The 70500-nt window shown below is 49.6% G+C and overlaps 1 protein-coding gene across 3 annotated transcripts; it reads left to right on the top strand.

The window, feature by feature from the left end:
• The first annotated feature begins 23113 nt into the window (after window positions 1-23113).
• STARD8 (StAR related lipid transfer domain containing 8) lies at window positions 23114-62666 on the top strand. Of its 3 annotated transcripts, none has more exons than XM_037045966.1 (14): window positions 23114-23317; window positions 49777-49848; window positions 52000-52081; window positions 53083-53146; window positions 54482-55896; window positions 56553-56726; window positions 57567-57726; window positions 58210-58408; window positions 58686-58896; window positions 59189-59303; window positions 59592-59813; window positions 60778-60995; window positions 61092-61268; window positions 61428-62666. In XM_037045966.1, the coding sequence occupies exons 1-14, from the start codon at window positions 23200-23202 to the stop codon at window positions 61543-61545; spliced, it is 3345 nt and encodes a 1114-aa protein (XP_036901861.1). In that variant the 5' UTR covers window positions 23114-23199; the 3' UTR covers window positions 61546-62666. The 3 variants fall into 3 exon arrangements, with proteins under 3 accessions (XP_036901861.1, XP_036901862.1, XP_036901863.1); XM_037045968.1 differs by lacking the exon at window positions 23114-23317 and adding an exon at window positions 30395-30416; XM_037045967.1 differs by lacking the exons at window positions 23114-23317; window positions 52000-52081 and adding an exon at window positions 30218-30416.
• The last annotated feature ends 7834 nt before the right edge of the window (window positions 62667-70500 follow it).

Here is a 70500-nt window from a genome sequence, read left to right as displayed (position 1 = left end):
TGAAGACCACTGCCCTGATCTGCTCTGGCCTTAACACTAGTTTTGCTCAATTTCTCCTACCCCCATTCCCAATCTATTCTTTACAGACAGAGTAACATTCTAAACTATAAATCTGACTATGTTACTCCCCTTTTTAGACCTCTTTAATGGCTCTCCATGGGGCTCTGCATAAAGTTCAAGTTTCTTCATGTGACCTAGAAGGTCCTTCATGATTTGACCCCCACCCACTGCTCCAGACTAATTTCTCACTCTCTGTCTGGCGCTCTGCTCTCCAGCCAGAGTACACACAGTTCCTCAAACCATATGCTAGCACACGTCCTTGCCCTTTGCTATGCTCTTCCTTCTGCGTGCCATGCTCTGCCTCTTTGTCTGCCTCATGAACTACTATTCATCCTTCGAGACCTGTTCAAAATGCTGCTTCCTTCCCAATTGTCCTCATGACAACACACCTGCACTATCAGCAACTAATTACTCCCTCTGCTCAGTTCCACAAGGCTTTATACTTTCCAACAGCATTCACATGCAATTGTGATGATCTGTGCATACGGCTTACCCAACCCCCCAGCTTGGCCATGAATTCCTCAAGGTCATGGAACATGCCAGTTTTAATTGAATCTCTGATTAGCCAGCACAGGGCCTGGCCCTGAGGAGGTTCATAGTGAGTGAATGAATGACCCACTGGACGAGAAGATGGTCAGCACTAGCCATGGTCTTCTTCTAGAATGGCTGACTACAACCAGAACACAAAAGAAGCCATCACTTGGTAGCAGAACTCTGATGCAAAAGCTCATGTCTCATCTTACCCTGTAAGCCCCTCAGCTAACAAAACAGTGGCAGGATCAGGGTCCAAAACAGAGTGGGACTTGTAGTCCTAGCCCAATCTGGGTTATCCTGGTGCTGCAGAAAGAATTGGATGCCATAAACTTGGCAGCCACATAGGCCTAAAGTGTAAACTTGGTGCTGACATTTACTAACTAGGTGACTTCGGATAAGTCATTTCACTTCTCTGGGCCTCATGTTTCTCACGTGTCACATGAGGATAATAAAATCTACCATGCAGACTGATTGTGACAGTCAAACAAGATCACTTATTTGTAACCTGTAAATTCTTTTTTAAAATTTCTTTAAAAATATTTTATTTATTTATTTTTTAGAGAGGGGAAGGGAAGGAGAAAGAGAGGGAGAGAAACATCAATGTGTGGCTGCCTCTCATGTGTCCCCTGCTGGGGACCTGGCCTGCAACCCAGGCATGTGCCCTGACTGGAAATCGAACCAGCAACCCTTTGCTTCACAGGCCCATGCTCAATCCACTGAGCCACACCAGCCAGGGCTAAATTCTTGTATAAATTTAAAGCCTTATTAGCTCCTGAAGTAGCTTTAATTCTGTTATACCAACGACAGATTGAGGAGTAGGGTGGGAGAGGAGGGAATTTAATATGAACAGAACAGGACTGCAGAACAGTCTGTCCCACCTGTTAGTTCTCCTAATTTCCCAGAATTCTCTCCTTTAGGACTACATAGGGGCTTGTTCTTCCATCTCTCCCACTCCTCCTTCTTTTCATATTTGTCTCTCTTGATTGGTCTTTCTCCTCTTTTAAAATCTATGTCATTCCAGAATTTTCCATTTCCTTCACTGGCATCCCTCAGGGGCTTTGTCAATGAACACCTGGAGGTCACCTCCTACCCCCTTGTCTTGTCCTGTGACCAATTGTGGGTTGAAGATTCACCAGGTTGTCTTGTGGTCTACAAGGGTACACCTGACCTTTAGTCATTTTAGGGTGATCTAGGGCTGAGCCTAATCTCCAAGGATTAGAGATCATTGTTGTTTGTACCTGGTGTGGCAATGATTGTTCAGAAGATAAGAGAGACGAAAAATACTGTAGCAAACCCTTTTCCTGATAACCTTTGGTTTGGAGGCTGATTGCACAAAACCAAGAGAATAGGTAAAAAGTCCCATCTATCTCTAAGAGGAACCCTCTTTCCTTTCCTTCTTAACTATTGAATTAACATTTGTACCACTACTGTTTTAGCCAAAGCCACCCACGTTGCTTATCTAAACTACTGCAAAAGCCTCCTAAGAAATCTTCCTGTTTTCACTCTAGCCCCACAACCCACTCCCCACGTAGCTGCAAGAGGGATTTTCTGAAGATGGGGATCACATCTTGTCATTCTCCTGCTCTACACCTCCCAGTGGCTACCTGCTGTCGTTTGAATCAAAGCTGAAATCCTCACCCTGGCTTTCAAAGCCCTGAGTAATTTAGCCTCCACTGTTCTCTTCAACCTCTGTCTAGAATCTCCTGCACCCAGATGGCCATATTGCTGGCTCCTTCTTGTCATTCAGGACTCCGCTCAAAGTTCAGTTTCTCTGGGAGACCGTCTCTGACCACCATTTCTAAAGAAAAGCAATGCCCTTATTCTTCCAGCCCTATCACTCTCTACCTCATCCTGTTTTTTTTTCAACTTCCCTTTCCTGGTTTTTAGTGACATCTGAAATTTCCTTACTTATTTATTGATTGACCTCTTTATTGTTTGCCCCTACTCCACGAGGACAGGGATGTTACTTGTCTAGATCAGTGTTATAGTCTTAGCATCTAGCGTAGGTCTTTGAGGGGCATGGATGCTCTAGAAATATTTCCTGAATGAATAAATTTATAATGTGCTTTATCATTTTTAAAAGTGCTTAAAGGTACATTAATTTATCACTAAGCCTATGAGGATATTACTATCCTATTATAGCAAATGCAGAAACTACAGCTCAACAGGTTATGTCCAATGACACATAATCAGTAAGTAGAAGGTGGCTCTGAACTTGAGAAAAGAAAAGAAAAGCAGTCTGGGAGAATTGTTGCCAGCAGAATTGTTGCCAGCAGAATTGTTGCCAATTCTAAATACTACTCTTTCCACCAACACACCTTTCTTGTAACCTGGTTGATGCTATACCAAGGATGGTATGTGCCAAGCCAATGCTGACCAATTCTTTCATAATCCTTATTGTCAGACCTTGGAACAGTACCATGAATTGTGTAGATTGTCCCTAACCTCCTAACTTGGTGCTGCTCCCTATGTGATGAACTGGAGGAGTCAGCTGGTGGAATGAGAGTAAGTATTATGGTGAGCAGTCAGAAGTCTGGGCTTCTAGGTTTCACTTTCCCCCACTTCATTTTCCTTTTTCTATGGCCCTCAGTGTGTCTTTCTGTAAAATGGGCAGCTCGAACTTGCTGACTGCAAAGATCTCTTCCCATTCTGACATTGCATGGGTGTCTGCAGTGTTTTGATTTCTTCTCTGTTTCCTTTGCAGTGCTTCCCGATACGGCATGGGAGGAAGAATGCTGGTAAGTGTGCGTGTGAGGTGGGGCTCACAAGCAGCATGCAATGGGCCTGAGCTTCTCTGTGCCTCTATTGGGCTGGCTGATTAGGTTCCTGGGCAGTCCAGCCAATGACTTAGGTGCAGAATCTGGAGAGGATCTGTCTCCCTCCAGTGGGCATTTTCTGGGCTACATGGGCCTGGCAGGCACAGCTTCTTCATTTCTAGGGTGGAGGGTTTTGTCTGGTTAGAGAGCCAGAGAAGGATTTCCTTGAAGAGCTATCAGCAAGTGGCAGCTACCCATATGCTTCCCTTGTTCTCAGAGCCTTCGTCCACTGGGGAGGAAGTATGTTAGGGTCGGCAGGTATGCTGAGAAACACAACAGGTAAGTGGAGGGTGAAGGAAAGAGACTTGACATTTGAGCATCAGTGCTTTTGCTATTTCCACAATTTGCTTTATCTGGAAGCCTACCAAGATGAGTAATTAGTACTTGGGGGATATAGGTAGCCTTGAGAGAAAAAAAAAATCCCACATTTTTCTCTTTAACAAGTTTCTTTGAGCCTGAGTCCCTGACTGCCAATCTGCCTTCTCCCTCTGGTGTTGTACTTGGGTGTGGACAAGTGGGTGTCATTCTGGGAGCAACTCCCTTCGTTAAGGAGGACACAGTCACCCAGAGGACGATGGCTGCTTTGGGGAGAAAGAGGAAGGAGGATACTAGCCAGGAATGTGTTGACTGCCAGCGTCTAAACTCCTGCCATCATCTGGACTTTGCTGAGGTCGTCTAGGCCATCCTCCTGACTCCAGCCCCATCTCAGCCATGTTTATTGGCTCCAGTTTTTCATTAGGATGAGTTCATGGCTTGAATGAGTATAGCTCCTAGGTGGCAGTAAGGGTTGGGGGTCACATGGAACAGAAAGTCAGTAATTAAAAAGTGACATGCTAAGGACATGTGTGAGGTCCTGAGGACCTCCCCATGTAGTTGGAGTTAGTTTGGACACAGTGTTACCAAGAGGTAGACAGGGGATCTGATGACCTCCCAAAGACTTTTCCACCTTAAGACCCCGAGTTCTTGCGTGGTAGTTGTTAAAAAGGAAGAAGAGCCAACAGGATGAGGTGTTTATTTGCATTGCCATGACAGCAGATGAGAGGGGACCTATTTTGAAGCAGGAACACTGCTTTGATCAGCACACAACATACATCTGCTTCTCCACAACCCCCCCCACCTCCCCCCATCACTATTCCAGGCCTTCTTGCTGAGCACAGTTCCTGCTTTGCAACAGAGACTTCTGGGGGCACAAGATCTGTGGGCTGCCCATACTTGGGGAAGGACAAACTTCTCCATTTCAGAGACACCAGCTGCAAAGGCTAAAAAGAAACCCCTCAGGCCCTGAAATAGTGACCCTCCTCCCAGACGAATGCCTTTGCAGCTGCCAAGTTGCCTCATTAGAGTGTTTGTGCCAAGCTAGGTCGCCAGTGCTGAATCCTGCGAGGGTGGGCACCAGGTGGCTGAGTGGTCTGTGGCTTCCAGAGGATAGACACGTGTGTTTTAGGGGGTGGTACCAGGCAGAAGAGGAGGCCTCCTACAGAGCTGAGCTGGGACTGGTTGTGCTGATTCTTTAGGTTAAAGTTTTGAAAATGTCTATTTAAGGGCAAATGTGAATACATTGGTTCAGGCTGATCTGAGGATAATCTGGCACAAGTCATGGGCTTTGTGGGTGTGGCTATGGAAGCATCTAGGCACTGGGGATCAGGGGCCTGGATTTTAGCCCAAATTTCATTATTTATTCACTGTGTGAGCCCAGACAGGGAACTTCCTGTCTCTGGATCACTGTCCACATCTATAAAATGGGGCAATTTATTGCATGGGGTTCTTCTACAGATCAGGAGATAGTACATTAAAAACTTCATAGTTCTAAATAAATGTGATTAGTTTTGAGATTTAGCTCAGGGAAGAAACAGAACTCTTTGTTTTGCTATTTATTTTTGGACTAGGTAATGCCTTCACATGTTTCAAAATTAAAAGGGCTCAAAATAAAGCCTTCTCATTTTTGCCCCTTAACTACCCAGAATCCTCCTGGAGGGTGACCCATGTTACCAGATTCTTGGGTCTTTGATGAGTTCAGGTCTAAAGAAAGTGAACTGTGCCAGACAAGACTTCAGTGGAGGCTGCAGCTGCCTGAATTGGGGTGGGGATGAGGTTGAGGGGAGTGTGAGAAAAGGGCAACGGAGAAGAAAATGTGGGGCAGTGGTGGAATAAGCATTAATTTGCAAGTCAAGAGACCTGGGGTCCAGTCTTGACTGTGCCTCTCATGGTTGAATGATCTGAAGAACATTCCTCTCTCTGACCCTTAATATTTCATCTGCATGTTGAGCCTGCTGTGTTCTTATATGCCGTTCTTATAAGTTCTACCACAGTGGGACAGAATTAGTAGAGGAGACGACCAACCTGGCACTTTTTAGAGAAGAATAATAAGCTGAGACTCTGACTCACAGGTGACAATTGCATGTGGTTTGCATATCTAATCTTGCTTTTAAGATTAGTCAATCAGAGGTTTCTCTAAAATGCTACTGCTTTTGTCCTACGTGGGGTCATTGACAAAGAAAACCTTTGGCACCATCTTCACAAGAGAACATTAAGAATGTCCAACTGGCCCTGACCTGTGTGGCTCAGTTGGGTGGACATTGTCCCGCAAAGCAAAAGGTCACTGGTTGCATTCCTGATCATTCCTGGGTTGTAGGTTCTAGGGGTATGTATGAGAGTCAACCAATCGATGTTTCTCTCTCACGTTGATGTTTCTGTCCCTTTCTTTGTTCCTCCGTTCTCTCTAAAATAAATAAATAAATAAATAAAATCTTAAGGGAAAACAAAAAGAATGTCCAAATGGCTTCAACATATGTAAGGCTGCCCAGGCCCTGGAGTATGGCCTGAATGATTTTTGATGGTCCTGCCATCATTACTTAAGAATCCACTAGTACAATATTTTCCAACATTTGCTTATATGTGAACCAACTTTACAATATTTGCCATCACTTTATCCTATGTCATTATGTGCTCATTGTTTTTCTTAAAAGCAGCCCAATTTTAAACCAACTTTAAAAGCTCTAGTATCTTATAAAAGTTGGGTTTGAGGTACTAGTTATATTTCTTCTAATACATATCAAGTTCAGTGTGTATCTGTCACAATTCAAGATGTCAATGTCTTGTGCAAAATCATCCCATACATACAGGGTCTAGCAGAAGTAAGGCCTGCTTGAGTGTGGTTGATAGGGTAAGAATATGGGTGTAATAATTTATAGTTTTAATTTAAACATTTCACCTAAAATATCATATGGTGTGCTGGAATGTGATATTGTTATGTTCCAGAATTACAGGCTTATGATTTTGTAATAAAATATTTTGTGATAAAAAGGGGCATTATTTATGCCAGAGCCTGTCTAACAATACCAAACACTGGAAAACACGAGCTAGTTATGGTAGCACAAACCAGTGGGTTAGGAGATGGTTCCAGCATTCGGGACTCACTCCAAGACTCACTAGGTGCTCTTGGGTTTCCCACATCACCTCATACTTTTTCCAAGTCCTCACATCCTGTTGTTAAGCATGAATTGCTCCTGAGATGAAGATGGGTTCTGGGGGCTCCTCCCTCTAAATGAAATCCAATTCTGAACTGCCTCACAAGGACTGAAGTGAGAACATTTGACTGGGGAATCAGAAGCTCTAGGTTTCAGTTTCGAGGCTGCTTTCTGCTGGCTGTATGACCTTGGGCTTGTCCCTTCCCCTCTCTGGGCCTTAGTGTCCCCAACTATAAAATGAATGGTTTGGTCTAAATGATCTGTAAGGTATCTTGCTGCTCTTTAAGTCAATGACTTCTTGACTTCCAAACCCCACACTTCTGCTTAACCCATTAGCTCTCCTTCCCAGCAGAGAGCAGAGGTGAGGAGGCTGCTGACCTTCCCTTGCACCTCCCTTGCACCAAATCTTCCCCGAGGCCCCTTGCTCCCAGTGCACAAAGGTCCTTTTGTTGGCCGGAGCCATTCAGGACTTCTCTCTGGGCTCCTGCTGAAGTGGCTGAGGCAACCTGGGGGGTAATAGTTGGCCTGTAACAAGAGCCCCGGCTCCCCAACCTAAGTGGCTCCAGTCTGGCTACAGGCTTGGCCTCACCACCAAATTCCATCCATCAGCTACCCCAGACCTTTCCCTCCGTCTCTGAGGGTACTGAGAGACCAGTTTAAAAGGGAGAAAATGTTGAACCAAATACATTGATTTGAATTGTGATTGGGCATCACTTTTAAAGCTCGGGAGGGCAGTAGTAGACTGAAATGCTGAGCCTACGAAAATCATCAGAATAATAATTCCATTAACTTTCTTTCTTCTGAAAATGATTAAATAATTCTTGTAACTAATTCTTGACAGATCTGGTCAATTAGGATTTGCGATTATATGAAGAACATTTGCAGGTCATAGCTTATCTATCATTTGACAGATATTTTAGCTAACAAGTTGGAATAGTAGAAAGATCTACTTAGTTAGGGGGTATCTGGAATTGATTATCATTTGAGACAGGAAATCTTTCGACCGTGATGTACCGTGAATTCCTCCCAGGCAAAAACACTGGACTGTGAGTTGAGAATTCTAAGATCTAGTCCTGGATCTGACATTAACTTCTTCTGTGATCTTGAGTTAGTTGTCTCCCCTCCCTGGGCCTCAGTTTCCTTGTCTGAAAAATGAGAAGATTGAACTAGAAGGCCCCAAGGCCTTCTGCACTCTGACTCTGTGTCATCCTTCCCCACCCCCCAACTGCCAACCATGCCAGAGTCAGACTGAAAGGAGGGAGAGGGGGGGATAAGGTCAGTGCAAAGGGCAATTTCAAGATGTTCCTTGAGATGGGGAAAGATTTCCAGACCTGTGGAGGAGTGTAACAGCTTTCTTTGTGGTAAAAAGGAGCTGGGAAACCCAGGTTCCTGCTACAGAAATGCAACACAGAAAGTCAGGCCCGGGCTTACAGACGTAGATCAGGCAAATGTTCTGAGACACAACCTTGTCAGCCATTTTCACAGCCTGAGCCAATCCAGAAGGTCAGAGCAAGGGCTGGTGAGCATGGGATAGCTATACAGGGGTTCAGGAAGGAATGGGGATTGTAGGTAGAAAGACAGGCCTGGGAAGGATGTGGGAAGTGCTATTAGACACTTTCACCAGAAGGTCCTACAAGTACTTCACACTCAGCACTAAAAATCAAAATTCTTCATCATTCTTTTGGAAACCTCATTTTCCAAGGCTCCCTTTCTTGGTTAAGTTACCATCATCCATCCAGTCACCCAAGCAAGAATCATGGAAATCGCCTAGACTCCTCCATCTTTCTCGTTTGTTGCCATCCAGTCACCAAGTCATACCCATGAAACTTCTCTGTAATGTTTCCTGAACCTGCCCTTTTCTACCAACACTACCACAGCCCTCCATCTCGGCCCTCAGTAGCTTTGGCATGGATGGATGTTTGCTATGGCTTCTGAACTAATTTCCCTGCTACCATGCCTTCCCTTCCAGTCCACCTTACATACTGCTGGAGTTCTCTCTTTCAAAGAAACATTTAACTTTGCTCAAATACCTTTGATTGCTCCCTACCTTTGGTCAAAGTCCAACTTCTTTGCATTGACATTCTAGGTCCTTCACAATTTAAACAACTTATCTTTATTTCTTCATCTCTTACCACATCTCCACATTTCTGAGTTCCATGGGGTGACTCATTATTTTCTGTAAGTATAATGAATTCTCATATTACACTCTCTGCTGGGTGTGTCTTGGCAGCTCCTCTGCTTACCTGTGAAGCTGGCTTCTGGCCTCCCTTCACATCTTGTCCATATGTTTATTATAATGCATCCCACTCTTTCGAAATTGCCTCTTTTCTGTATTTTTTCATAGAACATGAGGTCATGGGGTACAAGGACTATATCTGACTGACTTCCATCTTCCCAGAACTAAGCACAGGGCCTCACATAAACAATGAATCTTCCAAAGAGTGTCTTTTATTTTTGATGGCATAGCAAAAGAGCTCCTGGTTATCAGATTACTGCCTTCTTCTCAGAAGCCTTTCTTCCCTCTTATTTCAGCTCTAAACTAGCTATTATAAATTGATTCAGAGCCCTGACTTGTTCCAGATGACAAATTGTTTTGAGGCAGAACCTCGAGGGTCCAGTAGTTTCAGCCACTGGTGTAGAACAATGTAAAAAACATTTCCACGAAACCTTTAAAACTTGGAGGTTGCCCTGTATCTCAAGCCAAGAGGTTGCACTTAAGGATGATATGAACCAGTGGTTTCCAAAGCTGGTACTAAGGAACTCTAGAGTTCCTAGAAATTCTCTGTGGGAAGTGAGGGCCGAACAGAGTTGCGGGGTGTATTATTCAACCAAATAAATATTCAATCTATTTTATCTTTTTGAGATTCCATGAAGTTTTCATTTGGAGACTGTAGTTGGCCATAGAAAAGTAGATATTGGAGACTGCTGCTCTAGTCCAGTGCTCAAAAGGCTAACAGGCTGCTTTTTATACCATTCCTACTATGTGCCCACTGGGGCTTGCCCCACACTTTCCAGGTATGGTCAGGGGAAGTTCTTGTTTATATTGACCCAAAATCTGCCTCACAGCTTCCACTTGATAGTCTTTTTTTTACCCTTTGGTGCCTCATGAAAGTCACATGTTCCTTCTTCCTTATGACTAAAGTGCTGGCATTTAGAGTTTTCCAAAGTCTGAGATGGAAGGGACCTGGTAGCTCATATAGTCTGATGTTCTCATTGTAGCTGGGTAATGTGAAGCCCAGAAAAGGCAGGTGATCTACTTGTACAACAGCAGGCAGCTTGCTGGTGGTAAAACTGACACTTGAACCCAAGTCTCCACACATTTATAATGTCCTTCCCAGAATTGTCCTTCCCTAGAGTGAACAGGTCCAGCTCCTCAAATGATTTCTCACAGTCCTGATGACTTTTCTCTAAGCTTACTCCGAATTGGTAGTCACCAATGGCTGAAGATCAGCATTTCAGCTGCTGGAGGCTCTCTGGTACCCAGGCTTTGGTGCGGGTGGAGGGAGAAAGGGTAAGGGCAGAAGGCAAAGGAGAGCAACCTGGTGCCAGAAGCAGAGCTGCTCCCTCGGCTCAGCCTTCCGACTGGTCTCCTCCTCTTTCTATAGGACTAAATTCCTTTCAAACAGCCCTCCTCCCCTGCAGGACAGCCAAGGGGCAGCTTTCAAAGGCCCCTTCTGACCTGTTTTGCTGGAGAGTCCCCGCTGTGTGATCTTCCACATCCCAAACCCAGAAACAGGAAGAGCTGGTTTGGTTTGAGTTTTTTGAGAAGAAAAATGAAAACATAGGAAGTTGAGCTCCTGAGAACAGAGGCTTCCCATTCTGTGTCCACGTGCCCCCGGAGCATGATATTTCAGGGAGTACATTCCACAGGGGAAGGGAACGGCCTTGTTATTAAAAACAAAACACAAAGCCCTCCAAGGTTTGGAAAGAGGAAAAGGCCAAAAGGAGACTCTCAAGGAGATTCAGAATCTCCCCCACCATGCGCCACTTGTGGCTGTCATCCTTTGATCTTATTGCTGTTATCACCACATCTGGTCCCCAGAGATGCCCTGCTCCCTTTAACCTATGGCCCAAGAGAGAGGCCAAGCCCCTTTGCTTGTTTCCTTGAGGATCATCAAAGTAGGCTGGGACTCAGAACCTGCCTTTAAAATCAGGAAGAAAACAGACATAAATTAAGTACAGAACAAGCAAATGGCAGAACAACATTCAGGCTTTACAAAGCGTGTGCTTTTGTCTTCAGAAAGCCAGCAAAAGCAGGGAAGTGCTTTCTCAGTCCCCAAATACCTCTCAGGGTAACTATTTTGCCATGTATAATGCACAGCTTTTTGCCCAAATTTTTTAGGGAAAAATAAGGATGCTCATTATACTTGGGTATAATGAGCACATATCACGATTTACTAATGGGTGTAATAATCCCATGTGTAATGTGCTAAAAAATGTGGGTGTGCATTACACATGGCAAAAACCAATACTTCATCACCCCACATGACCTGCTGTAAGTTTGCCTGGCTTTTTCCTCTCAGGTCTCTGTCACTCGGCAGTGGATGTCATCTTGTTTTCCAATCATAGTTACTAAAAGAGCCAATGCAAAAGGTATTTTAGAAAAAAAAATCCCTCCAGAACCCCGTTAGTCCTTCCCAGTTCTGGTTTCTGGGCTGCAGAGCATGGCTAGTTCACAGCTATTTGGTGGAGTAGCAGTGTGGATCATCTGGGTGCAACAGCAAGGTGGTCATGAAGGAATAGCTCCGGCCACCTCTGGAGTTCTTACAGGTATATATATATATATATATATATATATATATATATATATATATAGTTTTAGTTTTAGTTTTAGTTTTTCAGAGTAACAACACCTTCACCACACAACATCTTACCCCTGTCTGTTGCTTCTCAGAGGAGACTATTTTTCACCCCCAGGCCAGACATAAGCATCCTGGAAGATGTTTTCAAAAGCATCTGTTAGGAATGGTCCATTTTCCCTAAAAGATCTGGGGACAAAATATCCTTTGTATATTATAGGATATACAAAGCATACATATATGGTATGAAATGGCATGCTATATTCACATGAATTAATTGTAAGCTAAAAGCAGAGGCTTCAAAGGAATCACTCACTTGTGACTGGCTGCGTGGCTTCTCTAGCTCCTTCAGGCTATGTAGGGATGTTTAGCCATGTAGGGCACTTTGGTGCAAAAGTTTGAGAGGCACTCACTGATACACTGGGCTCCCGGAGGTTCAGACTGTGTCTCATTCCCCTCTGCATCCTCATGCCTAATACAGAGCTAGCCACAGAGACAGTGCTCGGGAACTATTTGGTCCATCTTTTTACTCATCCATCCTTGCTAAGAAACAAGCAAAAAAGGTAACCTTAAACTGTTGGAAAGAGCTCAGTTTCTGGAAAATTCAGACAGTTCTCAGTCAGATTCTGCCACTATGAGCTATGTGATCACCTCTCTGAGCCTCAGATTTCTCAATTTTAAAATGAGGATCCATATACACAACTCTTAGGTTGCCGCGTGAATTAAGTGTGCTAGTGGGAGGGAGAGTGCTCTATAAGCTCCCAGGTAATACACAAATAATAGTTATTAATGATCAGAAAATGACCACCATAACTAGCTCAGGTAGTAGGGTGAGGGAAGGGGAAGATGTTTTCTTCGGTTCAGAAGTCTGATCGGAGATTAAGAATGCAGGAGCTGAGGCCTCAGGAATGAGCCCCTGGGCCTCTAACAGGGGAAGGGCCCAGGTTGAATCATGACTCTGAAGCCCCACCCCCACTGCTGGGAGGCAGCGTGCAGGCCAGAGGGCAACTTTGGGTGGAGTGATGGAAGGGTCAGACCTGTTTCATACACCTGAGGTTTCCAAAGACCAGATGGGCTTGCCTTCTCATGTCTGCCAAGGAGCCCCTTGGAAGCCCCGCTCACAGCAAAGGTCATTTGTCAGTGAGGGCTAAAGTATAACCAGACACGATTACTTGGCTGCTAACAAACTCTGACCTTGGGTGAGTGTCTGTCTTCTCCTTGGGGGCCCCAATTTCCCTGTAATTAAAATGAGGGGATTGGATAAGGTAGTTTTTAAGATCCTTCAAGGTCCTGCACACGATGGTTATGTGACCCTTATTTTTTTGATTTTTCAAACATACCATCCGATTGTTTGATACTTAATCCTGGACCCTAGAGAAAAACAGTGAAAAGCAGTGTGGGGAGGCCTGGCTGGGGCCCCTTTCTGTTTATAAGTGTGCTGGTTCCTCTGGCTCCTTCTGCTCGTGTCTGGCGGGACTGCCCCAAGCTGGACATCTCCAGAGCAATCCACAATCACAGTCCAGGTGAGGGGTGGGTGGATGACGCAGGTGTTTCCCAAGCCCTGGGTTCTGGCCCAGGTAGCTCACAATATAAAATAAGGAAAGGAAGAAAAAAGGAAATCCTGCCCACTATATGCACCTAATTGTTCAGGAAGAATTCCTTTTAGGCAGGTCTGTAGCCTCAGAAGCCAGCAACAACAGCTGCTGGGTTGGGAAGTTGGACGGCTGGAGTCTCTGAGATTCTGTGACTCCCCTGTCTCGATCTCAGTCTGTTTAGATCTTTCCTATTCTGTGAAGCTCAGTTCAAATACTGTCCCCTCCCCCTTCATGTCCCCAGGATACTGTATATCTGTCTCATAGCATGCTTCATGTTGTGCCTTGTGTTGCAGCTTTTCCCTTTCATATATAGGCTAGAAATAAAATACATCCTTTGAAGAAAAATGTCGACCTGTGTATCTGGATGTGAAATGAATAGCCGAAGTTCCATAACCCCTCACTCCCACTTTCCTTAGGAAGTTTTGTTTTTGTATTGTCCCAAGAAACTTCCATTGTCCAAGCTATTGAACATGCAAGAGCATGATGCTTTGGACAGAGCGCTGGATCTGGAGAGCAAACACTTGGGTTTGTGTCTCAGCTCTCCCCTTGCTGCTCGGAATTCAGCTTGGGCAAATTCTGTCTCTACTTCGACTCTCAGTCTTCTGCTCTGTAAAATGGGATAACAGTTCTCCTATCTTACAGGCTTGTTGTGAGGACCAAAGAAAAACCAATGAAAGCAGTTTGGAAACTATAAGAGGTGCTCTATTTATCTCCATGCTTGTCACTGTGACTTGACTGTAAGCACCTTGAGAACAGAAACCTAACCCATCTGGAGCCACTTCCCCACTGCCCTGAGTCCTGATGACCTGTCTGGAACAGGAAGGTGTGGTGAATGCCAGGGACAGGAGCTGAATCTCAGGCAGTGCGCCACACCAAGAAGGGTTAATGCTTTGCTCCTGCCCTGGTTCTGGGCACACCATTCCTTGACCTTCATGTGGAACCAAACCCAGTGGAGAGGGCCACTTTCCTAAACTTTCTTGGCTTTCAAAATACTGCTCCACTTTGAAAAATCTGCAATTACTGTTGACATCCTCTATCTTCCTCAGCTCCTATTTCCTCAGATTCTGGCCCCAATTAATGCTTTCAGAGTTGCCCCACGCACATAGGTGAGCACATAAATGTATGTGTATGTGTGTAGAAAGGGAGGTAGAGAAAGAGAGAGAGATAGATAAAGTGGGCAGGAAGATTCCATTTTCTCAATGCACCAGATGTAAAACTGTGGAAAATTAGAGCTGGAAAGTTTCTCAGATATTATTTAGTCCAATCATTCCCTTTCCACCTTTAACAGACAGAGAAACTGAGACCCCGAAAAGGGAAAGACCTTGCCCAGGGAGTTGGTGGCTCTGATGGCCAAGTAAACGCAGGAAGGGGCAAGCCTCTGGTCTGATGGGCTGAGGTTGAGGGAAGTAGCCTGGGAAGGTGGGTGGGACCCAAGAGGAGATGAATATGGCCAGAAGGGGGGGGGGGTCAATCCAGTGAAGCAGTTGGGACCAACTGCAAAATTCCCCTGTAAAGTGGAAATATAAGAAATATGAGGGTTGTGGTTTAGCAAGTTATTATGGGTCTTGCTGAGCAAGGAGAGGGAGGAGAGATAAAAAGAAAAAATAGAGCAGAGCAGAAAAGGAGAAAAAAGGGAAGAAAGCAGGCTGAGCCAGGTAAGTGGAGGACATTCACAGTAGTGGGGTCAGTAAAGGCTGAGTGTATCACATCAGTAATCTTGTCTCATGCAGGACATCTAGCCACTTAGTAAGTTCCCAGTGGCTCTGCTGCTTGGTTTCTTCTAAGCTTTGAGCTTATGAGCCAGTCTTTCTTTTCTTAGCAAACTCAGCATTTCCCCCCTGCCCACTGTTTGGAGAAGTAGCCCCAGAATGTAGGCTTTACCTCAGCAGATTTGGCACATGAGGGCATCAGGCAGCCAGGCCAGGCTGCCAAAGCAAGAACACACCCACTCTCCAGCTACGATCTGATTTTTAGATACACAGTCACAATGCAAAGTGAACTCAGCCCATTTTACAGACGAGGGTAACATAGTTTGCCAGTGAAAATAACAATTACCACAGGAGTAATAAAAATAACTAAATAGGTATTGAGAACCAATAATTGTACTGATTAAGAATGAGAGTCCACAAAAAAACTAAAAATGGAACTGTCTTTTGACCTGGCAATTCCACTGCTGGGATTATACCCGAAGAATCCTGAAATGCCGATTCAAAACAACCTATGCACCCCAGTATTCATAGCAGCATTATTTATAATAGTTAACTGCTAGAAACAGTCTAAGTGCCCATCAGGAAAACAGTGGATCAGAAAACTGTGGTACATTTACACAATGGAATACTATGCAGCAGAAAAAAAGAACCCCTGTCCTTCGCAACAGCATGGATGGAAATGTAGAGCATTATGCTAAGTGAAATAAGCCAGGCAGGAAAAGATAAATACCATATGAGCTCACCTATAAGTGGAACCTAATCAACAAAACAAACAAATGAGCAAAATAGAGCCAGAGACATGGAAATGAAAAACAAACTGACAGTGACCAGAGGGGCGGGGGGAGGGAACTAATGGGAGAAAGAAAGGGAAGGGTCAAGTCAAGGAACATGTATAAAGGACCCATGGGCACGGACAAGGGGGCAGGGGGACTGAAAGTGGGAGGTGGGTGGGTAGGGCTGGGGAGAGTAATGGGGGAAAATGGAGACAACTGTAATTGAACAACAAATTTTTAATTGAAAATTAATTTTAAAATAAAGGGGGTTCTAGTGAGAAAAAAAAAGAATGAGAGTCCTAGGGCCATACCCATGTATTCAAATCCCAGTTGCATCTTTTAGTACCTGTGTGATCTTGGACGGGCTGCTTAATTTCTCTGTACCTCAGAGCACAGATTTTATCCATCTATAAAATCAGGATAATAATAGTGTCTTCTTCTTGAGAAGGCTTTGGAAGGATCAAATGAGTTCACCCAGGTACAGCTTTTGAACAATGCCTGGCACATATCTGCTGCTCAATAGATGGTGGCCATTATTGTCATCGTCATTATGTGCTGGGCACTGTCCTAAACATTTTACTGATATTACAGCATGTTATGATTACTCAGAAGATAACTGGGGCCCAGGTACAAGAGGAATATATATATCTAGTCCATTGGTTTAAATTTTTTTTCTTTTCCCCCCAAACTGAATCCGATGTGGAACCCCAATATATAAAACAGATACAAAGCAGCATGGTTCTGATTGTAGGAAGATGGGGGAAGTGTGGGGGCCTAGAGCCCCCAGACTCAGCCTCCCCTTGTTCTATCCTCCCCAACATCCCCAAGGTGGGCCTTGAGGCTGCTCCCCGCCACTGTGAGGCACAATTCACAAGCCCGGATCTTAGACATCTAACTGCTTTATGCTCAGATGAAGATACCATTGACCCTAAATGGGTAAGGAACATGCCCAAGGTTACACAGTAAGTCAAAGCCAGAGAGGAGTACAGTGCTCCCCTTGTTCTGTCCTCCCCCAGGTGTGGAGGACAATAACTGGTCAAAGAGAACATTCTCTTTGGTTAAACTACAACACAGAACATCCTGGCTTGGGAAGAGAAGAGCTAGGGGAGAAGAGTGAGCAGGAAGGAAGGGGACGCTGATCCGGAGGCCCTATCCCTGGGCCTTGAGTTTTAGCAGCCAGTTTGGACCCTCCTACCCTGCTAGAACCGCTCCAGATATCAAGACAATACAATACCTGTTTTCATGGAGACTCTCATTGCACAGGGTTTGGGGTTCTTTTTCGACAAGAAATGTAGTCCCCTGTCCCTGAGATCTCCAGCCTGGAGGTTGCAGCTGACCTGAGGCTAAATCCTGCTTTCTGATTGACCCAAGTGGGCATTTTCACACAGCTCTTTCTCCTCCAGGGTTCCTGGATGGCAGAGCTTGGCTTCTAACCCCTGATTGTGGGGGAAGTACAGGGGACTGGCCTGGTGCTGTGCCCCTTCACAGCTATGTGTGGATGCCCCTATCTGTTCAAGACATGCCGCTGTTTATCTGAGAACTTATGCATTGCCAACTTCTGTTTCCAGCCTTTAGTATGGGTTACCTGAGGACACCCCAAGGAGAAGAAATTATAGAAGTTTTTCCTAAAGAGCTTTGGGGCTTTTCTGGAACCCTTTCTTCTGACCTGATTTCTTGAACTGCTCAGGGCCCATAAGAGAGAGAGAGAGAGTTCTGGGAGACTGAATCTCCAGGGCAGGACAAAGTAGGCACACACACTGGAGGGCAGAGCCCAGGAGCAGGGCCCTGAGTTGCTTGCCCCCTTCCTGGGTGGAACTCAGGATCCCCAACTGGACCACGAGAGGGTAGAGCCGATGCTCACTGAGAACCAACCAGGTCCAGGCTGGGCTGCCATGGAGGTTCAGGCCACTCAGGGTGGCTCTCTTGTGACTGACCTGGAATCCCAGGGGAACATACCAAGTGATGGATGCAAACAAAGCTTGCCCACTGCCACAGCTAGCCAGCCCTCCTGGCTAGTCACAAGGGGGTGGGGATACAGGTGGCTGATTACTGACCCCCCAAGTGGCAAACTGCTCCTCTGACACAAAAGCAGCTTTTGTTCATGGCCAAGCCAGCCTCTCAAATGGACAGAGCCCTGACCCTTGAGCCAGACTGCAGCATGTGTGTTACCTTTGGTAGGGGCTACAATTTGCCAGGTGATGGGAAGAGGAGGAGGGGCTCCTGCCAGTTCTGACTGGGTGAACGTGTGTGAACTGAGGCTAGGAAATTGAGGGTGAGGGGCAACTGTGGGTAGGTGCTGTAACTACTTCCCAGACAAAGGCAGAATTAGTAAGCATGAGAACTGAGCAGCCCATGTTATTTATACAAGGACTGGAAGAAAGTGACGAGGCAGGGCGAAGAACTAAGTAGAGTGAGTCCACCACTGACAAGCAGGTCTTATCAAAGCTTTTGTATTCGATCTACAGAATAGTCTAGGGAGGTGGGTGTTATTGTCTCCATTTAATAAGTGAGGAAACTGAGGCCTAGATAAGTGTTATATGTCATCTAATAAGTATTGAAGCTGGCGTTCAAAACCAACGCTGCTTTGAGAGTTGCAGTTCTTAGGGGAGGCCATCATCTGGAGCTGGTAAAATCCACATGTGTTATTGTGGATTTGTTTGCAAGAGCCAGTAATTATCCTTTCCTCCTTCCCATTTTACTGAGGCTTGGAAAAGGCTGATGATTGGGCCATAGGCATACACAGTCAGGTGGAGACTGGGAAAGGCTGAGGTCTGGGCCCTTGATCTTTTCTGCCTCCAATTGGAAAGCTGCAGAACACTGCTAGAAGTAGCACTTCCCCTGCTTTACTCTCTGTGGCTGGTCATTTCCATTTACAAAGTACTCTCAGATCCGTTATCTCCAGGCTTGCAGGGCAGAAAAAGCTACCTGCTTTTTAGGTGGAGAAACTCAGGGTCAGTAACTTGCACAGCTTTTTTTTTTAACTGAGTGATCTAGAGTTGTGCTCCAAATCCCCACTACTCATTCACAAAGTGTACTTGGCCAGCAAGGAGAGGACTGAGCAATGTCGCTGAAACATAATGTTTGAGCCCAAAAGAAGCAAATGCCAACTCCCCAGGGTGACTTTAGGCCCTTCTCACTTCTCCATATAACCCTCTGAATTGCACAGATAGTCTTGGAACCTTTGATGGGGCAACAGAGAAGCCAGTGAGCTCAGTTCTCCAGAGTGGACTCCATAGCCACTGGGTTTCATGGCTTACCAGATATCCCATCATCCCAAACGGCTTTGTGGTCAGAGTACCAAGTTTGGTCCAGTTACCTGAAGGGCAGGATGGGGTGGGAGACCTTCTCTTTCTTCCCCTTACCATTTGTGGTTTGCATTTCATGCTCAAATGTTGAGCCATATTTATATTCTTCCACCCCAGTGACAGTGGGGAAAGAAAATCCCAAATCTCTCAGCCACCATTTTGTTTGGTCAAGACTGCCTCTGGGCCGCTCCCTCACTCACACACTCTTCATTCAGTCCTTTAAGAAATATTCCCTAAGTGTCAACTCTGTGCCAAACTCCTTCCTGAGCAATGAATATGCCATAAATAATAAAATGCAATCTCTTCCCTGAGAGGGCTCAAACTCCTATTAGGCAGGAAGACATATAGATATAACTAAGCTCAATATAGAATGATTGCTGATGTAACTGAGCTGTGGGAACCCCCAGAAAGGGAATGGCTTATGCTCTTCATAGGAGGGCCTGACAGGCCAGGTGCAGGGAATGGAGCAAATAACTCCACCTCTTTGTGCCCCAGCTTCCTCATCTGTAAAATGGGATAATAGCACGTAGAGGGTTTCCATAAGAAGTCTACAAGTTAAAATGTGCCAAGAACGTAGAACAGTGTCAGATGCATTGAAAGCACCAAACAACTGACTGTGAAATAAGTTCAAGGAAATAAGGATGAACATTTTTGTGAAAGAGAAAAGCATAGAAAACACATCTGGAGGGTAACAAAGTTAAGTTAATGAGGTTCTAGAAATGACAGACGATTGGGCTGGATGACCTTGGGCAGCACTCTGAATGTCCATCTGGAAGTGTGGTCTTGTTCCTGTTGATGGGTGGGCAGTCATTTCTGAAGCTGGATGTCCTTTGATAAGAGGACTCCAGTGTGGCAAAGGACTCCTGACTGAAATTCTAGGGCTCTATCCACCAGCCCTATCGATGCTAGGTCCAAGAGACTGCTGTAAGCCAGGAAGCAGTCAGTTGCCACATATAAATGAGCAGCCCTGTGCACAGCCCAGGCCCTTACATAGCATCAATGTGGGGAAGGGTGAGTTGGGTGGAGAAGTTCCACATCTCTGCCCTCAAGGAGCTGCTGATCTAACTGGAGTAAGACCTATGGCTTCCAAGAACCAACTCAATCTTCCTGGTGGAAAGTGGTGGAGACAGGTGAGTAAGAGAGGCTATGCTGTGGCCTGAGGCATATGTAGTGGTTACTACCCAAGGCTGACAGACTGGGCTTAAAGCCCAGTGGTCACTTCCAAACTGTCACCACGAGCAAATCATTTAACTTCTCTGTGCTGCAGTTTTGCCGTTAAGAATGAGAGCGATGATAATAATTTGACCCCCTTATAGAGTTATCGTGATGATTAAATCATATGTGAAAAGTGCTTAGACTGCTGGTTCACATCAAAAGTGGTTCATAAACATTGGCTCTTCTCAGTGACTGAGGGCCTACCATGTGCCTGGTGTCTGGTACCCCTGCAGTAAAAGGCAGTAGCCTGGAGCATAGGAATGCAGGGACTGAAGTGGTCCATCTTCTTGGAGTGCCAGCTTTTCTCAAAGACAATAGGAAATTCAAGTAGATGTTTAAGATAAAAGCAGGCACTTCAAAGACATTCCCTGCATGGAGCCGAAGTTTCAGGGTCCATTTTCAGCACTTGCCTCCAGAGTTTCTTCCCATTATTTCCCCATTGCCCTTAGGGCTGCTTGAATACAAAAGTTCCAGACACACAGGCATATGTGAACTCATTAAAACTTTACGATGGACCATTCCCTGGGGCAAGGATGATGACTGCCATCACAAGGGTGACAAATGAGCTTTGGGGCTCAAATTCTGCCATCACCACTCTTAGCTGTGTGAACTTAGCAAGACACATTAAGTTTGTTGTCCCTTGGTTTCACCACGTATAAAATGGGGGTGGTAGGAGGTTGTGGTAAGAATGTTGCCAGGCATAGAGTTAGCACTCAGTACACATTAGCTTTTATTAAATCCTTTCTCACATTTCCTCCCACAACAACATTGTCAGGTGCGTGTCATCCTGTCATTTTATAAAAAAGGAAATTGAAGCTGTAAGAGGTTAGGTCAGATTTGCTAACAGAGGGAGGGCATTCCTGCAGTTGGGAGGGGCTGGGAATAAATGACCTTTGGGGTCCTCCCCAGTTACCCGGTTCTGTGATTCCAGTTAAACTTTGGAGCCCTTTCACATCACTGTTCTGCCTAAGGCCGGAGCAGCAGAACTCAGGAAGTAGGGGAGGGACTGGCCAGGGAGGGAGATGCCTTAGCAGGGTAGGAAATGGCCGCAGCCGCCCTTCCTTCTAGGTTGCTGCCTTCGGAGGGGCTGTGTCCCTGTGTCCCATGTTCCTGCCTGACCAGTGAGTGAGCAAAAGGGAAACTCCTGTGCACGGAGGAAGCTGACTGAGGCCTCCTTTTCCCCAGGGGGGAACTTGTCCCCATAGTAGGTGTAGTGCAGGGACTGCTGGAAACACAGAAGTCAAAGGGTTGGCAATAGCAAGCTAGGCACAGAGAGGAGCCTCCGGATGGTTGTTCATTCTGGTTGAGATGGTCCAGCATGGGGACTGCTGACAGACCAGAGAGTACTGGGAGAGAGGAATGAGCTTCCCATGGTTTATGATCATATAGAGGAAAGCCAAAAAGAATCCCATGAAGCAGCCTGACCTAGTAGAAGGTGGAATAGACAGGAAATCTGTCTTGACTGTGAAACAGACTCACTTGGGCAAGTCCTCTGCCACACGTGAAGAACGTGTTCATTCAATAAATGTTTTGTGGCACACACCTAGTGTGTGCCAGCACTGCCTTGGAGAAAAGGATGACTGACAGGAAGATCGAGATGTTAATCTCATATTTCCTTCCAGCTCTGACATTGAGTCTAAGGACAGTGGGTGAACAATCTCGTGCAAATAAGCACATCTCATTTCACAAACTCGTCTTCCTTTTCCCAGCCTGTCCCTCCATCTTGCGGTCGCTTACCTCTACTCTCATGGCACAAGGCATGGAGATGATAGAGGGGTGGGCTGTGACGTTCACCTGTGTATCCCCTTACTATAATTCCCTTGGTGTCATAGGATTATTATCTTGTTACAGATGGGGAAACCGAGGCCGAGAGAGGAAAAATGAGCCAGGTTATACCACAGTTGATGCACAGCCACTATTAGAATGTTGCCCTTACTGTCCACCACGAGATGTGGAGTGGAAATGCCAGGTCTGAGAGCTGGCAGCTTTCTGTCTTCCCTCCATTGTAAACAAATGCAGATCAGGTAATGCAAGTTTGCTTGCTGCATGTGCAAGCCAGGGTTAAGGGAACTTAAGTTATATAACTTAGGGTCCTGGGTCCGGGCTGTTTTCATGGTGGATCTCTTGGAGAATAAAAGTGCATCTTTCTTTACAGACACTGTACTCGGACACCATGCTCAGCCCCTCTGTATCCTCACAACAGTCCTGCAACGTAGAGATAATTGTCCTCCTTAGATAATTGCCAAGTCATTTGCATTCTTGGGCCTCAGTTTTGCATCTATAACATAAGCGAGTCTATAAGGCATGCTTCCCCTCATAAAGTCCAGGATAATCTTGGTACCAGAAGGGTTTCACTGTGTCCGTGTTTGGACCCTAGGTCCCCTTGCTGTGGTCAGACAGAGAGCCAGAGTAAGTGTCAAAAGCGACTGGGCGCCTAGATGGTGCAAGCCACCTTCTTTCTCCATCTGACTGCTGCACAAGGTCACAAGTTTGGTGATATTTGGGGTAAACAGGTGGCAGACAGGCTGACCCGGGGACAGAGAAGACCCTCACTCTATCACACTGAGGTAGCAGAGTAGGAAGGAGTGGGATTCCCCAGGGAGACACCTCTAAAATAGGGGACCAGGGTGTAAAGGGTCAGATACGAGGCCCGGTGGCGGTAAGGAGCCAGAGTACAGGAGCTAAATGACTTGAGGCCAGTGTGGAACAGAGAAAGGTGCGGCGGGGGGGGGGGGGGGTCCCGGCTCAAGGTGGGGGCGTGGAACTTTCTAGCTGCTATGAGGGGCGGGGCAACAACCAGGCCTTGACTCCCTCAGCCCCGCCCTCACTCGGTCCTTCCCGGGCTGCGGGCTCAGTCTGGGTGCAACCACCCGAGGCGCCAGCGATCCTGCTCGCTGCCTGCAGCCTTCTGAGCCGCCGCCGACGCATGGCCGAGGCGCGGGGCTGGGGGCCGGCCGTGCGGCTTCCGAAGCCTCAGACCTGGACGCCAAGGACGCCGTGGGGTGTGAAGGGCATCCGGGGCGACGCTCCGCGCTGGAAACCAGGTGAACAGAGCGGGGTGAACCCTGGCGAGAGGTCAGGGCTCGGCTGCATTTGGCTGAGAGTTTCCGCGCTGCCGTCCCAATCCCCGTGGCTCTGCCCAGCTCCCAGCCCTTTCGTCTTCGGTTCTAGTCCCGTTTTCATGTGGTAGCCCTAGGTCCGTTTGGGGAAATCCCACCCCTGGCTGGTAGTCGCCCTTTTTCAGACCTTCCACCTCAGCATGCCTGCTTTCTCCTCATTCTTAGCCAGCTCTTGCTTTGCCCCAAGGTGTCTTGTCCTTTTATCCCTACTGTCTGGCTTCATTCCTACCCACCTCTCTCTCTCTGCCTTCATCCTGAACTCAAGAAAAAAAAACCACATTATTTTAGTTATTAACACACAGTAGGTGTTTAATAAACCTCTTACTCCTACAGCAGTTTCTTTGTCTCTGCCTCTGGTGTCGCACTTCCACCCTCCTGTCTGTCTTCCTGTCCTACTATATGTCTAACTCTCAGTGGGTATTTTCACCTCTTCATTCCATTGTCTGTCTATCCTTCTATGTCTCTTTTTATCATCGTATTCTTGGATCTCACTACCTATTTAGTAGCTCCCTACATCTCCCATCCCTTTAAGGGTCCTTTACTGCCTAACTCTGTCCCCTAATTGCAGGACACAACCCAGTTCCCCTGGCAGCACATTTTTGGTCTGCTTGAATTGACTGAAAGCTCCATTCCAGGGTCTGTTTTCACTCCAATAGGTCGCCCAGAGTGCCCGGCACTTTGTCTTTTTAAAAAATATGTCTTTGAGCACTTAAAAAAATTTCCAGGCTCTGCCTGTTCCTTTTCCCCAGTAAATTGTTCCTTGCTCCTGCCAAAATGGCAGGGAGGAAATGGCAAATTGGGTTGGGTTTCTCAACATAGATTTGTCATGGAACATGAATTCACTGAAGGATAGGGCCCACAGAGATGCTCAGATCAGACCCTCTAATTGCACAAATGTGGACATGGGGGCCCAGAGAGGGTAAGATTCTCAGCGAGGTCACACAGCACATCTGTGGTAGAAGCAGAGTAAAAACCGGAGTTGCAGTGCCCTGCCCCTGACCCAGAAGCCTTGGTGGAGGTGGGGCACAAGAGCCACTTTCTTTGTGTTTTCTGGAAGGGTATTCCTGTCCATCCAGAGACATAAGGTTTCCAACCTGGAAGCATCACTGCCCTACCTCTCACCCTGTCCTCTGGAACCTGACCTGGCTGCCCACCTGCCTGAGTTGGCCACTCTCCATCCGGAGCTGCTGTTGCTTCCCTTAGTGGCATGGCAGTTCCAGGAAGACAGGGACACCCCAGCTGTTGGGCCCATCTGCCCTGTTTTGGGCCCCAGCCCCCTGTCAGCAACTGGATGCCCACGTTGACCGACACATTGATACATATGCATTGGGAAGCCCTTCTCCTGGATGACAATCAGATCAGAACTTTTATTGAGTGAGAGAGAAAGGGGGAGGGAGGGAGAGCCGGAGGGACAGAAGGGGTATTGGGGGAGTGGGGTGGGAGACTGTACTTAGGGAAGGGCCTGCCATGAGGGGACAAGGACTCCAAGACCAAGAGGAGCCCATATTCTGTGTTGAGTGGCCTTCAAGCCTCACCACACACCCCAGGTTCTTCTTTTCTGATGTCATCCTGGTGCATCTGAAGGCTGTCTTCAGGGAAGGAGCTGTCTGGATGTCCAGGGGATGGGCTGTGTCTGATTGAATTGAGATTGCCAAGTCCTAGAAACCCAGAATCACAGGGGCAGACTGGGCCAGGCTCTGGGCATAGCCTGTAAAAGTGCCCCCACATGCCCCCACAGCCCTCCAACTTCATGGGTGTCAGATTTGATTACACCAGAGAGCAGGCTGATTGATGGGGTAGCCTTGGATGGTAAGGCAGAACCCTGTCTCTCCTCCTCTTCCAGCTCCTCCTCACCTTCCTAGGTTGTGTCCTGGGAGCTCCTTCCCTAGAGGGATATGTGGAAGGGTCCCAGGCAAGGGAGCAGGATCCTGAACTCTGTTTAAGGGCTCAGGGTGTCCACTGCAGAAGGGTGAGCTGGGGGCAGTGTTGGAGGCAGAGGCCTGGTCTCTAGCCTTCTAGGCTGGGTTGGCTTCCCATCCTCTGCCTTTTCACCTAAGCACCCACTTCCTTTTTTCTCACTTTGCTCTGTCTGGCCTGGCCCCCAGCTACTCCCCATCCTCAGAGGACCCTCATGCCCCCAACCCCTTCGTTGCTCTATAGAAGCCCCATGAATGTTGCCTTTCTGGGAGCATCACTCCCCCAGGAACACATAGAGAAGCTCACAGAAGCAGAGAATGTGCTGGAAAGAAGGGACCCTAGAAACCATGGCCCAGTCCTGTGTATTTTCAGATAAGGAATCTGAGCCTAGCCAGGAAGGGGCAAGCTTGAGGGCTGAAACTAAATCAGGCAGAGGAGATTATTGGGGGGGGGTTGAAGGAGGGTTACCCTAACCTTCGCTGCTTGTTTGTGTTCATGGAGAGGGTACAAGGACGCTTGTGTTAGAAATGGATTTGCTTTTACTCATCTTCCCTCACCACCCTGTGACCTTCCTTTGAAGGACAGAAATGGGGTGTGGAGTGGGTGGACATACTGCTCTGGGTGTCAGTGCCACAGTCCCCAAGTGCTCTGCCCAGTGTGTTGTTCTCTCTTATTTTGGGGGGCCAAGGCAGGTAGGCCTCCCTGAGGGAACTGGGGAGGGGGAATGCTCCATCTGTCTACAGCAGACAACCTCTTGCCCCTTTGAGATGGACCAGTGAAGCCAGGGCAGGGACCCATCCTGGGCGTGAAATGGGGCCCCTCAGACTGTCATGACCTGGGGGGTCTGTTACATGGAGACTGGGGGCCAGCCCTTCATCAAGCTGACACTTTGGTGTTTTTGGGGGGGAAAGGGACAAGATTTGGGGTGTCCAGGGAAGAGTCAGGGACAGTGACTGAGTGGGCCTGGGTCCAGGTTCCTGGAGGCCTCATGAGCTGCCCCAACACTTTCCTTTCAATGGAGTAAATGAGTGCTTCTGTGTCCTTGCTTAAGGAGGGGGAGCCCAGAGAGGGTGAGGGACCCCTGAAAGTCCCCTGGCCTATGCCTGGCTTGGCCAGTGCTCCAGCTCCCCACACAGCCAGCCAGGGGCTCCCAGCCTAGCACAGAACTCCCCCTTCCAAGGTCTCTGGTGTGTGGAGTGGGCACCCCTACAGTGGTCCCTGGGCCGAGACGCGGTCTTTGTACTCCTCTCAAGACCTAGCTCTCCAGCCCCCACCCCCACTTAGCAGTGCCCACTCAGTGAGGTGCCTGTGTGCCCCTCACCGCTGCAAGCTCCCCCCACCACCACCTCTCTACCTCCCCATGTCTAGCTGTACTCTGGCTGCTCCTCTTAGTTCACACCCCCCTGCCATGGCTCCTGAGGATTTTTTTTTGATGAGGTGTAATAAAGTATCCCATGTTGTGGGATCCTGTCAATAGCTCCCTTTCATGGAGCTGGGTGGGGGCCCTGAGACACCAGGGAGCTGGCCTTTATCCTCCCAGGCCTGATGGGTGGGCTTTCGATCAGGCATGCAGGAATGTGTGTGCAAGTGTGAGGGCATCTGTGGTCATGTGCTGGATGGGCCTGTCCGAGTGTAATTCATTTCCCCCTCAGGCTTCTTCTCCCTTTTTGTCGTTCCTGGCTGAGTTTCCTGGAATTATTTGCTGCTGCTTCTCGAGCTCCGTGGAAAAGAGTAGTGGAAAGGTCTGTTTGGTTTCTTCCTTGCCATTCCAGAGTAGGGCCATAGGTCTGCTTGCAACAGCCTCAGGAACCCCCATTCCTAGGCAGGGAGGGGTGTAGGGACTGCTGCAAACCCTCAGATAGGCACTTATTGGAAACCAGGTGTCTTGGAATGAGGCTTAGGGTAATAGCCTATGAAGTTTCTCCCTGCTGCTGCCTAGCAAAAAAAAAAAAAAAAAAGGGGGGGGCTGATTAGCCCTGGAGAAAAGCTTAGCTCTGCAACACATTCACTGCCATCTTGCCACCTGTTGCCACCCTTTGCAGTGTACCCTCATAGTCACTGTCTCAACTCGGCCTGCTAGGGGTTGTGCTCTACCTTCATCGGACAGGTGAAGGGACTGAATGTTGGAGCACACAATGACTTGCCTTGGGTGACAGAGCCAGAGAGTGGGAGAGCTGAGACTAACACCCAGCTCTCCCACTTCCTGATCCAGGGCTTCCACTGTGTCTAACAACTTAGAAGTACTTTTTATGTGCAAGCCAGTATTCCAAGTGTGATTTAGCCCAGAGGATCTGTTCAATAGCTGTATAAGGTCAGGGCTGTGATTATCGTCCACACTGGAGAGATGAGGAAACTGAATACAGAATGTTGAAAAGTAATTTTCCCAAGGTCACACAACTAGTTACTAGCAGAATTGAGCTTTGTACCCAGGCTGTCTGGCTCTAGAATCCATTGCCCTGCCTTTCACCTGCTGCAGTTGTGGTAAAATGAGGGAAGCCCCATACCTTGGGCATACAAACACATGTATGCATGCGTGCACCCCAAAGCCTTTTTACTTGCCCTCAGCCAGCCCACATGCACTCTATGTTTTCCTGTATGGTGGCTGAGCAGGCACCCAGGACAGCAGCAGCAGTACTGTAGGACACGCAGGCAAGAGTGTGGGAAAAGTGACGCCAAGGATCTAAAGGCTCCAGGTATCTTTGGAGCCATTCAAAATGCAGAAAGGAGCTTGTGAGAAGGTACCATTTCCTTATCTGTTCCAGGCACCATATGCAACACTCTGGCATAGGTTGGAGGGTTGGGGGTGGCTTGGGGAGCAAGAGATGGTAGTGGTATTGAAAGAGATGAGCTATCTTTGTCTTTCTAGAGGTTGAGCTCTTTTTTGCCTTTCTGAAGCTCATGGGATAAGAGAAGGAGGTCAAACAAGACCCAAAGAAATAGACCAGATATCACTTGGGCCATTTCAAAATGTCACAATATGAATGGCAAATATTAAGATGGTAATTTTTCCTGGCAATTGTGTTCACTCAAGCAATTCAGCGGGTACTGTTATTGAGTACCTACTCTGTGCCAGACACCGGGAAGCTCTTGTTCTAGTTATTTATAGCAATTGCTCTTTTTGTACCTTTTGTACTTTTTGTACTCTGTAGTTTTCTGGTTTGATTGCCCTTTCTTTAAAAAAAAGAGAGAACTGAGTGTCTCAGAGTCCATCATATCTGAGTTAGTTAAATGTATCTACTGAAAGATGAAATGGGCTTGCTCATTATTCATACAATTGTAACTTCTTCATGGTTGTTCTCTGCATATCTTTCACAATTCACTCATCCACCAGTAAGTAAACATTACTGAGAAACTGCTGTAGGCACAGTGCTTGGTGCCAGGGGGTGGAAAGAATGGGCTGTTGGTTTCCTGCCCTTAGGGAAGCTGTAGGATCATTGCAGGGCCCACACTGTTATATCCTTGTAACGTTTTCCTGAAGCAAGGTAAGTTTCAACTCAGAGCTTTAGGGATGCTTAGAAATGCAACAGCCTAGCCTCAGAAAAGAGGCAATCTTTCTTCCCACCCATCATAAGTGCACCCGACTCTGGGTAGGATTTTGTATCCTGGAGTGAGTCCTGGTGTACGGGTGTCATCCCCATCCAAGACCCACAGGGACGTGGCTCATCTTGAACAAAGTGCCACCTGCAGTCTTGCCATTGCAAGGAAAGGAAGGGTACACACACACTTGAGGTAGCCTTGCTTCATCATTTTTCCTTTGATTCTCACCAGGGACATCAGGGAAGGAAAGTAGAATTCCAGTTTGGCCTTATGGACTGAAGGTCCGGCAGGAAGGAATGCCTGGCATTAGATCTGGCTCTGCCACTGCCTCCAGTGATGTTAAGAAAGTTGCTGTGCTAAGAATCAGTAAATTTTGCTTTCATCCGTGTTGGGTACTCTAACCAACAAATTAGATAAATGCAGTACCTCCTTTCTAGGAACCTCAGCTTCATTTCTCCCATCTGTTAGGTATGGAGAAAATAGCAGTGTGCAGGTATTTTCCCTGCCATGAATTTCCTGGGTAAACTTAAGTGGTCATCTATTCTCAGTTTCTGTACTTGTAAGTGTGGAGGATGGTGGTTGGATGTATGGGCTCTTGGGTACTCCCATCCCTGACTAATAGGAGTCTGAAACTCAACAATGAAATCAAGGTTGTGAACTTGTGTTTCACCCTTGTGAGGAAAGGCGAGACAGAAATGAAATCCTAACGCTTTCTTAATGAATTTAAACTGGCTTTCTTGTGGTACTTGCTGTTACAACTCTTGGGAGCTCTCTCCTGCCGGGATTAATGCAGATGCCCCCAACTTTTCCATGCATTTCTCTGTGAAGGTAGAGTTTGCACTTGGGATTGAGAGCTGAGGGTAGTGGGGAAGTTGTAGAATGCTGGAGCCTGGCAAGGGGGTAATGACAACTTCCTGCTCAAATATCTAATGTCAAAAAAAAAATCTAATGTCTGTGTTCTCTCTTAATTGCCTGTATTAATCAGATCTCACAGGGAAGTTGTGTCTTCTGAACTCCCGGTACATTATCCTCAGCCAGCCACTGAACCGTCCCGTGCACATGGCACATATACGTAAATCCCCCACACAGTGCCCGACACATACAGACCTCAATAAATATTAGTGCGTGTCACTTCTTCACCCAGTCGCTGGCTCTGGGCTAGCGCCTTTTCCACCACCGGCCCCCCCACCTAGCGGTGTGACCTGAGGAAGAGGCAGCCGCGAGAGGATTGGAGGAGCTAGGAGGAAGAGCCCCGCCCACCACAATTTGGACGACTTTCTGTGTAGTCTGGTGGGCCGGACTGCATGCTCATTGGTCGAGGGCCCTATAGGTGGGCGGGGCGCCCCGACTGCCCTACTCGCTGCTGCTCCCTCCCCACCTGCGCTGAGTGGCCTCGGTTTGACAACAGCTAAGGAGCTGCGGCAGCTGCTTCTCTGGCTGGCACCGTTACCCCCGCCCGACCCCAGGCTCCGCGCGTTCCCAGGACGCGGTAGTCCCGCCTGAGCTCGCTTCCTGTTCGCTGGCAGCTGTGTCTGAGTCTCTGACCTAAGGCGGTGGACGAGGCCTCCAGGTAGGAGTTGGGGCGACAGCATGGGAACATCCGGACCTATGCAGGGGAAGCGAGCCAAGCCACTTTTGTCCCAGAATTTGGGGTTGGAGTCTCCGAAATTGGGGGACCCCCTGAGCCTGTCGGCTGTTTCTCCTAGCGAAGCCTCACAAGTGGGGCGGTGGAAAGCGGCTGCCCGCCCATTATCCCCAGGCCTGGCTGGAGTCTGGAACCATCGCTCCGGGGTTTCAGAGGGGGACTGGAGCTATACGTGGGTGGCGGGGCCCCTGGCTCTGGGCCCGGGTCATGTCGCTTCTCCTACTGTCTCCTCCTTCCTCTGTGTTTGAGGGCATTTCCAGGAAGCTCCTGGTCGGGCGGTATGGGCTTTCCCTTTGCCAGTGCCTTCCCTTCTGAGAAATGCCCGGACTTTCCTGGTATTAGGGTAGCTGCTGGGGTCAGGTGGAAACCTTTGGATAAGTCGCATCTTTCAGGGTTCAGTTTCCTCATTAAGTCCAAAGTGGTTTTGGGTTAGAGAACCCCTGAGCCTTTTAGTAGAAGTTCTTTGGAGTTTCCAAATTAGATCGTCTGCGATTCTCTCGATTTCTCTTTTCCCTAGACTCTTTAAAGTTGAGCCCTGAATTATGACTCCAGAAACTGGGGTTCAACCACTAATTCACCTGACCTTAGCAAAGTCATGCACCTTCTGTGTGCCAGTGTTTTCAACTGCAACTCAGGTGGTGGGCTAGCTAGATTGGGGGGTCTAAAGGGCTGGTCTCTTCTGCCTTGACATTTGATGACTCCATGTGGGGCTCCGGGCTCGTAACCGGCAGGTGAAAGGTTGTGTCTGAGATGCTTGGGGTGTGAGGAACTATGCAGGTGGAGAGCTTTGTGGTGATTATGCAGCTAAGCCAGCTAGAAAACCAGTGGTGGTGGGGAGGGTAAGTGGCCAGGTTGAAGGTGGGGAAGGGTGGAGTCAAGACAGAACCCCCTTCCCCAGAGATCGGGCTGGAGGCCCTGACTTGTCTCCTTCCCACTTGGAGCATCGAGGTCTGCCGACCAGAGAAGAGGGTGATGAATCACACCCAAGGCTATTTTCAAACCCTGACTCCTACTGTGGGACCTGTTCCCATCCTCACTCTAGTGGTTGTTGTTCCCACCCACCATCTGTCTTATTGCTTTCTGAATTTTCCCTTCACTTTCATCTTCCTGAAATGGAGGAAGACAAATTTCGTGTGGGAATGAGAAGGCAGGCAGCCCAAGGGTGCAGAGAAGGTGGGGGTTGCAGGTGGCTTCTAAGTGGTTGATGGAGCAAGTGGGAAGAGTGTGATGGGGGCGATGATGTTGGGGGCAGGGGAGTGTTTCACTCTAAAACCACTGCTACTATATCAGTGAACATTCTGGGTCCTCATTTCTGGGATTTGGTTTTTGTCCAACTATGTTCTGGATTTGGGATTTTTGCTCCCAGGGCCTCTGTAGTTAGGGCTACACAACACTATGTGGACAGAGTTCATTTGGTCTCCCTTATTTGCTTGCTTTCTTTCCACCCCTTAAGAAACTCTTGGATAATTATGCTAACCCTATCCGTATGTCTGTGGCTCCCCTCCCTGATATGGGGACAAAAAGCTGTTGGGAGGTGAGACATCTGGAGGTGTTTAGAGCTAGAAAAGGAGTTGAAGTTGTGCAGAGGGGCTGTGTACCCTGTGTGCGTGTTGGGGGTGAGGCTTCCGTATTAAAGCACAACACCTTCTCAGTTTTAGCAGAGGAGCAAAGAAAGTGGCACACAGAAGCCCAAACTTTGACCCTTTCTGTCTTCTTGAAGATTTATGATTTCATTTTTAGGGCTACCGATCAGAGAAAGAGCAGAGAACTCCTGGAGCCAGGTATAGGGATGGCAGCAGTGACAGGAAAGTCAGAAGGTCAGGAGAGGAGAGGACAGAGTCTCTCTGATCAGGATGCTATTGCAGCTGCTGGTGCGTTTTGGCCAGGAGACTCCCGGAGCTCCCTGTTGCAGCCCTGGAAAGTTCAGATTCAACAAAGGCAGCGTGAGGAGTTTCTGGCTGAAAGGAGTTGCCACTGGCTTGAATACAATGCGAACTTTTTCCCCTTGTGCTGTTTTCGGTAGGATGAGTATCATAGCCCAGGATCTTTGGGAGACTGTTATCAGGTAAAACAGAGAAAGATGAAAGGGTTTTAGGAGGGGGAGTGTGAGCTTCACCCTGCAACCGTAAACAGAGTAGTGGAAAAATGGACTGTGTGTACAGTTGTTGTATCAAGTGTTTATTAAGGCTCTATTCATCTATGACTTAGGGTCTTGGGGTGTGTGTGTGTGTGTGTGTGTGTGTGTATAGGAGGGGTGTTGGTCCTGGTAAACTTGAATCAGTTGGTTGGAACCCACAGTATGGATTGTTGTCACAATCTGAAGTGCTGTGTTTGTATGCTAAGTCTCTTCTTACCCAGCATTCTGCCTTGGGAACTGGCATGCTGACCATTGCTATACCTGTTACTTCAACCAGCAGGGAGTGTAAAACTGATGATGGAAATGCTCTGGGGATCCAGGGTGGTACTCGGCAGAGAACAGGGAATCCAGGCTGTGCTGCTGTGCTTGACCTCTCAGACTCTCGGTTTTTCCCCCCACTTTTTCAACTTCAGTGGATTAAACGAGGTGATCCATTGCCAAGTGTTTTGTAAACTACCAGGTTCTGTACAAATGATTAAGTCCAGGCTTGGTCCTTGGTCTTGTGGAGGACACAGAGTATAACTGCACCTTTAGGGAATCTACCATCTAGTTTGGAAGTTAGTGGCATAGATAATACATGATGTGCCAAGTCTTTACTTTGGTGAGGGCTTTAAAAAATTATTATGAATGGCCCTGGCTGGTGTAGCTCAGTGGATTGAGCACAGGCCTGTGAACAAACAACTGTGGTTCGATTCCCAGTCAGGGCACATGCCTGGGTTGCAGGCCAGTTCCCAGCAGGGGACTCATGAGAGGCAACCATACATTGATATCTCTCTCCTTCTCTCCTTCCCTTCCCCTTTGAAGATAAATAAATACAATCTTTAAAAAAACTTACCAAAATTGGTGAGTTTTAAAAAACTTAAAAAAAATTATTATAAAGAATTTTAGGCCCTGGCTGGTGTAGCTCAGTGGATTGAGCACAGGCTGTGAAACAAAGGGACACCAGATCAATTCCCAGTCAGGGCACATGCCTGGGTTGTAGGCCAGTTCCCAGCAGGGGACACAGGAGAGGCAACCACGCATTGATGTTTCTGTCTCTCTCTTTCTCCTTCCCTTCCCCTCTGTCTAAAAATAAATAAATAAAATCTTAAAAAAAAATTTCAGCCCTGACCAGTGTGGCTCAGCTGGTTGAGTATCATCCCACAAAGCAAAAGGTTGCTGGTTCGGTTCCTGGTCAAGGCACATGCCTAGGTTGTAGGCGTGGTCTCTGGTTGGGGCACGTGCCAGAGGCAGCTGATCCACATTTCTCTCACACATCGATGTTTCCCTCTCTTTCTTCCTCCCTTCTCCCTCTCTAAAAATAAGTTAAAAGGTTTAAAAAATAATTTCAAATACATAGAAAAGTAGAAATGTTATTAATTAATAAGGCTCCATGTACTCATCACCCACCTTGAACAGCCATTAGTCCATGGCCCATCCTGCCCTAATTGTACCTCCATCTTTCTTGTTATTTTGAAATAAATCCCAAACACCTTATCAGTTTATCAATAAATTGTTCAATATATAGCTCTACAAGATAGGAACTCAAAAAAAAATAGCCATGGTACCACTATTGCAATTAAAAGTCCCTTAATATCACCATGTATCCTGGCAGTGTTCATATTTCCAGTTGTTTAGGAGGGCATTCTGCCCTGGGAGGCCTGACCAGGGAGTGAGTGCTTTTGATTAAGGGGAAGGTGATTGACAGAGGCAGTGACATTTGAGCTGAACCTTGGAAGAGAGGCTCAGGAAAGGTTCGACCTGGAGGGATTATGGAGCTTTAGCCCTCATTTTACAGCACAGCCGTCCTGTCTGTGGGGCTTCAGCTTCAAGGCTCCCTCATGGAGGCTTCTTGTGCAAACTCTGTGCCCTCGTTCTGTAATTGGTAAATGGGAGTTGTAACTCTCCCACTTGCCTCCCCACATCCAGGACCATCCTGGAGCTCGAGGTCCACAGACCTGGGAGAATTCCTGGGAGGCTACTCTCCTTCCAGCCCCTCCCCTGTTCCTGGCCCCTGAGGCCAGTTTGAAGCAAAACAGGATGCATTCAGGATGAGCGTCTTTCCCAACTTGTCATCTAATCGCTGTGGCCCAGCTTTGAGCTTCCTTTCTCATTCATGATAAAAACCCTCACTGTCTCGCTTTTCCCTCCCACTCCAGTAAGGGTGTGCTGACTTCCTCTGTATCCGGGCCAGCCCTCCTCCACCCTCGTGTAGGGCTACGGGAGAACTTCCCTCATCTGGGCCTCTCTTCCCACCTCCCTAGAGCAGGCTGTGAGAGGGACTGGACGGACAGACCCCACAAGTGCTCTCCCTGTCTGCGGCCTCCTGCTCTTGGGCTGTCCTTGGGAAAGGAGTGGCTTTTTTCCAACAAGTCTGGGGTCCTGCCACTGCTTGGTTAATGATTGAGCTACATAATAACCACCTCGGAAAGTCACCTCTTGGAGATGGCCATTGACCAATTCCTTGTCCACCTCAGGTCTTAAAGGGACCCCATCCTGAACCATCATCACCTTCCCCCAAGGGAACATTAACAAACATTCAGTCATGAGAACTTCTGGGGCCAATTAAACTTCTGCCGCTCTGTCTTCGCTTGGGCAAACAGAAGTGGTTATTCACATTGCTTCAAGGACACAGGTTCAGCTTAGGTAGTGAAGGAATTGAGGTGACAGGGATTCTGATGGGCAGTGGGGTGAGGGTTTTCTTAGGCATTGGAGTTGGGGGGCAGGGTAGGGGTGTTTCCTGGAGCAGTTGATCACCCTGGCTCATTTTAAAAGTCTGAAAGAGTGAGGAATGCCCACGCAGAGGATCTGTCATTACTTTGGGTAGGATGGAGCCACGTGTATGTCTGTTCCAGCACAGCTACGGGTCCCTCCACACCAGGCTGGGATGTGAGCTGCCAGCCACGTCATTGCTGCCAGGCTGCAAGAGGAGACCTTCCTCAGCGAGCCTACATGTTGACAGGCAGTGGGAGGTGGGAAGGGTCGGGCTAAGACCCAGGTCCAATTTAGAAAGCTCTAGACCACAAGCCATTTTCCATAGTGTCAGCGAGAAGAAAAGGGATCAACATTTCATGAACCCTATGGGTCTCACTGTAGAGTTGGGAAACCTGCTTTCTAGGTGTGCCTCTCCGTAGCTACCTCTTCATGAATGATGTTAGAGAAGACTTGTGCTTTCTCTGGGCCTCAGTGCCAACATTTTTAAAATGGGAAGGGCCACAGGCACAGATTCAGCGGTCTCTCAGGCTCCCTTCCAGCTATGAAAGTATATGTTCCCAGTCAAGACCCTCTTTCTACCCACAAGGCAAAGGTAAGCTGGCTTCAAATTCTGACAGACCCAGTCACTAAATATCCTTACCTGGCTGATCAGTTTGGGCTTGCGGGGTATTGCGCTGCCATAGCTTGGGTTTTCCTTGAGCATGGGTTTTTGTGCAGTTTGATCTCTAGTCCCTCCCCATGTTTGGGTCTGTCCCAGCTGGCTACCCTCTGACCCATGGAACTGCAAGTTAATGAATGACCTGTTTCCCCTGGATAGTACCAGCCCAAGGTGCTGCTGGGATCCCAGGTCTCTGTGGGAACTAGCTGGGGGCATAGTCAGCTCAAGTCACCTTTGTGCTTTCTTCCATAATGCCCCAGAGATAGGAAGCAGACAGAACTCAGTGAAGAAGGGCCTTTAGAGGGCATTCGGTCCAACTTTCCTTCTGCAGTTGGGGTCTTCCTGCCAAATACTTGTGCAGTTCCTGTTCATGCATCTTCAATACCTAGGAGTGCAGTGTTTCAAGGCAGTTGCTTTCATCCATAGAATGTCCAAAAGTTTTATTTTATGTTGAGCTGAACTCTGTCTCTTTGAGTTCTACCCCTGGGCCCTTGCTCTTCTCCCTGTGACCACCTAGACCCTGTCTGCTCTCTCTGACCTTCAGAGTTCTGAGGACAGAACCAAAGTGTCCCCTGCATCCTCTCCAGGCCAAACAGCCTCAGATTGACCCTCCAGGGACCTGAGACCAGTCTCCTTCCCAGCCTCATTACCATCCTCTGCAAATACTACTGTTTGTGGTCTTTGGGGTGGGAACTGGGGTTCTAGAAGCTCCTCACTGTACTTTGTTTATGTCTAGCCTGAATTTTTCCAGAAGAATTCTCCACGATCTTTTTCTTTTTCTTTTTCTTTTTCTTCAAGGTTTGAGTTCTTTTCTTTTTTTTTTTTAGATTTTATTTATTTATTTATTTATCTTTAGAGGGAAAGGAGAGAGGGAGAGAAACATCAATGTATGGTTGCCTTTTGTGTGTCCCCTGCTGGTAGTTAGCCTGCAAGGAACCGGCCTGCAACCCAGGCATGTGCCCTGACTAGGAATCGAACCGCAATCGTCTGGCTCGCAGGCCCATGCTCAATCCACTGAGCTACGCCAGCCAGGGCCTCCATGATCTTTTTCTGAACTGCAGAATCCTGGGTCTAAGCAATTCCTGCAGCTCTCTCTGATTTGTCCATCATTCAGGTCCAGCCAGCTCCCATGACTGGGGGACCCTTGGAGGGGAAGGCCACCTTCCTATGCCCCCATAACACAGGGCAGTCCTGGTGAGAGGAGGCACTGCCCTTGATGAGTTGACTGAAGTGTACTGTGTGGCAGCTGCCAGTGTATACTGCTTTCCTGCCACTTGCTTTCTTCTCTTGAGCTGGTGGGGGTTGGGGAAGGGGATATTTTAAGGAGCATTGAAGCCGGAAATGAGTATGAGCCATGCCCACAGTGGAGCCTAGAAGGGTGAATCAGACAGGGAGAAACACCAACCCAGTCATTCCTCTTGTAGCAGTCAGTGACCATGACAACGATGAATCCTCCCATGTCTTTCAAGTGCCCCAAGCACTTTCACTTCCATGGTCCCATTCTTGTCAGAGCAGCGCAGTAAGATAGATGGTGTGATCCCCCAGTGTGAACCTCGTGATCTCCACCTGAGGCCCAGGCAGCGGGGCGGGGGAAGGGCATGGTCTCCAGGGAGGGAGCAGTTGGAATCAAGGTCTCCTGACACTCAGGTCCTCCCTGTTTCCCCCAAACCACCCCCGCCAGTCAAGGCAGCAGAGGAACCTGTGTCCAGGCTGCACTCTGTTCCCGTGGTTGAGGGAGCGACCTCCCGGGGAGGTGGCTGAGGATTTCCTGTTCTTTATCTGGCCTTGCCAAAGGCTAGGCTGTCTGAGGTGTGAGGGAGGCACTTGCAGCCAGTGTTTCTGCTCCAGGCTGAGGTCAGTGCAGCTGGGGCAGGGGCAGGGAGCTTGTGAAGCCCCTGCCCCAGAAATCTGACCTGAGTGTCCCCCACCTGAGTAGGGCCTTCTAAATGGGAAAAACAAAGAGGGATATGTGGACCTGAGTTGTACGCATGATCCCTGGGGCAGGACAGTGTCAGGAAGAGCGGGTGCTCTGGTGTACATGACACTGTGTGACACTGGGCAAATGACTTAACACCTGTGAGCCTCCATTTGATCAGCTCTAAAATGGAGGTATGTGCCTACCTCATGGGGTTCAGTATTAGAGCCAACAGTATGAACAGAATTATTCTTGTTGTCATTCTTTAGTAGTACCTTTTTTTTTTTTTTTTTGCTGAACTGGGGATGTGCTGTGCTCCAGTCTGCCACCTCCTTGGCCTTAGGTCTGGACTTTTCTGTCCCTTCAGTCTACCTCCCCCATTCAGAAAAGCTGTCGCTGGCCATGCTAACCCACAGGGCCTTCCTCTGGCCTCCTTTGCTGGCAGTTGTGACACTGCAACAGGCTACAGTGCCAGTGGAATACCAATAGCATTAGTGAATGCTTCTAGGTTCTTAACACATTGGACGTTACTTAGCTCCCATGATAGTGCTGTGAGGTAGGCGCTCATCATCCCCATTTTACACATGAAGAAACTGAGGCCAGGAAAGGTTAAATGAGGAATGTATCCAAACTCGTGCAGATGGGGGTGATGCAGTGGGGATCACCACCCAGGCAGACTGACCCCACTGCCCTTACCCTTAGCCACTGTGCCATGCCTCTCCTTGCCCTTTTTTCCAGTTGCCTGCACAGGAGGTAAGAGCTGAGGCTTGGGTCTCCCTTCTGCCCCTGACTTCTCATCACACCCACCAGTGATCAGTCTCTCTTGGGAAGATAGTACCCAGATCTATTGTCTGACCCCCTCCTCAGGTGGACAGATGGACAGGAGAGAAAACTTGAAGGACTGGGTATTGATGCTCTGAAGCAGAGCTGCATTGAGATGGGGGAGGGTGTGCAGGAGGGATATGGGGCATAGTTCTGACAGCAGCAGCAGGCTCACTTGATTAGCATCTTCCAGCACTGGCAGGTGGACACCAGGGTGCTGGGTCGCATTAGGGAAGAGAGGTGTTTTAATGAGCTGTCTTGACAACTGGGTTGCATAATTTAGAAGGTATGGGTGGTTAGGGATAGGCAGGGGGCTAATTGGATTAACTTTCTGATCCTTCCAGCTGGTGTGGCCCATACTGGAATTGGGTATATGGGGGGGGGTTAGTGTTCTCCAGAAGCTATAGCTCTCCCCACAGTGTTCCTACCTCAGGGCTCTTGGGTGCTGCAAGCTTCCTTCCTTCCATCAGGCTGTCCCATCTGCCAAGCTCCATTGCTTTTGAGCTCATTCTCTGTTACCTTGCATCCAAACCAGGTCCAGGGGCTGCTACAAAGGACAGTTCCTCTTAGCCTCTGCCTCCCTGGGAAGGATGGGCGTGGTAGCATCTCTAGCCACGTACTCCAGGGGAGTTTGACTTTTTTACAGTTTTCAGACCTTGGTGCCAACATAGGGCCTAGCACCAAGTAGGTGCTCAAGTAAAATTAGTTGAGTAAGTGCACAGCCAAGGGGGAGTAGATTTGATGGGGGAGCCTAGGAAGACTGACATGGTAACAAATTAACAGGAGGGCTCTGGACTTTTAGGTGGGCTCCTGTCCCCATCTGTAGTACAATAAAAGCCACTTGACCTTTCATAGTCTGAGTTTACCCACTTGTGCAGCAAGTAGGCCTGCTTTGGACAGGGCTGCTGTGGGGAAGCAAGTGAAATGTGGGATGATCAAGTGCTTTCTCCACTGATAAAAATTTACGTCAGGCTAAGGATTTATTACTGTAAATACCCTGGTGTGTTTTTTGTGTCTATGTCTCAGGCAATTTCTCCCATTTAATGAGGAGGCTTGTAACTTGGTGGCTCTGAGTCTGGAGCCAGACTGCCCGGATTTGCACCTTGGTTCACCGCTTCTCAGCTGCTGACCTTGGGCAAGTTACTTGCTCTCTCTGGGCCTCAGTTTTCTCATCTGTCCAATAGATAATCAGAGCAATTAACTCACAGGCTGGGCATGAAGATTCAGTGATTTAAACCATATAAAAAGGAGCTAAAGAAATGCCTGGGGCATAACAATGACCTTTTGGCTGTTATTATTATCTCATTTTATACTTACAGAAACCCCATGTTGATGGTGCTATGATCATATCACGATTCTACGGATAATGACACTGAGGCATGAGAAGTTAAGTTTTGCCCCATACAATCTGGCACATAATATGCACTCAGTAAATATTAGTGTCTACATTAATTACTTATAATTACATTCAGTATTCTAAATGTTGTCATCAAGAATCAGCACAGCCAGGGCTAAAAGCTGTGTCTTCAGATTGTTCGCCTGTTATTCTTCCCACTGTACCACCAAACCTCTATCATCTTAGGTCTTACACAGCCTTTTGGCCACCAGTTTGAGCTCTGTTTCCCTTTGCTCCACCGTGGTCTGAGCTTGAATGTTGCCACCTCCTGCCTCAAAGGCCCTAGGCACTCATTGTCTCTTTGTGCTCAGCATCACAGCCCTCCCTTTGCCCAGCTTGGCTAGCTGACCACAGCACTCAGGAGAGGGGTTGTGTCTGTTGCTTCCAGAGGGAGAACAGGCCTGGGCTGAGGAGGTTACCTCTCTCAAGCCCATTTCCTTTGTGTCAGGGACAGTTTTCTCTGGACCTCAGGGTGGGGACAGGCTCCTTCAAGGCATTTCCTGTCCGGGAGTTTATATTTGGCCTCAGAAAAAGGAAAGGGAAGTAGGCAAGGGGGTGGGATGTAGAAGTGGTGGCACAGGGTCAAAACGGGTGACCGCCAAGACTTTGCAGGCCAAGAGAGGGAAGCAGGAGATGGCGCATGTCCCTTTTGTCAAGTGCTCTTGGATGTCCTTGCAGGAGCTGGGGATGAGAGAGCTAAGTGCTCCTTGAAGCCAGAATGCCTCTACCCTCAAGGATGGTTTGTTTTCCCTTCTCACATCTCTGGGCCTGGGTTCCTGGCCTTGTGGTTTCTCCCCCGGGGCAACGTTCTGCCAGTCAGCCAGTGCCCTGAGGTTCAGGTGTGTGCTCACTTCTGTGTCCTTGCTGTGGGGATAACCAGAGAAGGGGTGGAGTCAGAGGCCCACACACACTGTTTAGTTAGGAAGCAGGATTTCCTGTCTGGGTGTTGCCAGAACATTCGGTAGCCATTACCACACTGCAGTGAGGATTCAGAGACCAGTAGGATCTGATGGAGTTGAGCTTTGGTTGAGTTGGGGCGGTAGACTCTTGTGCGTTTGAGAAGGCAAAGGAAATATGTCAGGGGCCACTTAATTTAACTGAGCTATTGGGTGGTAGGAGGTTGGTGAGAGATCAGGGAAGGAAGGCTTCATGCAAGGGGACATTTGGCCTCCATCTTGATGAATAGTAGAAGTTTGCAGATTCAAGTCAGGCTGGGTCTAGAGTGTGGATAACCTCAAGTGCCAGGTAGAAGGCAGTCTGATACAACTGGTCTGGGCTGTGGGCCATGGGGAGCCTGTTAGGTTGCAGAGTAGGAGAGTGGCCAGGTCAGAGCTGGGCTCTCTTGGAAGCAGATGCTGGCAGGATGACCCGTTGAAAGCAGAAGCTGGAGGCTGGGACCTTGGAGGACTGAAATAATCCAGGCATGAGAACCTAGAGCACGGTTGGCTGTGGGAAACCGTGACCATTTGATGGAAAAGTTGATAGAACTTGGTGACTAAATACACGAATAAAGACAGAAAACAGAGCAGGATAACTGGGGATTTAAGTGTAGATGTTTGGTGCCTTTGGAGGTGGGAAATCAGGAGAGCTGGATTGGGAGGGGAAGATGGGTTTGGTCTCGGTTCCCCCCTCCCACACCGAGGACTCTTACGTCAGTCTCCCAGAAGAGAATGTGCAAGGGGAGGACAGCACCGTCTACTCAGTCACCCACTGCCAATCACATCTACCTCTGCGTCAGGTCTAGATTTTGGCCAATGGCCATTATTAGGTAGAGAAACTGAGGCTCAGATAGAGGTACTAGCTTGCCCAAGGTTACCCAAGAAGTTCCCAGTGGAACTAAGGCCAGAATGTAGTTCTCCTGACCTTCAGTCCAATAGTCTTCCATACCACAGTGGAGAACAGTTACCACTGGTCTAACATCTGCCCCAGACTGGTTAGGCTGGCATCTCTTGCCTCCAGGTTGGAGACTGATGGTGATGGAGTAGCATGTGGCTTATTAAAACACCTGTGTTTTCTTGTCACCATGACCTTGTCAGAGCACCTGGGACTGTATTGGGGGTGGGACCCCCTGAAGGCAAAAAAGCTAATGAGGAGAAACTGTTACAGAACAGGTGGCAGCTTTGACCTTAGCTGTCACAGGGAAGCCCTGGGCCAGGCAGGAACGTCAGCTGCCTGCTTTGGCCCTGCTGTATCTAGTGCTAGCCTAGCTGACCACAGGCTTGGCTGACTCTGGACCCAGATTTTCAAGCAGCCTCAGCAGGCCAGAGCTCTGCTTGAGCCACAAGCCCTTATGACCTTCCCTTATGACCCTCACTTACAGCTTCATGCTAGAGCTCAGCCCACATGTTCGTGGGAGGAAAGGTACAGTTGGTGGTTTCTTGTATAAATTCCATATTTATAACAACTCCAAACTAGAGCTGCCACCTCTCCTTGGCTGACCCTGCAAGGTGTCCACAGTGTTCCAAACACAGGGGCCCTCCACTGAATATTGCATCCACTGTTCGCCTCACCCTTCAGGACATGCCCAAGGTGGGGTGGGGCTGCCTGGAGGTGTCTGAGGTTCCCAGGTAAGGTGTCGTACTTCATGCCTGGACTCAAACTGGTTTTCGTTTGCGGGGGCTGTCCTGTGCATTGTGGAATGATTAGCAGCATCCCTGGCCTATACTCAGTAAATGCTAGATGTATCACTTCCCAGTTTTGACAATCAGAAAGGTCTCCAGATATTGCTAAAGGTCCTCTGGAGTTAATTGTCCCTGGTTGAAGAATTCCTATGGCCCTGTGGCCTTGGGCATGGAGTGCTGAAGAGAGATTGGTGTTGGAGTGGAGAGCCACTCGTGTGAACCTGCCACTGGCCAGCAAGAAAATTCAGTAGCTTCATTCTGTTGCCACACAGTCCCACAGTACTGTACCCTCCTGCGCCTTTTGCCTTGTTGGTGCTTCAGTTGTGAAAGAGACACTGTGAAGTGTTAATCACGTGGGCCCAGGAGCTGGCATCTAGCTGTAGTTCTGGCTGAGACTGAGGCTGGCATCCAAACAGGTGTAGTGGGGCCCCAAGTTCTGCCCATCGACCTAAGGAGCCGGAGGCCAGCCAGTGTCTGCCACTGCCAAGCTAGGCCGCTTGAAATACGGCAGCCTTCGGTGTGGTGCCCCTCCTGTGAGGTTTGGAATGTGGGATGAGAGCTATTTTGGTCTTGTCCCCCTTCTTCCCTCCGCCTCCCTCTCCTGTAAGAATCTAGTTAGAGTTGTAATTCCAGCTAAGAGCAGGGGGAGCAGGGAAAGACAAGAGTGTACCCAACTGCCTGTGGACAGGGTATCGCTGACCCCCCTGAATGTCTACTTCAGGATCCGGAGGGGACATTTTGGTGGTTTTGGAATCCATGACAGCTTTTAGTAGGGTATCTTGTGAGGGCTCCTCTCCCTCGGTTCCCTAGTGAGAGAGGTGGCCTAGCCAGGCAGTCACCTGTTGCAATCTCTCTGCCAGGGTCACTGACACCCTAGAGAGCCCCTCTGTGCAAAATCAAATGAAACACCACTTCTGAGGGGTCCAGTGCTCAAGGATGGGTGGGCACGCTTCTTGTGGTATAGGTCCTTTAGTGTATCCTTCTGGGAGGGTAAAAGGGGCTAGTCATAGGCACTTGGGACCAAGTGAGATGTAAGTCCTCTGGCAAAAGGCCGACATCTCCTTAAGCAGGTCCTTCTTTGGGAGTTAGGATGGTCAAAGGCAACAAGCCTTGCGTCAGCCAAGAGAAATGATCTGAGAAGCTACTTGTCAGGACCTAGCAGTTGTCAGGTGCAACAGCAGGGCCTGGAGTGGTATAGGCAGCCCCTCTGCTTACCTTGGTACCAGCTTGGCCTCACAGAGCCCGCTTTGGGAACTTGGGTTTCCATACAGGTGGTGGCAATGCAGGCCTTTTTCCAGTGCTGTAGAATGCTGGCTTTTCTCTTATGTTCTCTGAAGGTGGGAGAGGCCATGCTGATAACAGATCTTGTTTTGGAGACAATCATCCTGCCACGAGGGCCATGGAGGAGATGCCTTTCCAGATAAGTTAGCTGCCTTATGGAGTGGGTCACGAATACCCACAGACCTGCCTGCCCCCATTCTATCATGTGCATTCACATCACTGCTCATTCCTCTCTCCTGCTCCTGTACTCAACCCTAGAGAGAATGTGGACCAGCGACTAGAATGGCCTGGGCTTGGCCTCTGGCAAGTCTTTCCAGAGACCTATGCTATAGCTTTCTAGTGCTTCTCTAAAAGTGATTCTCTATCTTTTTTTTCTCTCTTTTTTTTCAATCCTCCCTTCAGGACCTTTTTCTTTCCCATTGCTTTTAGAGAGAGAGAGGTGGAGTCTCTAGCCATGCCACCCTGAGTGGGCTCCATCTCTTCTGATCTAGGAAGCTAAGCAGGGTCGGGCCTGGTTAGAGAGAGAGGTAGAGAGAAAGAAACATCGATGCAAGAAAAGCATTGATTGGTAGCCTTCTGTATGCACCTGGACAGGGGATTGTACACACCTGGACCTAGGACTGAACCCTCAATCTAGGCATGTGCCCTGACCAGAAATCAAACCCACAACCTTTGGTTATGGGATGATTCTCCAACCAACTGAGCCACACTGACCAGGGTTGGTTTTCTATCTTGGCTGCACTTCAGAATCACCTGAATGTACTTCAGAATGGAGAGGTCTAAAAAAGAAACAAAAAAAACTAATCCTGTCCCTAAAGATTCTTTTTTTCCTTTAAATTTATTTATTGATTTTGAGAGAGAGAGAGAAAGAGAGAGTGAGAGAGAGGAAGGGGGAGAGAGAGACAGACAGACAGAGCTTTGTTGTTCCACTTCCTTATATGTGGCCTGACTGGGGATTGAACCTGCCATCCTGGCTTATGGAGACAATCCTCTAACCAACTGAGCCCGCCAGCTAGGCTTTCACTTCTTAAGTGTGGACTGAGCAGTGACTTCCTTTTACAGAGTACAATATGGGAAGGGTAGGGGACTAAGTTTAGAGTGGAGAAACCTGACAAACATTGTCAGCCAGCTGACTGAGAGGTGACTGAGGGTAACATCAACAGTAGTAAGTCACATTGATAGTATATACTCTTTTTTTAAAGATTTTATTTATTTATTTTTTAGAGAGAGTGGAAGGGAGGGAGAAAGGGAGAGAAACATTGATGTGTGAGAGATACATTAATCTGTTGCCTTTCACACACATACAACTGGGGACCTGGCCCACAACCCAGGCATGTGCCCTGACTGGGAATTGAACCAGCAACCTTTTGGTTCACAGGCCAGCACTCAATCCACTGAACCATACCAGCCAGGGTGCAACGATTCTCATTTAATTAATCATAACTAGGGCTTCGACACTGGTATTTTTAAAAGCTCCCCAGATTATAATGTTCAGCCTGAGTCAAGAGGTTACTACTTCAGCTATAACAAAGACACTTTGATCTGGACATCTGTGACATCCACCCATTGCTTGTCCTGGGCCCTATGTCCCTAGGTCTGAGCTGGACTTTGGGTTGGAAGGGAGCAGACTGAACCAGGGCCCGGGCACCTCTCTCACAGCCCGCTGAGTGAACATAAGGCACAAAAGGACTTGAGTTCCTCAATAATGGCATGAAGAGGGTAGAGTTTGGTGACAGTGGCTTGGTGAGTCCTGGCTTCCCAAAGCTTAGTTACCCACTACTTTCTTTTTTCCTCGTAGCTTTCTCTCTTACTTCTTTACAATTAGGACCCAATCAGGACTGAGCCTTAAAGACTATGTGAATATAAAGTTCAAGTCATCCTAACAAAGGAAGTCCCCTCTAATGATAGCTTTCCTATAGATACATTTAAAACCAGATAGAACCTGGCCACAGCCAGACTTGCCAGGAAGGTGGGCAGGAAAGTTACTAGTCCTCACTATGTAGATTTGAAAGCCAAAGCTTAGAGAATGAAGAAAGTTGTCTAAGATGACTTAGGCAGCAAGTACAGGAATGGCTTAGTTGGAAAACCTTTCTCTCCAACTGATTTATCGTATTTGGGCATTATTGCATTTCTCCCGTGGGAAATGTTGCTGCTTTTCTCGTGGGTGCATAAACCCCACCCTCATTCATAGAGCACGGCCTAAGGACAGAAGCACCGCTTTTCTTCTCATTGCATTGTTCTCTGCACCGAGAAGCACTCTGGTCCCTGGTACATGGCCTGTGTAAGCATGGCTGCAGATACCATCACTGACCTGTTGGCTTCTGTTCAGCCGGTCCTTCTTTGATGCTCCCTTCAGGAGACTTGTGAGTGTGATCATGGGGCCTGATTAGACTTCAGAGCTCTGTAGTCTGCCTCACCCCCAATCTTTTGGCTCAATTCAGCTGGGCCTCTCCCTAGGGATAGAGTCTGGCCTTAACTGTCAATGGAATCCAGATTGTGCCAGCTGAGTGCTGTCCCTGACCTGTCCTGGTTTATCGCCCTAGTGTTGGCCAGGGCATGGCTTCCATAATACAGAGGCTGAAACTACTGGAATCTGCACATCTGGACACAGGCTGGACCAGGGGCTACAGGCAAACATTCCTACCTCACTCGCCTCAGCCTGTCTGGTGTCACTCTCCCTGCTGGGCATTTAAGGCAATCTTCATTCTGGGCCACCTGGACCCCAGCTCCAGGTGAATTAACTCTTCTGGAGCTGGGTGGTCACTCCTGGCTCCCAGCCTGGGCAGGCTTGGACGGGTGGACAGGTGGGAGGGACGAAGGCAAAACACCTTAGGTCAGCCCTTAATCACCAAGACATATGTCTCTGACTGCTCCTCTGGGAGGGGGCCTCAGGGCCTCCCAGCTCTCCAAGGAGTGGTATGTTGTCAGGAGCCAATGTCCCTGACATCCTGTTGGGCAATAACCTATTACATTCTCCAGATTCCTGCCAGGGACGGCTGCTGGGGATTCAGTCTGGGGCCCTGCTTCAGGCTCCTTGGCTCCTTTGTCTTTTTGAGCCATTGTGGCCTCTGAAACTTCTGTCTCATAACCTCACTTTCTTGAGCCATTTGGCTTCCAATTCTGACAGTGATATGGATGTCACTACTTTCCAGACCCAAAAGGGAATGTTTGCTGGGCCTTTTTCTCCCATGTCTTCCTTTTCCTTGGGAGACTTCACAGTGGGAAGGGAACTGATCTGGTGAGTGCCTGGTACTATACATCAGGATATTTTCCCCCGCCCAGTATTTAATTGAACACTCTTATTTTACAGAGGAGGAAACTGAGTCTTAGGTTAAACAACTAGTCCAATGTCAGAGAGCTAGTGACGGACAGCCCCAGGATTTAAACTTGAGCTTGTCATTCCACTAGGCCAGAAGGGGCAGAACACAAGTTTGAGGGCATGGGGTTGGTTCCTTTGAGTCTAAGGCCCTTTACGTAGCATCTCATGGCAGGTGTGTGTAATGCCAGGGCAAAGAGTGCCGGGCATGGAATTTTACGATCCGGGTCGTTGTCTCAGTTATAACACTTAACTGTGTAACTTGGGGAAGTCCCTTGGGCTTCAGGATGCCCCATACTGTAGCTTTGTAAAAATACTGATTTGGAGAGTTTCACCACAATCTAATAAAATCTGCCTCTGGGGATGGCGCCTTGGGGAATTGGTGTTTTAAAAACTTCCTAGCTGATTCTCATGTGCATCCAAAGATGAGCATCCCTGAGCTAAGTGATTTAGGTCAATGCTTCTCAAACTTTAATGGGCTGCACATCACCTGAGGATCCAATTCAGCTGAGATTCAATTCAGTAGGTCTTGGACTCTTAGTGTCTAATCCACTCCCAGGTGATGCTGCTGCTGCTGCTGGTCCACGCTTTGAATAGCAGGGGTTAGAGGGCCCTAAGTATGAATGAAACAACGTGGCATTCATCCGACTGAGCTGGTCCCCTTCCCACCAACCCTGGCTAGTGCCACTGCTTAGCATTAGGGGAGCAGGAAGCCCTGCCACTCTTCTGTGGGCCTCATGGCTCAGGCAGATGGTGCAAGGTACAGGCTTTCAGCACTGTGCTCTCCCGCCCCACTTCGGCTTAGGGGAGGAGCATGGGGAGTAATGGCCAGGCAGGTACTTCTCTCTGCCCTTCTCTTCCTCTTCTGCCTAAAACCGTGAGTGACTAGGGGCTGCAGAGGAGTTAAAGGGTGTGATCCTGACATGTAGACTGATCCGTTAGGCTTGACTGTCCTGACCTCGGTGGCCACGCCAGACTCGTGGCCCTTTAGGTGTCACCGTTTCTTTCTATACCCACCTTTCTGGAAACTCTGGTCTGGTTTCCTTTCACCCCTCCTCTTTGTCTTAATGACAGGAAAGCAGAGCTGGCTCTTGGGAGGGGCTCGAGGCAGGGAAGGCCCTTCTCCAGAGTGTCTGGTAGGTGTAAGAGAGGAGGGGGTGGTTGTAGCAGCTGGCTCAGCTGTCTTCTCAGTGAAACTGTGTCCCCCAAATGCTCCCTGGGTGGGTGTGAAGTCCCTCCAGGCTGCTATTACCACTTCCCACGCCCCAGGCCATCACCTGCCTAGGGACCTGGATATTTTCCTAGGCCTTCCTTGCCCCCTACCAGAGGCGCTGAGGTAGTGCTAGCTGGGCCCCGTGGGAACAAATGCTTCCCACGTTCCAGCCTCACTGCTCCCTGGCACCACCTGGGTAGGGAACAAATAGCTGCCCGGGCAGTCCCAGGACTTTGCTGCTGGTACTCAGCCTACACTGGGCCAGCAGGGCCTCCTTTGTGGCTTCAGTCCAGCTGCATGTCTGCACCGAGGCTGGCAGGGGTGTCCTGTTCAGGGCCGGGAACTCCCAGAGCAGAGGCGGGAGGCCGACTCAGCCATTGCCCTGAGGGACACCCACAGGCCAGCACTGTGTCAGCGGGACAGTCAGCATTGGGTTATGCTGCAAATAGCCTCAGGGGAGAGCTGGGGCAGTCTTGGGAGGCTCCCAGGGGAGAGAGGGCTGGAACTTAATGAGTGGTAGGGGAGGAAGAACACCGGGGCAGCCACCATGTCCAAAGAGGGAACACTGAGCTGGAGTCAGGCTGAACTTGGACTCTGGCCCTAGCACTGCTACCCCATTAACTGGGAGACTATGGACGAGCCCTTCCTTTCTGAGCTGGTTTTGAGATCTGGGAAATGGGGGGAGTAAAACCTTCACAGCTTGTTGTGTGTTTTCAGTGAGATGTGGTTCTTCTCAAAGTGCTGGAGAACTTTACGTGTGACGAGGAGAAAGAGAATAAAAATAGGTGAACATTTCGTCTCCCTAGCTGGACTAGGACAGTCTACGCAGGCTGTGGAAGGGAATGGGTCCCCAGGGAAGAGGGTTGAAGATGCAGCTGTGTCCCCCTGCCCCTAGCAGCACTCTTTGACCCCAGACAGTCCTGGCAGTTGCTGCTGTTGGCAGGTTCTGTTCTCGGGCAGGGGCAGAAGAGTAGGAGGGGGTTGGGACAGGTAAGGAATGAGGCTCAAGAAAGGGGTTCCAGGGCATACAGAGTGTGGGGCCTGGAGAGTAGAAGGTAAATCCTCTCTGGCTGTGACCTGAGGCAAATGTGCCAGCCTCTCCCTCCCAACTTCTTTTGCCATTTCCAGGTCACCAGAACTCGAGGTGCCTGCCTGCTGGAGGTGAGTCAGCAGGTACCCATCACCCCACTAACCCTGCTTCTCTGCCTCATTCTCTCCCTGTTTTGTTTTAGAAGCTGAAGCCAAGAAAGCATGCGAGTGGCTCCGAGCAACAGGATTCCCTCAGTATGCTCAGCTTTTTGAAGGTAAGGCGCCCTCTTCCCCATCCCCAAACTTTCCTATCCCTCTACTCTTCATCTGTCAAATGGGGCAAATCAGATCCTTTCTCTGACTGTGCAAGAAGCCACGTACCCTGGCCCTGTTTCTATAGCCATAACCGCTCTCTCCTACATCATCATCATCTCTACTACCCGGCTCTCATTAGCTCACACAAGCTCTGCTGTTGCCACGTGTAAAATACCTTGTCTTGACTAGGGTCATTGCTTTGTACCACTCCAAGGATGCCAGTTGCATGGATGCAGCATGGAGCATGTGCCCTGGCAGCCTGGCCCTTACCTCATCTTCCCCATGGTTTCATCTCTTTGTTTCCCTTCACTTTCCCAATCTTCCTTAGCATTGTTCATACTAGCTGTTTCCACTTCCCCTCTTCTTCCCACACTCCCACTGCACCCTGGCTTCCCCCACCTTGCCAACAACAGCCCTTGTCAAGCTCCTCCATGGGGTCAAGTTCAGTGGTCACTTCCTAGTCCTTGCTTAATCTCTCCAAAGCATTTGGTGCAGTTGGTCACTCACTTCAGCTTCTAGAACTGCTGCTCTCTTGACTGTCTTTCTGGCTGCTGCTCTCAGTGTCCTTAGCTGACTCTGCTTCCTCTAGAAGGTAGCTGAATGTTGGGGTATCTCAGGGCTAAGTCCTGGCCCCTCTTCTCTCTCAACGTTTCTTTCCCAGGAGATTCTTGTCTAAGTACCATCTATATTCTGCTGACTTCCAAATGTGTCTCTGTCCAGACCTCATTCCCAAGCTCCAGATTTATCTAATCAACTGCCAATCACTGTCTGTACTCAGATGTCTGCCAGGTGCCTTGGATTTAACAGGTCTGAATCTGAGCTCCCCGTGGTATTACTGCCCATTCAAATGCCACATCCAGGAGTCATCCTCAATTCCTCTTTTCTTTCATCCACCATAGCTAACCCTTCAGCTAGCCCCTCCTCCCTCCAGAATATTTCTTGAATTGATCCACTTCCTACCACCTTCACTGCCATATCAGTGTGACCTACTGTCACTGCTCACCTGGCCTAGCGTGTCAGTCTCCTTCCTGTACTCCTTGCTGTACTCTGAATTTACAGTGCCTAGAGGCCCTGTGGGTGTAGGCCTGGTCTGTCACTGCTCTGCTCTGATTGTGTAACTCCCAGTGCACTTAGAATGAAGTGCTTCACCCTGGTGCTTCATTCATCCTTATGGACAAGACTATGTCAGCCAACTGCCTGCCCTTTCTTTCTCCCCTTCCCTTCGCCGACCACACTTAGACTCCTTTTTATCACCTGCTCCCTGTGGGCCCTTTTCCTCTTCAGAGCCTTAGTGTTAGTCCTGCCAGGAACTCTCCACCCAGGCTCTTTGCACGGCTGGCTCCTTCTGTTTCTTCAGGACTCAGCTCAGAGGAATGACCTCTGCCAGCCACCTTTCTAGGAATAGTCCCCACCCAACCTATCCTGATGTTTTTTGTAGCATTTATTACTGCATTCTCTTGTTTGTTTCGTGTATTGTTTATTGTCCCCCCGCCCCAGGAGAGCAGAAAGCCCAAGAAGGTAGGGATCATTTCTGTCTCATTTGCTGTTGTATCCCCAGTGTATGGCACAAAGTAGATGCTCAATGAATCTTAGGAAATGAGTAAATAGGCTGGTTTTACCAATAAGGCAGACAAGTGTGGGATTTCCTGGCTGCTCTCACCTCCTCCCTTGCTCCTTCCTCTCCCCTCTCTCCTCTTTAAACCCCAGGGAGTGGGCCCCCTGCTCTGGGTAGCAGTGGTGTTTCTTCTGTCCTCACTCTCTCCCTGCTCCCCCACTGCACCTTGGGCCAGGGAGGAAGTTCCTCATTTGAGCAGCCCAAGATTCAAAGGGGATTGAGACCTTCTGTCCTTGCGGGACCTGCCTCACTGACTGGCAATGGGTCCTCTCATCCAGCTATCCCCTCTGGCCTCTCCCCAACCTTTCCGCTGTTGGCCAACTTGAGCTTCCTAGGCTCCTCCCTTCCTGCAGATGTGCTCCTCCTCCTCTGCTCTTGTTGGGTTGCCTTCCTGCCTCCCCAGCCTCCCCAACCTCCTCTTTTCAGCTCTAAGGGCCGCTGGCAGAATTTCTATCCAACCACCCTCAACTCATCTTGGCTTCTCTCTGCCATGCAGAAGGTTCATTTCCCCTGGATATTGGCTCTGTGAAGAAGGACCACGGTTTTCTGGACGAGGACTCTTTGGGGGCCCTGTGCAGGTAGGGGGGCTGAGGGTCAGACCTGGGAGGCTGGGGCCCAGCTTGGGGCTTCCTCGTGGAAAAAAGTATCCCTGTGCCCCTAACAGAGGAGGAGCCCCACATATCAACAAAGCTCATATGCTGTAGTTACCCTGCTTACTCTGTCTTCTGGGCCGGTGACACCCACACCCTCCTAGCACTCTAGCTGGAAAAGCCAAGGTCTGGCCTTGATTCTCTTAAGATGCCCTTCAGCGAGATTCCACAGTCCTCTCATTTGTCCCTTCTCTGCTTACACCAGCTTGGCCCTTGTCTGAGGTCAAATCATGACTTCTTGGATCCATGACAGCCTCTTACCTGGCCCTCCTGCCTTCCATCTCTGTGTTCCCCTCCTCAGCACTGCGCGGCCCGGCCGCCCACCAGCCACTAGAGTCAGTTTCCAGACAGGCACTCCTCTGTCTAAAATGTGTTTCTGCCTAAAGGGAAAAAAATCCAAAGCTTTTTAGCATGACACTGGAGGTCCTTCGCTATCTGGTTTTGACCAACCTTATCAGCCTGAGTCTCATCTTATAACTTTACTCGTCTGTTTAATGTTTTTCTCTCTACCTTGTCCCAGGCTCCTGTTGAAGCCTGAGATAGGAGTTCCTTTGTCTCTGTGGCTCTGAATCCCATTTCTGTCTTCCAGGAAGCCTTATCTGACTACAACCAGTCTGTTCACAGAACTTCCTTGTCCCACCCTCTGTGTGCCTGCTCTGCCTTCTGTCTACTCTGGTTCTTGAACCTGAGTTCTTTCCCATCTCTGTCGTGGTTTGTTTCCACATCTGTTAGCTCTCAGAGGACAGAGGCCATAATCTCCTTAGCATCATGTCTGGCACTGAGACCCACATGAACACTGGGCATGGGAGATATTTCACTGGCTGGGCACATGCACCAGTGGATGGCATCATGGGAATATCTTGGTAGGTTATGTGCTACAGGCTTTGGGGGTTGGGCCCTTGGGTGACTATTGCTTCGTTTCCTTGCAGGAGGCTGATGACCTTGAACAACTGTGCCTCGATGAAACTGGAGGTTCATTTTCAATGCAAGCAGGTGAGTCATGGCAAGAGTGGAGTCTGTGACCTTGCAACACCATGGGAAACTCAAGACATGCACAAACCACTTTCAAAACTAGCTCCAGTGTCCCAGGAGTCCGTGACATCTACAGTGCCTTGTTCCAGTACCTGGGGCCAGAGTGTCAGGGTTAGGCAAGCCTGGTGTAGAGGCTGAAGTATGAGAACAAGTGCCCTGGCCTTTGGCCTCACCCCCAACCCCAGCCCACCTGTACCTCCTGGGCTTACTAATAACCTGACCCACAGATGGCCCTTCCTTAAGGAAATCCATCTGCTTCCACTTCCTACTCTGTGATGGCAGAAATTCCTTGACTAGGGGGTAGAGACAGAAAAATGTGATGGAAAAATCATAGCCTATATGATGTTAGATGTCAAGGTTGTTAATTCTACCCACCCCAAGTCTTTTCCCTCTGGGCCCCATTTTCCTCATCTCTCTCATGAATAATGGGGAGGAGTATTCATAGCTTCCAGAAGCTTTTCTGCCTCTGCCAATCTGGGATTGCTGAGACTGTGAGGACTGTCCGTCTGTACGTAGCTCTGGAATGTGGACCTAATGACCCCATCCTGCCCTGGGGTCAGGTTCTGTGAGTTTCTTCTGAGGCTTTCTGCCCTAGAAGCCTGGAGCCAGGTGCATTAGCCAAGTTGCCAGAGCCCTGGCCTGAGAAGAAGGAAACTCCTGGAACCTAGTCCCCACTGACTGCTCAGTGACCTTGGGCGAGCCTCTTACTCACTGTGGGCCTTAGTTTCTCCACCTTGCAAATTAGAAAAGGAGAAAATCTCAAAACTCCTCTCAGCTCTGACATTCTGTGATTCTGCAACCCAGGCATGTGCCCTGACTGGGAATTGAACCAGTGACCCTTTGGTTTGCAGGTTGGCGCTCAGTCCACTGATCCACACCAGCCAGGGCCATTCTGTGATTCTGATCTAAGACTCTAGCCCAGACTTGAGAGGTTGCTGAGACCAAGAGGTTAAGACACCTGAAGTTGAGGCTGGGTCTGTCACTGACTTCCTGCATGACGTTGTATGACCTTGGGCAAGTGGCCTCTCATTTGTGGGTCTGTGTTTCACTTTCTGTAAATAGGGAGGTAGTGGATCAGTCAGTCACATGACCTTTACTGTCCATCTGGTCTCTGCCTATGCCTCCCAGCCTTCTCTTTGTAGCACCCCCAGAGCCAGCTCCCTCTCTAGTACATGTCCTCAATCAGAAAGCAGGGCCCTTTGCCCCAAAGTCTTCCAGGTGTTTGGAGGCAGAGTGGAGTACAAGCAAGGGCTGGTGGGTGGACTTCTCTGACCGACCCTGTGGTGCCCTTCCCAGAATGAAGACTCAGAAGAGGAAGAGCAGTGTACCATCAGCACCCCCTGGTCCTCACAGAAGGAGAGTCAGTGCTGGTCTCACATGGGCTCTTCTGACCTGTTGGCTCTACCGAGCCCTGAACTACCAGTGACATCCAGCTGTGAGAGTGTCCTCACTGAGCTTAGTGCCACCTCCCTGCCGGCCATCACCGTGAGCCTCCCACCTGAGCCAGCAGACCCACCCTTGCTAAGCCATGCCCCAAGCCCGAATGACCGGACCCTCCTCAGCCCCAACCAGGGATCAGAGGGTCCCCAGGACAAAGCCAAGAAGCGCCGTTCCCGTAGCTTCCTCAAGCACCTTGAGTCTCTGAGACGGAAGGAAAAGGGTGGCAGCCGGCAAGCTGAGTCTGAGCGTAGCCTAGCCACTTCAGAGAAGGCCACCAAAGCCTTCTCTTTCCGCAACCACCGTGGCTTCTTCTCAGCTGGATTCTACAGGGCCAAGAACCGGCCACACACCTCAGCCAGGGGTGGTGGCACTGACACTCAGAGGGCCTGGGAGGCCTGGTCTGTGGCCACACTCCGGCATCCTCAGCGGGTACACAGGGGTAACTGCCTGGTGCATGTGCCTGGGGACCACAAACCAGGCACATTCCCTCGCTCCCTGTCCATCGAGAGTCTGTGTCCTGAGGATGGACATCGTCTGGCCGATTGGCAGCCAGGTAGGCGCTGGGGCTGTGAAGGGCGCCGGGGCTCCTGTGGCTCAACTGGCAGCCATGCCAGCACCTATGACAACATGCCCGAGCTGTACCCAGCTGAGCCTATACTGGTTGGGGCTAAGGCTGAAGATGAGGAGGAGCGAGGTGGCAGCTATGCTCACCTAGATGACATCCTCCAGCATGTGTGGGGACTTCAGCAACGGGTAGAGCTTTGGTCTCAGACCATGTACCCAGACCTGGAGCCTGGAGATAAGGAAGAAGAAGAAGATGAAGAAGAGGAAGATGCCACTTCGTCAGTAGAAATAGCCACAGTTGAAGCTGAAGGTCAGCCTGAGGCTCTGGCCCAGATGGAGGCTCCAGCCCACAGAGAGTCCTCAGCCATGGGCCAGGATGAAGTTCAGACCATTCCCCCAGCTCATGCCTCAGCTGAACTCCAGACACAGGCCGAGCTGCAGGCGAGGGCCGAGGCCAAGTCACCAGGCCCAGCCCAGGAGAATGAGCAGGAGGTGAATTCAGGCATGGAACCCACCTCTGCCTCTAGCCTGTCTGTGGAAGAAAGACACTCCATTTCTGACACTGTGGCCTCCTCCAGTGAACTGGACAGTAGCGGGAACTCCATGAATGAGGCTGAGGCTGCAGCGTCCCCAGCTATACTCCAGGCATCAGCACCCCGTGACCGACGAGATTCAGGCGTTGGAGCCTCACTTACCAGACCCTGCAGGTGGGACTTTAGGGTAGGGATAGGGGCAGGGGGCTTGGTTGTCTCTGTCTCTTCCCTTCCTGATTCCTTCCTTTGCCTCTCTCCCCCTACTCCATTTTCACTACCCCCCCAAGCCAGTTTCTTAGTTATGCTGCCCGGGGGGCAGATTCCTGGGAGCTGGCTGATTGCTTTTAGGCACCAAGGTGCAGCAGAGAAAGAACAAGAGTACAAGACTTGGCAATCCGGAATGTTAGGTTCCAGACCTGCCTCTGTTGTGGCCTTGAGCAAATACTATCTTCTATTTGGGCCTCGGCTTTCCTGTATGTAAATCCACAGCATTAGAAGAGGTGATCTCTGATCCCCAGTTTTGCAATTCTGGACTTGTCACTGCAGCCCCGGAAAAGGGTAGGGGCTAATACTACTTGATGGCTCTAGATGGGCCGGAGGTAGGGCCCAGATGCAGTCTGGGTTATCTCTCCGATTGCATCTGGGCCACTGGACAGCCCTGGAAACTAAGACTAAACTTTTCCTACCCTGGGGCCTAGCGGCAGTGCTGACAATGGTCACGTCTCTCTGCATTTTTTTGGTGGAGGGGAGGGGCCAGAAGAACACAGCCTTTTCTAAGGTTGACCCAACCCTGCTCCTCTGGCTTTCTCCACCCCCTCATCCCTCACTAGGAAGCTCCGTTGGCACAGCTTTCAGAACTCGCACCGGCCCAGTCTCAACTCGGAGTCGCTGGAGATCAACCGACAGTTTGCCAGCCAGATCCACCTGCTGCACAAGGGCTCCCTGCTGCGGCTCACGGCCTTCATGGAGAAGTACACCATGCCCCACAAACAGGGCTGGGGCTGGTGAGTGTTCCGGGGCCACGTGGGTGGGGGGCTGGTCACCTGGTCCTGGCTCCCTCCCTGCCCCTACTCTAAGGCCCTGGGAGGGTCAGCCCCAGAACTTAGGTGTAGATAGGCAGAGCCCACAGGGCAGTGCAGTGGTGGGATGTGCCATGTGGCTGGAGGGACCGTGGCCTGAGAGGTAGCTTGTGTGGGTGAGGGGCACACATCGGATGCATGGGAGTATGTGTGCCATGTGTGAGGGAGGGATGGGGGTGCGGAAAATGAGGTCCTTGAGCTGTACCTCCTCTACCCCAACATCCGTGCTACCGCCAGTGACATTGTCTGAAAGTGCAGCTTTGGTTGTCGCTCTCCTGATAAGTACCCTTCTGTGGCTCCACATTGCCCAAATTTCCTTCCCACCATGATCCTTTCACATTCTGGCCCTGCCCCATCTGTCGGGCTCTGTAGATGTCTTTTCCCCATTTCTCCTCTGGGACAATGCCTACTAATTTCTCAAGAGACTGCTAAATCCCTACCCATATCTGAAGCCTTCCCTGACCCACTAGGTACAGTTCCCCTCCCTCATGGGTCTTCCGCGAAGCTCTTGGCTCACTACTGGCAGCAAGTATTGTCACTGCCTTTTGACACAGTTATTTCCTTAACCAGAGCTCGCTGTGTTCCTCTGTGACTCAGTAGGGCTGGCCCCAGAATAGATGCTTAGCAGTTGTTGACTTGGGGGATATGGTGTGTTTCTTACCCCGCTTCCCACTGCCTAAGTCCCTCAGGACTGCAGACAGTTTCCAAGCTGTGTCCCAGTGTAGCCCGTGCCCCTTCCCGATCTTTTGTTACTCCTCCAAACAGGTCAATGCCCAAGTTCATGAAAAGGAACAAAACCCCAGACTACCGGGGCCAGCATGTGTTTGGGGTGCCGCCCCTCATCCACGTACAGCGCACAGGCCAGCCGCTGCCACAGAGCATTCAGCAAGCCATGCGCTATCTGCGCAGCCAGTGCCTGGACCAGGTGAGTCCCACTGGGGGACCTGCGGAGAGGTGGTGCTAGGGAGGAAGTCTGAGGCTAAGAAATTGGGGAGGGAAGCCACTCTGCTCTGCTTCTTCCCCCTGGCTTGGCCCACCAGAGACCTTTACTAGCCTTAGGAAGGCCCAGCAAGAATGGAGCCAAAGCTCCCCTCTTCCCAGCTCTGTCCCAGCCTCCTTCTTGGCCCGGGTGCTATACTTCCCAACTTCCGAGAGTCTGCCTTAGCCTAGATCCCCCTTTGCCTCTTTGTTTCCACTAAAGCCATGTTTCTGCTTGGCCCGAAGCTATAAAAACTATTTTCTTTGGTTTTGCCTTTTTCCTCCAACTCTGTGTAGAGGAGGCCTGTGTGTTTGGAAGTCCCTGGGGTAGCCTATACTTGTGACTCCTGGTCCAGCTCTGGCCTCACAGTCTCCCTTCCATGTCTCCCTTCTTCTCTCCCTCCCTCCCTCCCTGATCTGCACGGGCCAGGTGGGCATCTTCCGCAAGTCTGGGGTGAAGTCTAGGATCCAGAACCTGCGCCAAATGAATGAGTCCTCCCCTGACAATGTCTGCTATGAGGGCCAGTCGGCCTACGATGTGGCTGACCTGCTGAAGCAGTATTTCCGAGACCTGCCAGAGCCCATCTTCACCAGCAAACTCACCACTACTTTCCTGCAGATCTATCAGCGTGAGTTGCCAGTACTCATCCCCGACAATCTGCCCCCTTCTCAACCATCCCGGAGACAAACCACATTCTATTCCCCAAACCCGCTATATGGGAGGGACTTACCTAAGGTTACACCACACATTTGAGTGGAGCTTGATCTTGCACCTGGAGACCTCCCAGAGCCCAACTTTGCCATTCTCTCTCACTGGAGTCCCTTGGGACCACTGTTTCTTCTGTGTTCCCAGACACAGTAGGCTCTAGGGAATAAGGAAGCCCTTCCATCTTTACTCCCCTACAGTCCTCCCCAAGGATCAGTGGCTGGCAGCAGCACAAGCCGCTACTTTGCTGCTCCCTGATGAGAACCGAGAGGTGCTGCAGACCCTGCTGTATTTCCTAAGTGACATTGCCTCTGCTGAGGAAAACCAGATGACAGCTGGCAACCTGGCAGTGTGCCTGGCACCCTCCATCTTCCACCTCAACGTCTCCAAGAAGGATGGCCATTCACCCAGGTGAAACAGGGTAGCATGTGGGTGGGGCCAGGCAGGGACAGTTTGCCAACTCTCGCCCCACTTGGACTTAGGGCCCTTGATGCCTGGTGTTACAGTTCTAAAACATCACCACAAGGGGTTAGCATCACTCCTCAGGGGCCTGGGACTGGTTCAATGCCGTGAAGCAGGGTCTTCTAAAAGACACCAGGTTGTTTTGTGTTCAGGACTGGCAAGCTGGCTTCCTGAGACCTGGAAACCAGCCATATTATCTCCTGCCATTGTGCCACCCTCTCCTCTCCGCCCTTTCCTGTAGGATCAAGAGCAGGCGCAGCCGTATTGGCCGTCCAGGCCCTAGGGACCTAAGTGAGAACATGGCGGCCACCCAGGGCCTGTCACATATGATCAGTGACTGTAAGAAACTTTTCCAGGTGAGTGATTCCAGGCCATGATGCCTACCTCCCAGATCCTGGGGGAATCATCAGGTCTGACCTTTGTACCCCAAGTCAGGGATAGGGCCCAATTTCACACATGTCCCTCAACCCCCTACTTCCAGCTCTGCCTGCAAGGTTTCTCACTGACCTCACTGCAGTAGCCAGGACTCCCCACCCCGTGAACACGAGCCTGACAGACTCTGTGGGCCATGGGACCGAGGGTCCCTGATGCTCTCTGCTGCTTGCTCCTCATGGCCCCAGCCCAGTGTGTGTGTGCCCTGCCAGGTTCCCCAGGACATGGTGCAACTGTGTGGCTCCTACAGTGCAGCTGAGCTCAGCCCTCCTGGCCCAGCCCTGACTGAGCTGCGGCAGGCCCAAGCTGCTGGTGTGAGCCTCAGCCTGTACATGGAAGAGAGTGTCCAGGAGCTGCTGCGCGATGCTGCTGAGCGCTTCAAGGGCTGGATGAGTGTACCAGGGCCCCAGCACACAGAGCTGGCTTGCAAGAAGGTGAATATCGCACCTACCATGGTTGCTGTGGGGCTGGGAGAGGACTCAGTGCAGGCAAGGGGCCTGGGATCCCAAAGGAAGGGGCTGCCCTGATAGTCTCGCTGTGCCTCGGCCTGATACGTGGACGATGTCAGCCAGCAAAGCCAGAACCAAATGAGACCAAGGGATTTTTCTTGGGGTTCATTTGTCAGAATTACTTTCCCAAAGCCCCACTGTGGACACGTCACTACTTTTACAGCCTCATCTTCCATCTCTCCTGCACCACAGTCACGCAGTGCTTCTGCCCCTGATGTTGTGCTGCTTGGACTGACCAGCCCCACACATTACATTTCCCCATCCACTGTAAGCCCCAACTTGATATGCCCCCCTTCTCCACTCAGAGACCCCTGCCATGCCCTGGGCTGGAGGTGACTTCTCTCTGTCCTTCTCTTAGCACTTAGCCATGTTCTCTCTTGGGTTCTGATTGCGAATAAGACTGTACACCTGAGGACTGCCATGTATAAAGTGGTCACAGTGAAATTTCCCTCATGGGGTTGGGATGAGCAGCCAACCCAGCATCTGGCATGTACAAAGGGCTCAGTGAGCAGCAGCTTTGGTCGCTTTGCACGTTTTCTGCTCTGTGCATTAGGTGGTGAGTTCCTCAAGGACAATCCCCATATCTTCTCCGTTCACATCCAGAAATTTCCAGCACTGCGCCTATTTCATGGTAGAGCCTAGTAGGCCTCTGAGAATGTGGCTCTGTCATCTCTTTGTAATCTGAGCAGGTAGAGAAGCAGACATCTGGAAAGGAGAGACAGGACAGGGAACACAGGGGTGGCCTGTTGGGGGGTTGACACGGGTTGGCACAGGAGCCCTGCAGCCTTCCTTCCTCTGGGCCTGGCGTGAGGGCAGGCCGGAATGGGAGGGTGAGTGGGAGCTCTTGAGCCCTGACAGCTGCCTCTGTCCCCACTCCCCTGGCCTGCAGGCACCAGATGGGCACCCCCTGCGTGTGTGGAAGGCATCCACTGAGGTGGCAGCCCCTCCTGCTGTGGTGTTACACCGTATTCTGCGGGAGCGGGCCCTCTGGGATGAGGACCTGCTGCGGGCCCAGGTGCTGGAGGCCCTGATGCCGGGTGTGGAGCTGTACCACTATGTCACTGACAGCATGGCGCCGCACCCTTGCCGTGACTTTGTGGTGCTTCGGTAAGAGACTTTAGCTGCTACTCTGCTGTACTTAGGGGACAGGTGAGGTGGGGTGGGAACCAGCATCAGAAACCTGAATGTGTCCCTTCTGCACAGGATGTGGCGTTCTGACCTGCCTCGCGGGGGTTGCCTGCTTGTCTCCCAGTCCCTGGATCCTGAGCAACCTGTCCCAGAATCTGGGGTGCGGGCCTTGATGCTCACTTCCCAGTACCTCATAGAGCCTTGTGGCCTGGGCCGCTCCCGGCTCACCCACATCTGCCGTGCTGACCTAAGGTACTTAGGCCCCCTTTGCCCTGGTGACCTCCTTGCCTCTGCCCCATGCTGTTGATCCCTGGGGGCTGGGGGCCAGTCTCTTGTCTCTTCTTCCTTCCACCTGGAAAGGGCTCCTGGTAAGACCACATGGCTCATTCCTTCCTGCTTCTCTCTCCCCAGGGGCCGTTCTCCTGACTGGTACAACAAAGTCTTTGGGCACCTGTGTGCCATGGAAGTGGCAAAGATCCGGGACTCCTTCCCCACCCTGCAGGCAGCTGGCCCGGAGACAAAGCTGTGAGCTTCGGCCTGGTTCCAGGGTGACACCGCCCCGCCCCCTTGGTACCAGATGATTAGGGAGGATCATAGCACAGCAAACCCCATATGCTGCTTCCAGGGGCAGAGCCATTTCCCGTACCCCAGCTACCTGGCCCCACTCCCTGAAGTTCCCCCGCACATACAGGAGAATTTCAGTGTCCCATCTCCACTCCACCCCCACCCCAAACCTGTGTTCTGCCTTCCTGACAGAGTGGAGCCATTTTAGGAGCAAGAACACCACCATTGACCCCAGGCCCACAGAGCCACCAGTCAGCCTGGAGCCTTACCAGCTCTCTGCCTGCAGGGGACAGAGGGAGAGGGCAGTGTGTACTCCCAGCTCTCTGCCCTTTTGAGAGGTCAAGCCATCCTGTTTGGTACTAGGGTCCCTTTGAGATTGGACAGGAGGTTCTGGCCCTTCCTTTGGGCCCAACAATGGCTCTAAACTAGCTTTTCCAGATAAATTGGATGGGACTGGATAGGCACGTGGGCAGAGCACAGGGCAGCCCCAGCCACTGTGGAGTGTTTTATCTGTGTAAATCCGATGCTGATTTTTATGAGGCTGATCAAAAGAGTAGGCATAGACGGACCCCTAGTAGGCGACATGACGATTTGGGATAGCTTGGGACATGAGAGTGGAGGAGGGACCCTCCTTTCTCTGATCTCAACAGACCAATGAACCAGTTTCCCCTGGCTTGGGTCCCAGACTTGATCTGCCACTCCGTGGGGTCCCGTGTAGCCTTTGGCCACGAACTGCTACATCTGGAGAGTAGACAAGCTCACTCCCACCACATGGGCTGAGCAAAAGCAGATGGTGGCAAGGAGACACGTAGCTGTGTCTGAGTCCCTTCTCCTGCTCTTTGCGCCTGTGGTACCAGGCTGATATAATAGCCCCTTGAAGCAAAGACCCGGCCTGTGGTTCAGGTGTCCAGCCAGCCAGATGGCAGGGCCTAGTGTCATCTCAGCCCGCTGGGGAGTGATCCAAACCTGACCTATCCCTATCCACATTGGCTATCTGGGTTCATGTGGAAATTCAAGTGCCATTCTAACATCAACTCATGATTCATTTTTCTTTAAGCTCAATAAACTGAAGTGAGATGGTTCCTAGCCAACATTGTACTTTTTTAAGCCTGTTTTACTTGTACCTATAAATACTGTACAGTCAGGATATATATATGTATTTGTGGACATATAGGTACATACATACATACATACATACACACAGATACGTTCTATCATGAGCGTGCTATAATCTGTGGGTGGGAGTGGGGGGGGCAGGGCACCTAAGGTGAGATGGGAGAAGTGGAGAGCAGGAACCACATGGCTCCCTCGGCAACACAATAAAGCAACACTGGAGATCCATGCTGGCTGTGTGGCTCTTTGCTCAGATGCTGGGTAGGGCCTGGGCTCTGTGTTAGGGTGAGAGCTCTTGAGCGTTACTGGCCTAGGACTCAGGGAGGTCCCAAGAGGAACAGGGGCCAGGCCTCAGCTCTTCTCTTTAGAAGGGGATTTGAGGGTGGGGAGGTAGGATTCCAAGAAGCCACAGCTTGGGCACAAGCTGCAGACCCCATCCCCTATCTTGGCCAGGGTCCCTCATTTGAGGGGCCCACAAGCATGACCTCAGGAGTCCTGACAGTAGCATTTCCCTGGCAATGCTGTCCTTTCTTCCCCTGCTGCACACAGCTCGAGCTAAAGGATGAGGAGTGGAGACCCGGCCCTGGGAGGCTTGGGAAAGCTGTTGCACTCAATCAGTCGTGTTATGGGAGGTCTATCTAGAGTGCCTTACGGCAGCTTCTGGTCTGGTTTCATTGGCCAGCAAAGCCCAGGGGGCTAAGAGGGGCCCATTCATTGTTGACTTCCCTGGAGGAAGGAACTTGCCTCTTCCCTGTTACTGCAGCTAGAAAATTCCCAGCCTCTAAGGGGCAGCCAGAGAAAGTGTAGGCTCCACAGTCAAATCTGTATTTCCATCCCTTAAGTGCTGTCGGATAGCCTGCAACTAACTTTCTGCTTCCTCACAAGGCAGATAGACCAGGGACGCATTGTCACAAGTCAGCCTCAGTAAGTGTTCATGTTGGCCTGCCCCTGTCTGCGTCCCCACCCAGTCTGAATAGGTCGGGCTGCCTGTCAAGTCCCACTTCACTGTCCCCTCCTTCCCTTCTTTTCTGGATTTAGCTGGCAAGGTGAGTGGAGGGCCTGGCAATGCTGTCAGGAAAACAGTGTACTCACCCCTCACCTCCTTGCCCTAGGTTGGCTCCGGGCTGCCGCAGCTTCCAAGACAGGCAGGTGGCACCTCAAGCTGATGGCAAGGGCCTGGGATTAAGCAGAGACTAGGGTCACATCTGGGCTTTGTGGGCCCTTTTCTCATAAACAATATTAAAATACATATTCTATAACTGTTTTGGTATGAAGATGAATATTATCCAGGCAGGACTAATCACTCTATATTCATTGTTACTATATTCATTTTTTTCTACTGATATTAAAGTAATTTAAAACATTTTTGTGGATGATAGGTGTTGGGCCTACTAGGCGTAACAAGAGGTTGGCTCGCAGAGGGCAGCACAGAGCCTGTGACATCTCTGCTGGGGAGGGGAGCAGGAAGTCCTCACTGTGATGGCTGGACACCTGTCCCTACACTTGGGACGCATCTAGCATATGTGACCACAGCACCGCTTCCTGCCTCCCTTGTTAAAGCGTATGCACTCCTCATTTCCCAAGTCTGGAGAGGCAAGCAGGTTCCTGTCAGGGCCTCTAGCTGGCTCCTATGACCTCGGACAAGCTCCTTGATATCAAATGAGATCAATATATGGCCCAGGGCTCCTGACTGGGAGGCAGAGACCCCCTGCTCCCAGCCTCTGCTCCTCTGAGTGTAGAAGGAAGAGCAGGACCCAAGCTGGTGTACTTCCAACAACCCCCCGCCCCCCCGCTGGAGGGGGCAGCTGAATAAATGACTCCAGCTTGTCCATGGAGTGGGACATGCTGTACAGGTCACAGAAAAGCACCAGCATAAACAATCACTGCCTGTGTAGGCAGAGGAAATGGCCATGTCCTGACCCGTGGCAGGTTCACATGGAGGGGAAGCAGAGGACACGCAGGAGAGTGAGATGGGGTGGGGTGGGGGCAAAGGGGCAGGGTACTAAAAAGAGAGGCAGTGCCCCTTCCCTGGCTGGTGTAGCTCAGTGGATTGAGCATGGGCCTGTGAACCACGCGATCTCAGTTCGATTCCCAGTCAGGGCACATGCCTGGGTTTCAGGCCAGGTCCCCAGTAAAGGGCACATGAGAGGCAACCACACATTCATGTTTCTCTCCCACTTTTTCTCCTTCCCTTCCCCTCTCTCTAAAAATAAATAATATATATATATAAAGAGAGGCAGTGCCCAGAACCCAGGGAAAGGAGAGGGAACCACAGAAATGAAAACCAATCCTTCTCTGGTGTGTTTGACACAGTTTAACCACCTGCTTCCTCACTGGATACTCACAAAACCCCAAAGGCAGATGTAAGTTTTATTCCCATTTTAGAGGTGCAGAAGCTCAGTGGAGAGGTGAAGGGAGGTACTTGGCCACTGTTACAATCAGCTGGTTAGTGGTGCGGCTAGATTTGAACAAATTGGACCTGGGTGACTCACTGTTGGGAGGATGAGAGATCAGTGTGGTGGCACCTGAGAAGTGAGGGGGTGAGTGAGGCAACAGCACCTTTTCTCCTGGTTTTCCATGTCTCTGCACCACCTCCAGTAAAATACACTTGGTTTGCTCCAAAAAGACCTTGGGTTGGATATCAGCATGATAGGTAGCTAACATATTTAGTGCTGACTATATGCCAAGCACTGCTTGCACACTTCACACACCTTTCCTCCTCTGATGCTCTGTGTGCCCCTGTCATACCAGGCACTTTCCACAGCAATCCTATGACAAATGGCCTTATTTTACTGATGAGAACAACTGAAACCCAGGGAGAGGAAGGGATGGTCACTTTTGTGCCCTCTCTGAGGGCACAGAGCTAGCAAATGAGGGAGCCTGAATTTGAAGCTTGGTCTGTCACACTCTAAAGACCAAAGGGCCCTGGCTGGTGTAGCTCAGTGGCTTAAGCACAGGCCTGCAAACCAAAGGGTCACTGGTTCGATTCCCAGTCAGGGCACATGCCCCGGTTGTGGGCCAGGTCCCCAGTAGGGGGCGTGCGAGATGCAACCACACACTGATGTTTCTCTCTCTCTCTTTCTACCTCCCTTCCCCTTTCTCTAAAAATAAATAAAATCTTTTAAAAAAAGGACCAAAGAAAGTCTTCGGTTGGACAGGGTGGTGGGCATTAGACCCAATGGGATAAGCTCAGCAAAGCAAGGGCACCTGAAAATGGAACCTTTTGACAAATAGAACCTGTGCATTCTGAGGGTTTCTTGACAAAAGCCTCCATGTTCTTATTGCTTTTGCTCTTTCTATCCCTCTTTTTTCTGTCTTTAATTTTTTCCATCAGCATTTAAAAAAGGATTTTATTAATTTTTAGAGAGAAGGGAAGGGAAGGAGAGAGGGAGAGGAATATCAATCTGTGGTCACCTCTAGCAGACAGACATCCCCACCAGGGACCCAGCCTGCAACCCAGGCATGTGTCCTGATTGGGAATTGAACTGGTGACCCTTTGGTTCACAGGCTGGCACTCAGCCTACTGAGCCACACCAGCCAGGGGGCTCCATTAGCAATTTTTCTCCCATATCCTCTTCTGCCTTCACCCACCTCCTGCCTCTCACAGTCACCATACTGTTGTCATGTCCCTGAGTTCTTTTGCTTCTTTTCCCTTTTTTGCTTGATCCCTCCACCCTCTGCAATTCGCCACCCCATAAGCTGTCAGCCTGCTCTCTATGAGTCTGTCTCTATTTATCTTTCTTTCTTAAACTCCCTTTTCCCCCTGCTGTTCTTTCTGTCCCATCTGTCCACCCCCGATTCACTGTGAACTGACAGGTCCTGTGCTGGGGTCTGGGGCCAGAGTTGAATAAGGCCCAGAACTGGCCTACAATGAGTTCAAAATCCCATGCAGGCAGCAAATATGGAAATCGTTTCAATAAATGATAACTGACAAGTCAGAGACAGGCACAGCCTGGAGCGTGAGGGATGGGCAGTGGGGTAAGGGAACCAGAGTAGGCTTCCTGGAGGAGGCACAATATAAAAGTCTTGAAAGGTAAGTAGGATTTAGGTAGATGATGAAGAGGACCAAGAAAGGCATTCCAGTTAAGGAAACAGCATGAGTAAAGAAAGAGAAGAGGGCTGGAGGTGCATGCAGGCACCAGGTCCCAGAGAGTCGCATATGGCATGCTGAGCCAGCGTTTCCCAAACTGGGTTCCGATGAACACTATGTCCCATGAGAAAGATTGGGTGGAGAGGTGTACATTAACATAGTACAGATGACAATTTGTTCTGTGATAAGGACACTTGCTTGCTCGGTTGAGCAAAGCAGTCTCATTTATGTGCCCTCCTTGCAACCTCTTTTGTCACCACCACATAGTTTGGGAAATGCTGCCATAGACAGCAGGGGGCTCTAGGCTGAGAGTGATGAGGTGGGGACCATGTTTTAGAAGGCTCCTTCTGGATGCTGCGTGGAGAAAAGAGCTGCACAGAGAACAGGAAAGAGCCTGCTGCAATCATCCAGGCAAGATAATTGAGTCCACCCATGGGAAGGGTACAGTAGGGAGGATGGGTGGCATGGGAGCCCATCTCATCTCTGAACTGGGCCAGGTCCATGCACCTTGCAGCCTGCCCAGTCTAACCCTAGGTTTGTCTACAGTCTCTCCACCCAGCCCTCCTCCACCCTAGCAGTGCAGCTCCTCCAGACTACCCAAGATGCCAGGGGGCTGGCACTCCAGAAAGCTGGGTTCCTGGTCCCTCTCCATCCTAAAACCTTGAAAGGTGAAGGTCCTGCAAGGCCCAGGGTCCTCAATTTTATTTCTCCTGAATGGGATTTGCAGCTTGGGTGGGCTGGACTGATGGCAGCAATAAAACGAGTTGAGGAGGGAGGTGCAAGTAGCCGCTCTTCTACCCATGGGTCAGCCTCACTTTCTCATCCTGGCCAAGTATGGAGTCACGGTCACAGGTGAAAACACCCCGACAGGCTACTTCTGTAGGCAATGCTGATGGGTACCTTGCCCATGTGGACACACACTGTGTACAGCAAAATACCTGAGCTGGCCCAAATGTACATAAAAGGGAGCACGGAGCTGGTGATCCTCGTGTACTCACAGGTGTGCATGCACACACACACACACGCACACACATATGGCTCCATGACATTTTGATCTGGCTGCTATAATGCATCCATTTGGACACCAGGAACATTTTGTTCTGCTTGCTTTAATGGGGATACATTAGACATAAAGATATTTTTACAAGGCCTGACATTAAACCATTAAACTTTCAGGTTTTTTTTAGACTATTGAGTGCTGTTTGAAAAGGATATCCTCATCTTACCACCCCCATCTCACTCTCTTGGTGTTCCAGCCCTTATAGAGGCTGGCGGTGGAATTCTGGAATCAGGGAGGCTCCGGGATGTCAGAGGAGCCCATTGTCCAATAATGAAACTGTGGTGATTTTATGTGTAACACAGCCCTCTGGGTATAGTGTGTTCAATGGCTCCAGCACAGTGGTCCTCAAAATGTTCTGTGTTAAGATGTGCTGACTATGATCATGCATGGAGACCCAGGACACATGTCCTCAAAGTGACACAGAAAATCAACCCCAGGCACAAAGACTCACACATGCAGGCACAAACACATGGAAGCCTCTGACACACATCCTTTCCCTTCTCACTTACTGGTTATGTAACCCTGGGCCATGGGGTGTCCAGGTGACTGAGCCTCTGCCGGCACCAGGCTGTGTGATGATAACACCAGTCACAGGTCAAGGGCAGGAACACCTGGGCACTTACAGTCCTAAAAAACATGGGCACTGGATGAACCACTTGTCCAGCAGCAGGTGGAACTGAAGGAGCGCTGGAGACCTGGGCCTGGGCCCAGCCACTCACCACCCTCTGTAGCCCTGTCCCCTGACTAAGTCACCCACATGGTCAGCTCTGCAACCAGGGTGATAGGGCATACATGGGGTGCTGCTCTGTATGCCCTTGCCAGGGCCTTGGGAATGTCCTTGCCTTCAGGTACTTGCCTCTCCAGCTGCATAGTCAGCTTGACCTGTGGGTGGAAAGAGAGAGGATGTGGAAGGGTCTTGTGTGAAGACTTTTGCTCTGGCAAGAAGCGGTCCCCTCCTCACACAACCTTGCTGGGTCTGGTTGAGAATGAAGAGAGAATGCAAATCCCCTGCCCTGTAGAGGTGGTCTGTTTAGAAGGCCTGGTCTGAGGAACTGTCTGCACCAACACCTTATTTCAGCTTGGAGACCACTCATTCCTCCGTCCTTTCTCTTTACAGTTCCCTGCTGGCCCGGCCCAAGCCCCCTCTCTCTGCCAGGTAGATGGGATGGGACAGAAAATAACATAATGGGAAGGAAGGAGGAAAGCAGGTGGGAATGATGTGGGCAGACAAGCTCGTGGCCTCAGAAAGAAGAGGGAAGAGATGTATGAACAAACAGATCTGATAGAAATGGCAGGGCAAAAGGGTGAAAATGATTTTTTAAAAAGGGCGAATTCAAAGATGAGGGAAATGTTGGCACTCCTGAGTCTCCCCCTGGATGTCCCAACCAGCAACTTAAAGCCAAAATGGCCCCGCCCCATGTCAGCATTTTTCCCTTCCGGAGCCAGACCCCTCAGCTGACTAGTTCCTAACTCCATTCCAGCGGTTTTTCTCTACTTCCTACCTCTCAAGTCTGAGTTTGTCCCCTCCTCCATATTCACACTGCCACCACCAGGCCATCACCATGTCCCACCCCTCACCTGGAATACCAGAGTACCCCATTTCCTGGAGTTCACTTTTGGCCCTTCGACTCATGTTCCCCATCCTGACATACTCTTCAGTGGCTCCCCATTGTTCTTCAGATAAATTCCAAATTTCTCACCATAGCCCCAAAGGCCCTGTGAGTTCCGTTGCCTATCTTCTTCCACAGACTCATCTCTTACACTCCCTGTATAGATGGCAACAGTCCTATTTTACATGTGACTCGTGCCCATCTCCAGACTTTGGCACACACTGCTTCCTTTGCCTGAAACATCTTTCTTTTTCCTATTTCATCACATGGAAAACTTCTCATCCTTTGAGCCTCATCTTACACAATCTCTCCTTCTGGGAGCCAGTCTGGTTTGGGGGTTCCTCTTATGGAGTCCCACAATCCCTGGCCTTCTCTTTGTCACAGAACTGATCACACTGAGTTATTATTATCTGGTTACATCCTAGACTCCCCCACTCAATGGGAGCTCCTTGAAGACTTTTTTGTTGTTGTTAATCCTTGTATGGCATCTTGTAGGTGCTTAATGATCATGTGTTCAATGAACACTCTAGTACCTTGTGCACAATAAGCCAATGTTTCTCAGATTGAATTACTATTCAGGAAAGAGCCAGTCGATGGGGCTGTCAAGGAAACTGGGCAGGATTGGGAAAGGGTTTGAGGTGGTGGAGTGGAGTGTTGGCTGGAACCTGAAGTTTCTGCTAGGAAGAACCAGGTGAGCTGAGAGAAGGGAAAGCTTTTCTGTACTGCAGGAGTTGGTATGGTGAGGTACATGTTAGGACTTGAAGACCTGAAGGAAAGATATCAGCTTTAGCCCTTTTAGGGCAGTTTTTTATAGCCTCACTGCCCAGTTCATACTCTGTGGGCTGGTGAACGGCTTGTATACACCGTAGTGTTTGTAGTCCAGATGGCTGGCAAAGGGTGATTTGGGCTGTGAGACCCCATCAATTCTATAAATATTAAGCACCTATGATGTTCCAGGAACTGTTCTAGACACTGAGGGACACAGCAGTGAGACAGTAACATACCAAAATCTCCTCACATTCTAATGAAGGGAGATAGACAATAAAT

Source organism: Sturnira hondurensis, unplaced genomic scaffold (genome assembly GCF_014824575.4).
Source record: "Sturnira hondurensis isolate 20B ecotype Veracruz unplaced genomic scaffold, ASM1482457v3 Scaffold0004711, whole genome shotgun sequence".
NCBI lineage: Eukaryota > Metazoa > Chordata > Mammalia > Chiroptera > Phyllostomidae > Sturnira > Sturnira hondurensis.
This window is presented reverse-complemented; position numbering and strand designations above follow the sequence as displayed.

What these genes read in the sequence shown, in the direction of transcription:
- STARD8 (XM_037045966.1), top strand. Translation starts at nt 23,200, where the DNA reads ATGGCCGAGGCGCGGGGCTGGGGGCCGGCCGTGCGGCTTCCGAAGCCT. An exon ending in ACTGTAAGAAACTTTTCCAG is followed by an intron (nt 59,304 to 59,591) that starts GTGAGTGATTCC and finishes GTGCCCTGCCAG; the next exon opens with GTTCCCCAGGACATGGTGCA. An exon ending in CGTGACTTTGTGGTGCTTCG is followed by an intron (nt 60,996 to 61,091) that starts GTAAGAGACTTT and finishes CCTTCTGCACAG; the next exon opens with GATGTGGCGTTCTGACCTGC.